The sequence below is a fragment of the Sphaeramia orbicularis genome, chromosome 7 (assembly GCF_902148855.1).
Source record: "Sphaeramia orbicularis chromosome 7, fSphaOr1.1, whole genome shotgun sequence".
Lineage (NCBI taxonomy): Eukaryota > Metazoa > Chordata > Actinopteri > Kurtiformes > Apogonidae > Sphaeramia > Sphaeramia orbicularis.
This window is the reverse complement of record NC_043963.1, coordinates 51,865,782-51,937,870: the sequence shown is the minus strand read 5'-3', so window position 1 is coordinate 51,937,870 and position 72,089 is coordinate 51,865,782. Positions and strand designations below refer to the sequence as shown.

The 72,089-nt window shown below is 40.4% G+C and overlaps 2 protein-coding genes across 5 annotated transcripts; one reads left to right on the top strand and one right to left on the bottom strand.

The window, feature by feature from the left end:
* Positions 1-30,486: 30,486 nt before the first annotated feature.
* Positions 30,487-42,716, top strand: rhoaa (ras homolog gene family, member Aa). Of its 2 annotated transcripts, none has more exons than XM_030138612.1 (5): positions 30,487-30,573; positions 34,455-34,610; positions 35,280-35,400; positions 35,485-35,615; positions 41,086-42,716. In XM_030138612.1, the coding sequence occupies exons 2-5, from the start codon at positions 34,455-34,457 to the stop codon at positions 41,257-41,259; spliced, it is 582 nt and encodes a 193-aa protein (XP_029994472.1). In that variant the 5' UTR covers positions 30,487-30,573; the 3' UTR covers positions 41,260-42,716. The 2 variants fall into 2 exon arrangements, with proteins under 2 accessions (XP_029994472.1, XP_029994473.1); XM_030138613.1 differs by having other exon boundaries at positions 30,535-30,571; positions 34,452-34,610.
* A 15-nt stretch (positions 42,717-42,731) lies between these two features.
* On the bottom strand, positions 42,732-63,997 carry tpk2 (thiamin pyrophosphokinase 2). Of its 3 annotated transcripts, none has more exons than XM_030138611.1 (9): positions 63,717-63,997; positions 63,399-63,640; positions 62,093-62,156; positions 61,885-62,015; positions 46,481-46,599; positions 44,194-44,326; positions 44,004-44,100; positions 43,817-43,904; positions 42,732-43,108 (listed from the first exon to the last, which is right to left on the bottom strand). In XM_030138611.1, the coding sequence occupies exons 1-8, from the start codon at positions 63,784-63,786 to the stop codon at positions 43,855-43,857; spliced, it is 906 nt and encodes a 301-aa protein (XP_029994471.1). In that variant the 5' UTR covers positions 63,787-63,997; the 3' UTR covers positions 42,732-43,108; positions 43,817-43,854. The 3 variants fall into 3 exon arrangements, 2 of the variants coding, with proteins under 2 accessions (XP_029994471.1, XP_029994470.1); XR_003935831.1 differs by having other exon boundaries at positions 42,734-43,761; positions 43,795-43,904; XM_030138610.1 differs by having other exon boundaries at positions 42,739-43,904; positions 63,717-63,996.
* Between the last annotated feature and the right edge of the window lie 8,092 nt (positions 63,998-72,089).

The window sequence follows — 72,089 nt, the reverse complement described above, 5'->3', positions numbered from 1 at the left end:
TGAGCTGTACTTATATTCACATTGCCCACGCTGCCGATCTGTCTAACCTGTGTGCCCATTAAGTCTGAGTTGTCCATGCTGCCTTTACATGAACGACTGATGAGATCTCTGAGTTTGAGTTTTCCACAGCATGCTTCATTGACGTGAATGCAGCTTTATGCGCAGCTAACTTGATCGGACAAGAGCCACATTTACAGCCTTATCAGGGAGGACGAGATATTACCGGCTGAAAAAATGAGAATGCAGGATTAACTGGAGATGCATCTTGTTTCTAAAAATGAAGATCCCCTTATGTGGTGGAAAAGTCAGGCCCCCGTGTAGCCCAGCCTTACCAAAGTCATGATATAGAAGCTCTGTATACTGGCAACATCAGACTTATATTATCAGAGAGAAGTCGCCTCAAGACGGCAAAAGTTAGATGACTTGTCTTCCTTAACTCAAATTGGCCAAAGCATAAAGAAGGAGAGGCAGTAGAACCCACAAAGGATGCAACTGCCTCATTTTTTTTTCCACAAGTGTATTTATTTATTTTTCCAAAGAAAATAATCCCTTTACAACAAGTAATTAATACAGTAAATAATAATACAAACAATAATATAGGTGCAAAACAGAATTATCACAGTAAGGCTCATATTCAATATAACAAACATGACAGGGCAGTAACATGCATTATAGTTGGTACAGTCCAAGACATAAATCATTTTTATCATCCTTAGAGGTCACTGATGGTCCGAGAGTTCACTTAGTGGTTTCAGAGTGAGACACATTTCAAATAAAATGAAAAAACAACAACAAACAAACAAACAGACATATGGGTCATTCCATCCCAAATCAACCAGATTTCAGAAAGTGCCCCACATAACCCCCTCAGAAAATTCTGAAAAAATTCACACTTGTTCACCTACCAGATAAATGAACACATCCAAAATTTTAATGTCATATCTGTAATAGTTCAGGAGATGCAGCCCTTTGAAAATTAATGTTTTGTTTTTTGTTTTTTTTTCTAATTTTGCAGCCTAACCTTTCTGTGACATTCATCCTTTAAGATCAATCCAACAACACATTTTTCCTCCATGATGAATAAGTTCATTCAGGATTATGAATAGAATTCCCAAAATTAGGCTGGCCAGCATCATAAAAATTCTGGGAAGTCTTAGCTACATTTATGTCATTGACCCTAGTGAAATCGGGTCAACTGACCAGCTCCATCCAATTTCCAAGAAGTCTCTACTACAGGCATCAACCTGAGCCAGTTCTGGGAAATATATAATTATTCTGTCTGAACCATCATGCAGTTCCACACCCTAGTTCAAATATCTCAAGTATTATCATTACTTCTGCAATAATCAGTGCCATTATACTGTTAAAATGCCATTTACACCTATGTTTGTATACAATTTGAAGAAAATATAGTCATGCAGTTAAAAAAAAAAAAAAAAAAAAAAAAAATTAAAACTAGAAACAGTTCTTTGCCAAAGCTAAAATTTTGTCCACAACATCTTGAAACATATATGAAGACATGGTAAAATTTTCAAAATTTTCATTAACTGGCCACATGGTAATTTGGGTGCTCAAATAAAGAGTATTTTTGTGAAAAATTGAAATGACATGATATTCATTGCCTCACAGCAACACTTTTCATTGAAATGTCACCTTTTTGCAGTATATTGTTGCATCTTGACCATAAGAATCCATGCAAAAAAAAAAGGTCTCTACATTCATCCATTATGGCACAGTGCATGCCTGAAGAGAGAGGACATTTTGAAGAATTAGCCTTTTCGCCTGATTTCAAGGCCAACATGAAGGCACCTACAATTATTTTGATGCAAAATATGGTCTTTTCAGGGGGATTTAACCCCAGACAGTAAGTTTCAGCAGTGTGGCTTGAATACCTGATAGCTCCTCAAAGTTGGCCGAAAAGCAAATTTGCAAAATTAAAAAAAAAACAACAAAAAAACATTAATTTTCAAAGGGTTGTATCTCCTAAACTATTACAGATATGACATTAAAATTTTGGATGTGTTTGTTTATCTGGTAGGTGAACAAGTGTGATTTTTTTCAGAATTTTCTGAGGGGTCATGTGGGGACCATTGGTTGAATTGCCATGGAATGACCCGTATACTAAATGCATCGCAGTACTCATTTGTTGATAGACATATTCAAAGAGCATGCCTCCAATACTTTCCTCCCCTCTAAGAACACCATAAAAGATCTCCACATTCTGTCAAAGATGAGAGATTTACCCTTTAACATAAATGTGAGTTTTTCCAGCAGCAGAGTGTTCGACGGTCCTGCAAGCCATGCACTAACATTTGGTTTAATAATGGATTTCCAACATTTGGCTATGGTGTATTTAGTTTGTAGCATGCATAAGGTAATCGTGCATTTGTTGGCCTCGCTAAGGTTATGATTGTAACGGGCTGAGTACAAAGGCTGAACCCAGAAGCAAGACCACAAGACAGACGTAAAGTCGAGTGTGTTTATTAAACACTTTAACAAAGGGAAAAACACAACACAGAATAATTAATAAGTCTGTGATGCCACTGAGTCCGGGGCTTGACGTCTTGGCCGTGAGTGGAATCAGCTGGCGACCAGCGTGGCCGAGCCAGGAAAAACCCAACGGAACCCCAACTAGAGACAAACAAAGGGAGGTCAAAAAACAGGCCAGGTCATACACGGAAAAGCAGATCACAAGGCAACGGTACATGGAGGACAGGCAAAAACTCATGGTCAGTAATTTAGGTGCAGGGTCGAAGCACAGGTAATCGATGGAGGCTGAGGTAACAAAGGGAGTAGGCAGAATCGGAGTCGGGTACACGAACCAGGTCAAAGATGAGCAGGCACAAACAGAAACGGGCAGAATCGGTGGGCGAGAGACGAAACGGGTCACATCGGGCAGACAGACGGACAGGATCCAAAACGCTGGTAAGTGAGCACACAAGTGTAGAACACAAACTGGCAAACAAACAGGGGAAGACACAGGGTTTAAATACACAAGAGGGCAGGAAGACAATTGGACACAGGTGGAAACAATCAGGGAGGAGTCAGGTAATCAGAGCAGGTGAAACAATCAGGGAAGGGAAGTAAAGACACCAGACAAGACACATGAGGGAAACTTAACAAAATAAAACAGGAAGTGACAGACAACAAAAATGACAGACAACATAAAAGACAGACAAATCCAGACAATGTCTGGATGCCGACATGACAATGATTTGCAGGAAAAAAAACAAAGATACACAGTTTGGCATCTATTAATAATTTCATACCTATAACATGATAAATCATATCTATTACTTCCCTCCAAAGAGCCTGGATTTGTGGGCAGTCCCATAGGCAATGGTATAATGTGCCCTTTCTGCCACATTTGTAGCATGTGTCTGGAATATTGGGGTTGAATTTGTTTAGCCGAGTTGGTGCTACATATACTGTCATTATCCACTTATCCTGAAGTAATTTAAAATGGGTATTTATTGTTTGTATTTGGGATTTTAAGCAAATCTTCTGCCATTCCTCAGTTGGGTTTATAGAATTTAAGTCCTCACACCATGCCAGTCTTTCTCTGTCTGAGGAAACCTTTGATCCATCCATGATTATACTTGAAGTCAATCTCCTCTTAAAGTGTTGGTTTGTTGCTATTTTTTCTACAGAGCCAGGAGTAGGTAGTGATAGCGATTTCTGTATCTTAAATATGTAGCTTCTTTTCTGTAAGTATTTAAAAAAACATATTTTGATTGAATGTCATATTTTTTGTCCCAACTCTTCAAATGACATGAAAGTATTATAATTAAATAAGTCTGCAATTTTACTTAGGGCTTTATTTGACCAAAGTTTAAAACCAGAATTTTGTTTGCCAGGTGTAAATTCACTGTTTCCCCAGATGGGTGTAAACTTGGATAACACTGGTAGCTCACCTATATGTTGATGAACCTCATACCATAAGAGAAACATGTTTTTAACAAATGGGTTTTGTGTTTGTGTCTTTAACTCTTTTAATTTAGCTGAGTGTAAAAATAAATTAAGTGGTAGAGGGGATGTAATTTATTTTTCCATACTCATCCAGGATCGTGGTGTTTCTTGTGAAAACTAACAAGAGGCAGTGGTAAGTTGGGTAGCCCAGTAGTACCATAAGAGATTTGGGAGTTTCAGGCCTCCTCTATCATAGGGGAGATAAAGCAAAGCTAAGCCAAGTCTAGCCCGTCTGTTGTTCCAAATGAAATTACAAAATATGCTTTTCATCTTTGAAAAAAAATTAATATGAGGACCAAGAGGAATGGAATGAAAGAGGTAGAGAAATTTCGGAAGAACATTAATTTTAAGTACGTTGATACATCCTGTCATTGAAATTGGCAACATGGACCATCTATTAATAAATTCAGAAACTGACTCTATCACTGGTTTATAATTTGCCTCTACTAAATTTTTAATGTTTCTTGTGATTCTAATACCATGGTAGATGAAGCTATCTCTAACTATTTTGAGTGGTGTTTGAATTGGGGGATTTACCCATTCAGAATGCTTAAGGAAAAGAATAGCAGATTTTGGTTCATTAATTTTGTAACCAGAGAGTTTACTAAAGGAGCTGATAGTATTGAGTAAGTAATATAGTGACTGTACCAGGTGAGATAGAATAATTACAATATCATCCACAAATAAGCCTATTTTGTTATCAGTTTCATTTATTTTTATACTGGTGATATTCTGATTGCTCCTAATGGCAATTGCCAAGGGCTCAATTGCCATCACAAACAAGAGGTGAAAGGGGACAGCCTTGGCTGTCACATCCCTCTCTCTCTCTCTCTCTCTCTCTCTCTCTCTCTCTCTCTCTCTCGCTCTCTCTCTCTCTCTCTCTCTCTCTCTCTCTCTCTTTCTCTCTGTCCCTCTCAGCCATACCTCCTCATCACTCTCACAGTCACACCTCCTCATCAGTTAACTCTGTTCACCTGTTCAGCTCAGCTGAAGCCCATTAAGCTAGGCCTATATATTCACCCCTCTGTCCAGTTGCCAGATTGTTCTACCTCTGTGTGTAACTCTCCAGCGTTTTCTTCTGTTCTTAATCTCTGATCCTGACCCGCCTGCCTGTATTCTAGTGATGGGCAAAACGAAGCCTCATGAAACAACGAAGCACTTGAAACAAATGCTTCGAGGCTCTGAACCACTGTTCGAAACACTTCTCCACAGCGACCTCTGGTGGTGATGTTTTAGTACTTCACAGTGGCTCAACAAAACACGTCCTGATCTGACATGGTTTGTAATAAAGTTTGTGTGTGGGTACATGTGTGTCAAATTCATTTGTGTTATTAAAATACACTCACACAGAACTAGACACAGTAACAATAAAAATCTATATCCACCTTTAACCTGCACTTCACATAATCAACTCAACCTGTCATACAGAGGTCCGATGCTCTGGGACAGTTTACCTACATCTTTAATGTCCCTCTCACTCTTTAAAAAGCAGCTCAAAAAAACATCTACTGCACAGCTAGTCACTTCCTGCCCTCTCCACTGCCTTACTACTTTATTTGCTTCTTCTTCATCCATATATCTTGCGTATCTTGAATTATGAATTTTCTTTACACTGTATATTACTGTTTAGTAATGCTATATTTTGTACTTTGTCTCCTGATTTTTCAAAGTTTATTTATTAGCCTTTTTAATCTAAGTTGACTGTAATTTCTGTTAAGGGTGGAACTCCTGTACAAGCCCATTGGGCTTTGTTCCATCCCTGCACCACTGATGTACTGATATGTGCTAAATGAATAAATGAAATGAAATTAAAATAAAATGAACACATGGAAATATGCATTACTTAGATTTCAAGGTTTTTATTTAGGAAGATTATTTTTTCTGCAGTGGAGGGGTGCAACCGATTTCTTTTCTTCATTATCACCTCTCCAGCTTTGGAAAAAACTCTTTCACATGGTACACTTGTCGCAGGAATGCAAAGGAATTTATTTGAAAGTTTATGCAGATGTGGAAAGACCACTGCCCTTTCCTTCCAATATGCAAGAGGATCTGCAGATCGGGGAATGAAGGGCTCTTGAAGATATTTTCCAACTTCAATTGTTGCGTCTGCTGTGATGCTGCGTGTGGTGGTTTTGTTCTTCACTTTTTGGTCAAACATGTCCCAGAGACTGTTGTCTGCTGTGGATGATGATGAAGGTGCGATTTGGGGATCTAAAGTAACAATAATAATTATCATTATTATCATTGTTAAATAAAAGTGTTAACAGTGAAAGCTGACAAAATATACAAGATTTTAAAGTCCCACCAGATGTTTCAGCAGGCTGGATCAAAGTGGCACACTCCAGTATCAGCTGCTTTTCTGCTTCCTGTGCTTTTGCTGGGTTGCCAAAACCCAGGTTTTTGAATCGTGGATCCAGTAATGTTGCCAGTGGTCGGACAATTTCATATTGACCACACCTTGCCTGCAGTCCATCCTTCAAGAATGTGCCTGTTCATATCAATAAACATATTGACATTAAAATAGTCTATTGAGTATCATTACAATTGTTACAATTATTATTAGAGTTTCTTACCCAATTGCTGAGTTGCTGGCTGCTTTGAGTGCCTCAATTTTTCAAACAGGTTGTGCTGCCGCATCCGATATAGAGGAATGACTTTTGATGCTGACACTCTCTTCTCCTCTGACAGCTCTGTTAGAATAAGAAAAGATACATTAGTTTCATCTTAGTAAATACAAATAAATACAATAAACTTGAATTACGTACCAGTTGTTGCTGCTTTAAAAGACTGCAACAGAAACAGTGCCTCATGAATCATTTCATATTCTGCACAGGACGGAGGAGAGACATCATTCTCTAAGTTGGAGAGAGCCGCCCCCCCAGGCTCTCTCTGATCATAGTCTTTGAAACATGTCAAAGGTGCTGTTCCATCTTGTGTCCACCTCCTGTATTAATTTAAGGGTTGGTCGGCCCATCTGCTGTTGCATTTCAGAGAGTCTGTCTTTAGCTTTGCAGCTGGACCTAAACAACCCCACCACTTTCCTGCTTTTTTCCCTTATCTCATTGATGGGGGGTGTTTGGTCCAAGGCTTTTTTAACTACAAGATTTAGGGTGTGTGCAAAGCAAGACACATGCCGGAGGTTGAGGAGCTGGACACTCAGCTTCATGTTAGCTGCATTGTCAGTCACCATGCAGTGCACCTTTCCTGTGATCCCCCAATTTGCCATCAGGAGCCTTTGGGCCTCCGCTATGTGTTGAGCTGTATGAGACTGCTCAAAGCCGCTCACTCCCAGTAAAACAGTAGCCAGCTTTGAGTCTGGTGTCACAAAGTGACCCGTCACCCCAAGGTAGCCATCCATGTTAATGGAAGACCACATATCAGTGGTAAGACAAACAGCATCTGCCTTGTTAAGGTCTTCCTTGATTTTCTCCTTGGTCCTGTCATACAGCTCAGTGATCATTGCAGCCACAGCCTTCCTTGTTGGGAGGACATAGTTTGGGTCCAGGTCATGGACAAAGGCCCTGAAGCCTTCATCCTCCACAGCACAAATGGGCAGCAAATCCTTCAACACCATCTTCACCGGAGACTCATCCAAACTATTTTGTCTGGCTATAGGAAGCAACAAATTAACCTTTCACCGCATTATGCAAGCATAGCATTCACTTATATGATATATATATATACATATATATATATACATACATGTATATGTATATATATATTTATGTGTGTATATAAATAAATAAATAAATAAATAAATTATATATATATATATATATATATATATATATATATATATATATATATATATATATATATATATATATATATATGGCTTCTTAAGGTTTAAAAGATTTCAAGACATATTGGCTAATACTTGAACTAAACTGAGTTGTGCTTTGGACTAAATGAGGGTGTTCACTTTATAATATTATCATAGTGTGCATTGTGTATTATATACTATACATACCTTGGCCAGATGTGCCAGCAGAAGTGGCACCTGCAAAACTGGGGGGAGCAGCATTTTCTTCATCCTCCATTTTATGAACTCTTGTCAAATGGCGGATCATAGTGGATGTATTATTGCAATAAGCCAGCTGCTTAGCACAAATCCTACATCTCACTTTGTTAGGGGTTTCCAACTGGAAATGTTCCCAAGCTACAGAACGACGTCTCTTGCTTACTGGAACATCCATCTAGATTCTAAATCCTACAAATCTAATCTAGTCTTACCTAACTTACCTAGCAAACTGCCTATAGTGTGATGCTGTGTGTTTTTTATGGAACTAAGCTTTGCTATGTGTCAGTGTGATTATATAAATCTAAATTGTGATCTCAACTATCTGCACAAACTAACTATCTAACAATTAAATCAAAGTCTCTAAGTCTCTCAAATCTCAATATCTCACTGTCAAAAAACATCTCTGTCACAAACCCACAATTGGCAAACCACCAGCATCTCTTTTAAACTTTGTGGAAGTAGGTTGAAACAGCGTTTGACTGTGTGGTTCGTTGAAAACACTGTCAATCAAACTTAGGTTTCGAGATGAGAGCCCTCTAGTGAAACGCCTTTGAAACAGCAGTGGTTCATGAACAGTTTGGGTGACATCACGCAGTTCATGAAACACTTGGGTCACGTGACCGGTGTTTTGACTCGCGTTTCGAAACACAGCTTCGAAGCGCATGCGCTTCGAGACTTCGAACGGGTGTCGCAAGCCCGTTTCAAAACGGCCATCACTACTGTATTCCCAACCTGCCTGCCCATCCGACCAAGCCTGCCTTTCTACAGTCCCCGGTAATGACCAGCCGTGGTCTCCTGACCACATCTCTCAGTCTAGGCCCTGGATGTTTGACCCGCCTTCTGCCCCTGACTACATCTTCAGCCTTCGTCCTTCTAGTCTCATTTGGATTCCCCGGCTCTTGACCCATCGCCTGCCTCTGACCCACCTTCTGCCTGTCCCATCTGTTGTTTGTTTGCTTGTCAAATAAACTAAAAAAAAGACTTTATTCTGTGGCTCTGCTTTTGGGTCCTCCTTTGTACCCGTGTCATTGGCTTGTGCCTCTTGAAAGATTAAAGGCTTTTGCTATAGTATCATTAGTCAGTACTGATGTTACTGAGTTATTACACAAAACTTTAATCCAATTAACTGCTTTATTATTTCAGGGATGTCTTTAATTTTGTTCACACTTACAGTTTGTTGTTGTTCACATTTTTCTGATGTGGATTTGAGTCATGGAGCTGAGCACCTGTTTGTAAAGTAGTTCAGGTGTAGTAGCACCAGATAGGGTAGTACCATTTTGCATTCACATTTTTAACATGTCTTTAATTTTATTCTAGTTTTATTTTTAAAAAAAACAAAAAAAAACATACATATATATTTATTCTTTTGTGTGTGTGTGTATGTATAAACAGACTAAGAGCAGTTCAGAAGCCCTTATGAAAAATAAACAACAGAAGAACGTGACGTTGCCCGGTATGGCGCAGCCGGGGCCCCACCCTGGAGCCAGGCCTGGGGTTGGGGCTTGAATGTGAGCGCCTGGTGGCTGGGCCTATGCCTACGGGGTCCGGCCGGGCCCAGCCCGAAGGAGCGATGTGGGCCAGCCCTCCGGTGGACCCACCACCCACCGAGGGAATCGTAGGGGCTTAGTGCTATGTGGATTGGGTGACAGTCGACAGCAGGGGGCCCAACGACCCGATCCCCGGACGCAGAGTCTTGCTCTTCGGACATGGAATGTCACTTCGCTGGGGGGGAAGGAGCCAGAGCTTGTGAGGGAGGTTGAGAGATACCGTCTAGATATAGTCGGGCTCACCTCCACACACAGCTTGGGCTCTGGAACCCAATCCCTCGAAAGGGGCTGGACTCTTCACTTCTCTGACGTTGCCCGCGGTGAGAGGCGGCGGGCTGGTGTGGGCTTGCTCATAGCCCCTCAGCTCAGCCGCCATGTGTTGGAGTTCACCCTGGTGAACGAGAGGGTCGCGTCCCTGCACCTTCGGGTCAGGGACAGGTGCCTCACTGTTGTCCCTCCCTACGGACCAAACAGCAGTGCAGAGTACCCGGCCTTCTTGGAGTCTCTGGGAGGGGCGCTGGATGGTGCTGTGACTGGGGACTCCATTGTTCTCCTGGGTGACTTCAATGCCCACGTGGGCAACGACAGTGAGACCTAGAGGGGGGCAATGGGGAGGAACGGCCTCCCCGATCTGAACCCGAGTGGTGTTCTGTTATTGGACTTCTGTGCTAGTCAAAGTTTGTCCATAACAAACACCATGTTTAAACACAGGGATGTCCATAAGTGCACTTGGCACCAGGACACCCTAGGCCGGAGGTCGATGATCAACTTCGTTGTCGTATCATCAGACCTCCGGCCGCGTGTTTTGGACACTCGGGTGAAGAGGGGCAGAGCTGTCAACCGATCACTATCTGGTGGTGAGTTGGATCCACTGGCGAAGGAGGAAGCCGGACAGACTCGGCAGGCCCAAACGTGTTGTGAGGGTCTGTTGGGAACATCTGGCAGAGCCTGATGTCAGAGTGGACCATGTTCTGCACCTCCATTGTCAAAGTGGCTGCTCAGAGCTGTGGCCGCAGGGTCTCCGGTGCCTGTCATGGTGGCAATCCCCAAACCCGGTGGTGGACCCCGGAAGTAAGGGATGCTGTCAAGCTGAAGAAGGAGTCTTATCGGGCCTTGTTGGCCCGTGGGACTCCCGAGGCAGCTGATGGGTAGCGGAAGGTCAAGCGTGCCACAGCCCGAGCAGTTGCGGAGGCAAAAACTCAGGTCTGAGTAGAGTTTGGGGAGACCATGGAGGAGGACTATCGGTTGGCCTCGAGGAAATTCTGGCAAACCATCCAGCGCCTCAGGAGGGGAAAGCAGTGCACCACCAACACTGTTTACAGTGGAAGTGGGGAGCTGCTGACCTTGACTGGGGATGTTGTCGGACGGTGGAAGGAATACTTTGAGGATCTCATCAATCCCACTGTCACGTCTTCCATGGAGGAAGCAGAGGCTGAGGTCTCAGAGGTGGACTTGTCCATCACCCAAGCTGAAGTCACCGAGGTGGTTGGCAAGCTCCTCGGTGGCAGGGCACCAGGGGTGGATGAGATTCGCCCTGAGTACCTCAAGTCTCTGGATGTACAGGGACTGTCTTGGCTGACACGTCTCTGTAACATCGCGTGGCAGTCGGGGATGGTACCTCTGGACTGGCAGACTGGGGTGGTGGTCCCCCTTTTTAAGAAGGGGGACCGGAGGATGTGCTCCAACTACAGGGGGATCACACTCCTCAGCCTCCCGGGGAAAGTCTATTCCAGGGTACTGGAGAGGAGGATCCGACCAATAGTCGAACCTCGGATCCAGGAGGAACAATGCAGTTTTCGTCGCGGTCGCGGAACACTGGACCAGCTCTATACTCTCCATCGGGTGCTCGAGGGTTCATGGGAGTTCGCCCAACCAGTCCACATGTGTTTTGTGGATCTGGAGAAGGTGTTCGACCGTGTCCCTCATGGTATCCTGTGGGGGGTGCTTCGGGAGTATGGGGTCCGGGGCCCTTTGCTAAGGGCAGTCCGGTCCTTGTATGACCGAAGCAGGAGCCTGGTTCGCATTGCTGGCAGTAAGTCAGACCTGTTCCAGGTGCATGTTGGACTCCGGCAGGGCTGCCCTTTGTCACAGGTTCTGTTCATAATTTTTATGGACAGAATTTCTGGGTGCAGCCAGGGGCTGGAGGGGGTCCGGTTTGGGGACCACAGGATTTCATCTCTGCTTTTTGCAGATGACGTTGTCCTGTTGGCTTCATCGAACCTGGACCTTCAGTGTGCCCTGGGGCCGTTTGCAGCCGAGTGTGAAGCAAGCGGGATGAGGATCAGCACCTCCAAATCCGACGCCATGGTTCTCAACCGGAAAAAAGTGGTTTGCCCTCTCCGGGTCGATGTGGAGGAGTTCAAGTATCTTGGGGTCTTCTTCACGAGTGAGGGAAGGATGGAGCATGAGATTGACAGATGGATCGGTGCAGCATCTGCAGTTATGCAGTCGTTGTATCGGTCGGTTGTGGTGAAGAAGGAGCTGAGCCAAGAGGTGAAGCTCTCGATTTACCGGTCAATCTACGTTCTTACTCTCACCTATGGTCATGAGCTTTGGGTCATGACCGAAAGAACAAGATCCCGGATACAAGCGATCGAAATGAGTTTCCTCCGCAGTGTGGCTGGGCGCACCCTTAGGGATAGGGTGAGGAGCTCAGTCACCGGGGAGGAGCTCAGAGTAGAACCGCTGCTCCTCCACATCGAGAGGGGCCAGCTGAGGTGGCTCGGGCACCTGTTTCAGATGCCTCCTGGACGCCTCCCTGGGGAGGTGTTCCGGGCATGTCCCACCGGGAGGAGACCTCGGGGAAGACCCAGGACACGTTGGAGAGACTATGACTCTCGGCTGGCCTGGGAATGCCTCGGGGTCCCCCCGGAAGAGCTGGAGGAGGTGTCTAGGGAGAGGGAAGTCTGGGCGTCCCTGCTTAGACTGTTACCCCAGCGACCTGGCCCCGGAAGAAGTGGAAGATAATGTATGTATGTATGTATGTATATACATACATACATACATATATATATATATATATATATATATATATATATATATATATATATACACACACACACACACACACACACACACACACACATATATATATATATATATATAAATATACAGGGTGTCCCATAAGTCTCCATACACAGGAGACATAATACATATGGTTCTAACATGTATTTCTTAATATTTCTTCTTTATAATTCTTCAGCAGTGGAGGACACGCATTGAAATGTGTTCCCGACAAAATGGCAGTCATATGGAGCATAGTATATAAATAAAATGGTTTATGTCAAGAAACATTTATTTTTCCTATGTATGGAGACTTATGGGACACCCTGTACATACATATATATATATATACACACACACACACACACATACATATATATACACCATATATATACACCATATATATATATATATATATATATATATATATATATATATATATATATATATATATATATATACATACACACACACACACACACACACACACATACACAGGTTCGGGTGAATAATCACAGACCGACTGATACTTACATGATATTTAGGCTATGACTGGGGGTTTACAGATTTGATGAAAAATTTTGTCACGAAAGCCTCCCTCAGTTTTAAGAGACCCAGCTCTGTCTTGGTCTGCCCACTGGACACCATTGAGGAGGTGGCAGACAGAAGGATATTGGCCAAGCTGACATCCATCATGGCCAACCCCTCCCACCTGCTACATCACAATGTAGAGGCCCTGGGTAGCTCTTTCAGCACCAGACTTCTACACCCCAAGAAGGAGCAATACTGTCGGTCATTCATTCCCACAGCCATCATCCCACACCCATCCTGTCATGTCACACCATGGTCTATGTGTAAACACCTTGTAAATATGTAAATATGTGTATAATATTTAAATTTAAATCTATATTTATATAAATAGCTGGAGGGAATATATCTCTTGACTGGCCTGGGAAAGCCTCGAGAATCCCCCTGGTGGAAGTGGCTGGGGAGAAGGCTTTTCTGGACTCCTCTGCTGAGGCTGCTGCCCCTGCGACCCAAACCCAGATGAGGATGAAGATGATGACGACAACAACGACGACTTATATATAAATAGCAAATTTCTTTTATCTCTTTCTTTTATATTTTATGTTTCACAATTGTATAATTTCTTTTTTCTGTTTTTCTTGCACTTTATTTTTGTACGCACAGCCATCAACCATGGAACCATGGTGGGATCAATAAAGACTTACTGTTCTTAATTTATCTCATCTTATCTTATCTTACCTTATTATTGACATACAACACCAGGACATATATCTACAGGTAAAAAACTTTGTGTTGAGAGTTTGCAATAATGTTAATGAAATCTAGAAAATGTGCTAACTCAACAGACAAAGAAGTGAAGTAAATGTGTTAAGGGGAAGTAAGCTGTACAAATACTATTTAAAAGGGGAAATAACAACAAGGTCATGTTCTGACCCTCAACTGAAGCTTTCAGGCGGTGTTCAGTTGCATACGTCTATTACATTGTGGATGTGCTGGTTACATCCTTCAATAATACATTTTACCAGCAGGTATTGATTGTTTCATATAATCTTGACAAATTGAGACAAATAGATATCTTCCAGAAGGCAGTTAGTTTTGAAAAAGTATTCAAATAATTGAGAAATAAGAGTTTAAAACACTTGATGAGTTGAAATGCATTGAACAGGATATAATTAACTAGCATGTTGACCCGTGGGAATCCACGGGTTCTAGAAGCATTAGAGTTGATAAAATGGGGAACTGAGCTAAACTTACTGGTGTAGAAACAGATTAGGAAAAATATGATGGCCCTCATTTTGTAGTGCATTGGAATCAAAAGTAACAGAAAAGAATGCCTTCATAGTTCCCCATGTGCTTGCATGTAATGCAAGGCACAGGGGACTATGTCGTATTTATTATATTATGACTTATTATTATGACTTTGAAAAAAAATGCGGCCCAGATCGTTGGAAATAGACCAATACATGTTATTACAAAAATGTGCAGCCTGTTCTCGAAAGATGTGCTATGTATATTGCTTGACATTCAGATGCATGGATTTCGTTAAAATTGCGAAAAATCGGTCAAATTTTTCCATCCGCAATGAATTGCCATTTTCAATTGGCTACTATTCCCAAACGATTCATGCTAAAATTATTCTGTCAACGCACAAATGTTCAGCTTGGCCCAGAGATTACCTATGTGGTCACGTGGTAACGATATCACGTACGGTTTTCGCACAAAAATGTGAAAAAAAAAACCTATTCATTTTCAATGGAAGCAACATAAAAGTTGTCTGTTTTCAGACCACTACTGCTTTGCCATACTTTCACCTACAGACTTCATTTAAACTTTAAAACGCAGGCATTTTTGTCATCTCTCCAAAAATGTCTGTGGTATGAGGATGGGGTCTACAGTTTTCAGTAGGTGAGTCTTCAAAAACCCCTGGGTTGAGTGAAAATCTGATCTGTTAAGAGTGGGTGATGTCATCACCTAGAGGGGAGGAGCAGCAAAAATTCACCTGAAAATTTTCTGAACAACTCACCCTCCCACCCAAACGATACATAGGAGGTGAATAATCTTTTCCAAAAATGTAGCCACGGTTCCTGGGCTTCATATGAACCCATGTTTGAAGACCTAGCTCTTTCTAAAGTGAAATGACAGGCAGTAGTTTAGGGGCAAATCCCTCCTCGGCACCTATTCAAATCAATACAAATTAGTGTTAAACAGATCGTCCTGCTCCTGATGAACTGACTGTTTTTATACTGCCATAACTCAGTCATTTCTCACAGTACAGACAAAAAAATACATCTGTATGTTCCCCAAGTCTGTCTGCCACTCACGATCATGTTAGTTTTCACCTATCACTTACGGTTTTTCTGTAATTAGCAGCTGTTCGGGACCTTTTTCACACTGTTTCAGTGCTTGTGTCTGTCTCCTCATTGTCTGCACTGCTCATTGTCATGGTAACGGCACATGTGGTCTGTGTGACACAGCTGCAGACAATTAAGATAATTAAGGCTCCACAACAAAAAGATACACTAATACAGATACAGCACAATTAAAAATAAATCTAAATAATAAATAATGAATACAATAAGAATAAATATAAAAACATATAAATATAATTAAGCTGAAAAACTTCCCATAAATTCTCTATATGAAATGAATGAGCTCACCTGGGATCACATACAGACACATGGAACTATTCAATGAAAGGAGCCTATTTAAAAACTGCTTAAACAAGGCTGACACAGACTATGGGAGGGGCTTCTCATCTGAATACAGGTCTACAGAAAGTCTGTCAGTTCACAAACACTGACACACACATTCACAGATGAAGTGAATGGGAGATATTTCTTTCTTTAACATCGCACAAGTCCACCGATCCAGCAACAGGCAAGCACACGGGTTACATTTCCTTCAGGAAATGTACTGAAGTCTAGTTACCTTATATATTTCTTTGAAAGGGCTTTACATCATTACTGTATGACTTCATCACATTCACATTACTTGATGGCTTGACTAATCTTACTGGTGTAATAGAGGGTATGCATGTGGTGTCACCGCTAGCGAAAGTCACCATAGTTACGCCCACTGAGTGGCAGAAAGAGGGAGATGAGTGGTAGCGTTGGCTTCAATACCGTCTAAACTTAAGAACAGTATTTATTAAAAAATGGGGAAGAGCTGTTGTATGATATTGACTGTATGAACAGGTTTGAAAAGCAGTCGGAGCTATCATTTTACAGACACCGAAAGCCAAAGAAAAGAGACGTAGATGGATCCACAAATCCAGGCAACCAAACCTAGATTTGTGGTTCCCATTTCGTGTCAGGTAACATTAATTTATGCTGTACTTTTGGGTAAAATCATACCTTAAATTACATATTGTTTTAGCCAATGTTACTTCTTAGTAAAGCTCTTGGTTTCACAATCAGATCTGTCATGGTTTTTGTCTTCATTTTGTGATTATGAACCTTGCGCTCCTACAAGATTAGTAAACTAACTTAAACTGAGGCTAACCCAGTTTTTCAAATATGGTGGTACTGGAGAATAAAGATACGACGGCATATTAGGGCCACATAAGAAAATAAAAACGCTTGTCACTATGAGTATAAAGTCATAAAATATCGATATAAAACCCAGAATTTTATGAGAATAAAGTTGAATACAAAAAGAATCACAATGTTATGAGAATAAAGTCATAATTATTTTTAAAAAAACTCATAATTTAACAAAAATGTCATTCGTTTATGAGATTACAGTCGTCATATTCTGACAATAAAGCCATAATATTACAAGAATAATGTTGTAATTTAAAAACAGGTGGGAAGAATAGTACCAGTATATGCAATATTCACCGGGGTCAGTACACTGTCTACTGTAAATGCCCTTTGGATCAGTTGGTTCTCTGCCTAGTTTTGGACCCTAGTTGTCAGTAATAATGAAACCATGTATATTTGTTTCAGGTAAAAATAGCGATGATCCCCTACACCCTGGATGTCAGGATACACGATTTCGGGCCACATGTCAATGTTCATGGGCCACTTGTTCTTTGGTAGCTCATACGGATCCGTGTTGAGTCCAATTGCCCTTAATTAATTTCATATTTCAAATTTTCCCGGTCTCGCTGTGTTTACTGCTATACGCCGTCATGTTGAGCAGGTTGGTTTTTGCCACTCAGTCTGACTTAGAGGGGCGTGGCTCAGGGGGGAAGTGACGTATGTGCATACCCTCTATACTCAGATCAGAATGAAATATAATGACCCTCATTTTGTTTTGTGTTAACATCGATGTGGCTCATAGACTTTGACACAGGACTGAACATGACAGATTGTGAATTTTACTATTCCCGGTAGCAGGTGAAGGCAGCATAAGTCTTTTACACAGGACTGAACTGCCGTTTGCTGTGATCCGCTGACCTTCGGTCCGTCTGATTGGAGTCTCCGCAGAACGGTGTAACTGTGACTGTGTAATGGTGAGGAGGAGTCCGGAGGCGAACGTTAACGGGCTAGGTCTGGCCGGGACCAGCAGAGTGGAACCGGTCCATAGTAAGAACCAAGACCGACCTTGTTAGTGTGTGATCACAGCCAGACCCGGTTCTCCCGTCGTGTCCCAGTGGTTCTGTTGATCCGGAGCCAGCTCTCTGTTTGTGGCTGTGAATGGAGTCATCCGCAGGCACCAAGAGCTCATTGTAATTATAAAAACAACCAATAACTCCAAAGGTATTGGTCGTATCAATAAGCTGTTTTCGCCTGTCTGATCCTTGACCCAAAATACACAAGTACTCCAAAAGGCACAGGCTAGTTCTCTCCAGTTTTTCATTTGTAAAGCAGATACCCATACAGAGGTCACTTGGCTTTGATAACTTAGAAGATGCCTTTTATAAAGTAGATTTAAAGAGGCAACACTATTTAACCAAGGACCCTAATTAAAGCAGATAGAGGATCTTAAACTGAAATGTAACGCTATTAATAGATACGCTAGCAAGTTGGCACTGATTAAATCTAAATTATTTTATTTAGAACAAGGGGAAATGGCAGGTAAACTACTAGCTAGACAGATAAAAATGAATCAGAGGATAGAACAATTGTTAAAATTAGAAAACAAGATAAGTCCATTACAGTGGACCCTCTTCAAATTAATGATGTCTTTGAATCCTATTGTACTGAATTGTACACCTCTACATCACAATCTGAACCAGATGGGTGTAAATCCTTTTTATTAGCTTACCGGCCAGCAGGCCGTAAGCTATTGTCATCATGTGGCGTCCGTCATCGTCGTCTGTTGTCGTCTGTCGTCGTTGTCTGTCGTCGTTGTCTGTCGTCGTTGTCTGTCGTCGTTGTCTGTCGTCGTTGTCTGTCGTCTGTCGTCGTCTGTCATCTGTCGTCATCTGTCGCCCGTCATCTGTTAAAAAAATTTCAATTGTCTTCTTCTCTGAAATTACAATCCCAATCGATTTCAAACTTGGTATACAGCTTCTTTATGATAATGTCAACAAAAGTTAGTGAAATTATTGGATCCGGATCTGATTCTGGATTTGGTGCGACTTTGAAAAATGTCCCCATTATAAGAGATAGGAAGTGGTTCGATGCAGTAACTCAGTAAATAGAAATGATATCAAGTTGAAATTTCTACAGTCCAACCCTGATGGGGAGATGACCAAAACATACTGTCCACATGCTGATCAGGATCTTCTTCTGGATCTGGGAACTTACAGAAAATTTAGCATGGGCTCTTATGGAGAAAAAATTCAATCGTCTTCTTCTTCGAAACTACAGTTCTGATTGACTTCAAATTTGGTACACAGCTTCTTTATGATGATGTCAACACAAGGTATTGAAATTATTTAATCCAGATCTGATTCTGGATTTGGTGCGACTTTGAAAAATTTTGCCATTATAACAAATAGGACGTGGATTGATCCAATAAATCAGTAAGTATCAATGATATCAAGTTGGAATTTGAATTTTTTACAGATCTGATTGGAATGACCAAAACATGGGCTATTTCTGTAATATAATGAATACACACAACTGGGTGACAATAAATGGCATCTGGATACATTTCCCAAAGCTTTTAATTTGGCCGGTAAGCTACAGGGCCATTGGTCATGTTTTTGGATAATATTTCCCTGTTTTAACATAATTTGATAGACGAAGTCTAGAAAAAGATATATCTCCAAAAGAATGCCTGTCTACTATGGCAACACTTCAAAAAGAAAAATAAACAGGTTTAGATGGCCTGTCAATTGAGTTTTAGAGTTATTTTTCAAACTATTTATTACCTCTTTCGTGCTATGATCAATGCCTGTTTTACTAGAAGTTGTCTCCCTCAGTCTTTGTTTGTCATCTAAAACCCTTCTCTTAAAGAAAAATAAAGGTCCTCTCCAATGTGCCTCTTATAGGCCAATTTCAGTTAGTAACCCTTTAAGATGATACATAGGCTTCATTACACTCCAGAGAAACTGCATAATGAACAGTGAGATGTCACTTCTCTACTGGTGTAAGAAACAAAAAGGACATTTTTTTCACATGTTTTGGTCATGTAACTCTCTCCTTTTGGAATTCTGTTATCCAGTTGATATCTCAGAGTTTACATATCCATTCCATTGTCACCTTGTTTATGTCTTTTGGGAACTAGTATGTCTGACAAGTGGAAAAAGTACCAAAGCAGGTATATACTGTAGATCTTGCTATGTTGGCAGCCAGGAAATGTATAACTTTAAATTGGAAAAAATCCGAACCCCCAGCAATAGTCCACTGGTGGAATGAACTCTCAAGCTACCTCATACTGGACAGTAAATACTACAGGAGCAAAGGCAGATCATCAGACTTTTAAAAAATAACTGACAGAATTTGACTTAAGGAATGTTCTGGGTCAATATAAGGCATAGTAAATATGGTAAGATCTGAACATAAAAGTTTGTGTAGTTGTTTTGTTGTGGTAGTTTTTTAGCTTACCGGCCAACAGGCCGTAAGCTATTGTCGTCATGCGGCGTCCGTCGTCGTCATCTGTCGTCGTTGTCGTTGTCTGTCGTCGTCATCATCTGTCGTCGTCGTCATCTGTCGTCGTCGTCGTCCGTTACAAAAATTTCAATTGTCTTCTTCTCCGAAACTACAATTCTGATCGACTTCAAACTTGGTATACAGCTTCTTTATAATGATGTTAACAAAAGTTAGTGAAATTATTTGGATCCGGATCTGATTCTGGATTTGGTGCGACTTTGAAAAATGTCCCCATTATAAGAGATAGGAAATGGATCGATGCAATAACTCAGTAAATATAAATGATATCAAGTTGAAATTTCTACAGTACAGCCCTGATGGGGAGATGACCAAAACACAATGTCCACATGCTGATCAGGATCTTCTTCTGGATCCAGGAACTTACAGAAAATTTAACATGGGCTATTATGGGGAAAAAATTTCAATCATCTTTTTCTTCCAAACTACAGTTCTGATTGACTTCAAACTTGGTATACAGCTTCTTTATGATGATGTCAACACAAGGTATTGCAATTATTTAATCCAGATCTGATTCTGGATTTGGTGCAACTTTGAAAAATTTTCCCATCATAACAGATAGGAAGTGGACTGATACAATAAATCATTAAGTATCAATGATGTCAAGTTGGAATTTGAATTTTTTACAGATCTGATTGGAATATGACCAAAACATGCGCTATTTCTGTAATGTAATAAATACACATAGCTGGATGATATTAAATGGCATCTGGATACATTTCCCAAAGCTTTTAATTCGGCCGGTAAGCTACAGGGCGATTGGTCCTATTTTTGTTTGTTGTGAGTGGGTTATTTCCCAATTTTTTTGTTTGCTTTATTTGTTTCTTGTTTTGGTTTTGTTGTCAGTGTTTGCTGTGTTTCGAGGGTATACACTACCGGTCAAAAGTTTTAGAACACCCCAATTTTTTCCAGTTTTGTATGGAAATTCAAGCAGTTCAAGTCCAGTGAACAGCTTGAAATGGTACAAAGGTGAGCGGTGAACTGCCAGAGGCAAAAAAAAAAAAAGGTAAAGTTAAACAAAACTGAAAAATAATGTACATTTCAGAATTATACAAAAAGGCAAACAAGAAATGGGATAACAACTTAAAGCAGTTCTGCAACAATGGAGGTCGATCAAGCCTCAAAAGTTGGTGCTACCAAGTCCTACAGGTGTCCCAATGTTTCTTAATTACTTCCAACCCCCTCTGTCTGCATAAAAGTAGTGTTGGAACACACTTTGGTACCATACTATTGTGAGCATTATTTGAACAGTATTGTACTGCAGAAAGTAGTGTGATACTATAAAAATGGCGAGGAAAAGGCAATTAACGATAGAAGAGAGACAGACCATCATAACACTTAAAAATGTAAGTCTTTCCTATTGAGAAATTTCCAAGAAAGTCAAGGTGTCAGTAAGTACAGTTTCCTTCACCATCAAAAGGCACTCAGAAACTGGGGGAAATGCTGACAGGAAGAGCCAAAGCAACAACAGAATCAGAAGACAAGTTTCTGAGAGTCAACAGCTTGCGTGATAGGCGACTCACAGGACAACAGCTTCAAGCACAGCTCAATAGTGGTCGTAGTAAGCAAGTCTCAGTTTCAACTGTGAAGAGAAGACTTCGAGTTGCAGGTTTGATGGGTCGAGTTGCAGCACGAAAGCAATTGCTGAGACTTCAGAATAAGAAAAAGAGGCATGAAACACCACCAGTGGACTTCTGAAGACTGGAAGAAGGTGTTATGGACTGATCAAACCTGTAACTCAAAGTCTTCTCTTCACAGTTGAAATTGAGACTTGCTTACTACCTTACTACCTCAGAATTATGTATTCCATGAAAGTAGTTTCTCTCAATATGTGTCAGTCAGTTGAAAGATGTTTATTCTGCTATTCTCATTTGCATTTCCAATAATCAAGCATCTTTCAACGAGATGTGCAGTGACCTGTCAATCAACTGGGGTGGTGCTGGCACCTGAGGTGTCCAATCAAGTTCCAGAGGTGGCCAGCGTGAGTTAGCAATATTTTCCTTGTCATAACCCACCCTACTCTGGCTCTGATTGGCTAATCAGTCCTCATGCCTGAAGTTAATCAATTTAATCAGTGAAGGCAGCCAGTGCTAGCCGATTAGAGGCAGAGTAGGGCGGGTCATGGCTTCACCATTCTAGGGAAAAAAATGGGCAATCTGGCTCAGATATTACTGAATGGTGCGCATCAGGGGGATTAAGAAGTGGGTATACCCAATGCTGACTGAAAAATAAGTGGATATACTCAGTATACCCCCACAGACCCTGGACTACACCTCTGGAGCATGGTAATGAAGGGAAGAACCAGGTTTGTTTAACTGTACACAAAGGTGAGGGACAAACAAAACCTGAGGATGGTGTGAGTCAGAGTCCATAGGAGGGTGATGAGTCCAGGTTAGGTGGGGTACACTCTTAAAGATAATCAGGCTAGTTTTGTCCCGATTTTCCTTCATCCCAACCAAGGATGACAAATGCCAGATTATGTTTTGTTTAATAAATTTATCCTATCAGATTATCCTGTGGTCTAAGGTGTCCGTCCATCCATCCATCCATCCATCCATTTTCTACCACTTATCTGGGGCCGGGTCGCAGAGGCAACAGTCTAAGCAGGGATGCCCAGACTTCCCTTTCCCCAGACACCTCCTCTAGCTCTTCCGGGGGGACCCTGAGGCGTTCCCAGGCCAGTCGAGAGACATAGTCTCTCCAGCATGTCCTAGGTCTTCCCCGTGGTCTTCTCCTGGCAGGACATACCCGGATCACCTCCCCAGGGAGGCGTCCAGGAGGCATCCGAAACGGATGCCCGAGCCACCTCAGCTGGTCCCTCTCCATGTGGAGGAGCAGTGGCTCTACTCTGAGCTCCTCCCTGGCAACTGAGCTCCTCACCCTGTCTCTAAGGGTGCGCCCAGCCACCCTACGGAGGAAACTAATTTCGACCACATGTATCCGGGATCTTGTCCTTTCAGTCATGACCCAAAGCTCATGGCCATAGGTGAGAGTAGGAATGTAGATTGACCAGTAAATTGAGAGCTTTGCCTTTCGGCTCAGCTCCTTCTTGACCACAACCAACCGATACAGTGACTGCATCACTGCAGACAATGCGCCGATCTGTCTGTCAATCTCACGCTCCATCCTTCCCTCACTCCCCAGATACTTGAACTCCTCCACTTGGGGCAAGGACTCCCCACCAAGCTGGAGAGGGCAAACCACCTTTTTCCGGTCGAGAACTATGGCCTCGGATTTGGAGGTGCTGATCCTCATCCCACTTGCTTCACACTCGGCTGCAAACTGCCCAAGCGCACGCTGAAGGTCCAGGTTTGATGAGGTCAACAGGACAACATCATCTGCAAAAAGCAGAGATGAAATTCTGTGGTCCTCAAACTGGACCCCCTCCGGCCCCTGGCTGTGCCTAGAAATTCTGTCCATAAAAATTATGAACAGGACCAGTGACAAAGGGCAGCCCTGCCGGAGTCCAATATGCACTTGGAATAGGTCTGATTTACTGCCAGCAATGCGAACCAGGCTCCTGCTTTGGTCATACAAGGACTGGACTGCCCTTAGCAGAGGGCCCTGGACCCCATACTTCCAAAGCACCACCCACAGGATGCCATGAGGGACACGATCGAACGCCTTCTCCAAATCCACAAAACACATGTGGACCGGTCTGAGGTGTGTTAAGGGTGAATTTGTCCCAATAATTGGCTCTGAAACAGGTTGGGGCCGACAATTGTAAATGTTAAACTTGTTCAATATTTACGCTGAAAAATCTTCATATGTGTAGGAAAAGTCGACAACTCCTGAGCAGAGACCTGCACGGGTCCACATTTCGACACCCGTATCCACCCATACCCATGTACATTAGACCTGACTTGACCTGACCCATGATTAAACACATTTTCTACACATAACTCACTTTAAAGGGCTTTATTTTTGCCTAAAACGCACGCCATCATTAAATCTCCAGTATGCGCTGCTCGATGACATCTGTGGCCAGATGTAAACAGACGTTAAGATCACTTCAAAATAAAACCGGATGTGGATTAACAATGGTGAAATTAGATGACTGTCATCATTAAATGTCCTGCAAATTATTTTAATCCACGGATTTTATTTTTTCCACTTCCTTGCCTGCTACCACCCGCATTTCATTTAATTTTACCCAGGCCCGTACCTGTAAAAATTCTTCTCTCTCTTTTTTTTTTTTTTTTAACCCGTCCCTGCATGTTTTTGTGGGGTTACCCGACCCTTTTTTTTTTGGGGGGGGGGGCGTTACCTGACCCGATTCAGGACTCTGCTCCTGAGTCATGCTATGTTTCTTCTTCTTAATTTTTGTTAGATCACATTTGATCAGGCGAGATTTTTTGCTTGGAGGACTAGATTCTAGATCAGTGGTGGGACAGAGTTCTTTTGTGAGCGGTGTGCTGAGTTGAGATTATCAGAGCGCACCACACACAATACAATCAAAACTGTTCAATGCCTGATTTTTTGTCTTCATGTGGGGTCTGTAACAGATAAAAATCTCTTCAGATTTAGAAAATCCTTAGGTGTGTACCCTGCCTTAAATAAGCTTGATTGTGATGCGCTGCAGTCATGCGGCGCGCCACAGGTGAGTGACGGTGGACGGAAGTGGAGAGGGAGGAGCCAGCAGTAACACTGGAGCAGACCGTGACAACAGTGTTATGAAGTGTTGCGTTTTTCTAGTATTTTTTTATGTTGTTGAGCTTGTTTTACTGTGTGTATTATTTGATTTACTCTGATTTATCCTCTGTGAGGGAACATGAGATGCAGGGGTTTGAGTTCTACATGCGTATGACCTACTTCATGATCAAATACGTAAAAATATAATAAATATTTTTTTTTAAAACAAGACATGAGTGCTTCTACATGCTGGAGGGGTTGTGGGGATACAGAGGCAAACCACACCCACATTTTTTGGTCCTGTATGGAAATTACAACTTTTTGGAAAGATGTTGGAATAAAAACAGAACAGATTTTGGGTTTGAAATTACAGCAACCCACTTTGTCACTATTGTTTGGAGATCTTCCTGATGATATGACAATGCTAAATACCTTCTAAAAATCTTTGGTACTGCAGCAAAAAAACAAAACAAAAAACAATCACTCGTAAATGGCTTCAAATTGATCCACCAGTACTGGTTGAAAATTGTTGATGAAATTCACAAAATGGAGAGATTAACATTTATGCTGAGACTACAAGATGAACTTTACATAATAAGATGGGGCAAATTGATAAGTTTCTTTAAATACAATTAATGGGTGGTTTGTCTCATAGTTCTGTGAAATGCTATATAAACTGCTGCTCTAAAAATTTTATTAGTTAGGTAACTTGATTGCCATTTCATAACTGTAACCTAAATTATCATTACTGTTAGATTGTGACTATTATCTGTTGCTGATTGTTGTTTGTTATGTTCTGATGACAAAATGATAAATAACTAATAAAAACTAAGTGTTGAAAAAAAAAAAGACGAGTGTAGGTACACTATAGGTATCCTTTAACATACTGAGGAATTGTTGGCTACTGTAAAAGCTGAAAAGAACAAATATTATTGTCAGATTATCTCAACAGTCATAAACCCAGTGTTCTCAAGTAACTATTCGTAATGTTCTTCGACTGTCTCAATCTGGAAGTTTTCCCTGAAATCTGAGAAATGTACTCCGCTATTTTGTTCATAAAGGGGCATCTGCTACAGCTCTCATCTCTCCTTCATGCGACCTATCTATCTTTTTCACCTGCTGAGCTTAACCACTTTTAGGCTGTGACCCTCATTTTTGGATAAGATCACTGCTCATACAAAACCTTCAAGTTACCCCACAGATGCTGTTCGTCCTCCACTTTTTAAAGATGTAATTACCTCCGCCAGGAGGTGTTGTGATCACTTTTTACCTCCGCCAGGAGGTATTGTGATCACTTTGCTTTGTGTGTATGTGTGTGTGTGTGTGTGTGTGTGTGTGTGTGTGTGCGTGCGTGTTTGTTTGTTTGTTTGTTAGCAAGATAACTCAAAAAGTTATGGATGGATTTTCAGGAAATTTTCAGGAAATGTTGATACTGGCACAAGGAAGAAATGATTACATTTTGGTGGTGATTGGGGGGGGGGGGGGGGCAGATCTGTCTTAGCAGAGGTCTGCACTCTCCAAGTGCTTTTCTTGTTTCTTTTATGGGACCTTCTGCTCTTACTACTCTCAACAGTGGTCTTGTTACTTGTCTGGTACCTGGGTTTGTCAGGCATGTGGTAGTACAACCATACATTAAAAGGCCTTGCCTTGACCCATCAGTTTCATCTAATTTCAGGACAATGTCTAAATAAACTCCCATTCCTTTCAAAAATACTGTAGGTTGCTCTCTCTCAATTGAAGGCATTTTTAGTCAGGAATTGCATCCTTGAGGTGTGACGGTTTGGTTTTAAAACTATAACAGTATGGAATCATCACTCTTAAGGATTTTTAGTGACATATTTTTTATCATTTAACTTTGTTGTGCTCATTACTTTAGGTCTGACCTCTGCTTTTAATACATTGAACCACAGTATTCTCATTTCTCACCTTGAATAATGGATTTAACCAAAAAAGTCCCAAACATCCACCATCTACCAAAATCATCGGCTGATATAAACGGTTTAATCCCGGTTGATTCACTAATTCATAAAAATAATTAGTGTAAAGTACAGTTTGTATGGTGGCCCAGAGGTGCAACAGGCCAAAAAATTATCCACTAGACGAAAAAAATTATCTACTACAAGAAAAAAAAAGAGAACAGCCTAAAAAAAATTATCCACTAGATGAAAAAAATTATCTACTACAAGAAAAAAAAGAGAACAGCCTAAAAAAAATTATCCACAAGATGAAAAAAATTATCTACTACAAGAAAAAAAAAAAAAGAGAACAGCCCAAAAAAATTATCCACTATAAAGAAAAAAAAGGGGAGAACAGCCCAAAAAAATTATCCACTAGACAAAAAAATTATCTACTGCAAGAAAAAAAGAGAACAGCCTAAAAAAATTATCCACTATAAGAAAAAAAAGAGAACAGCCTAAAAAAATTATCCACTATAAGAAAAAAAGAGAACAGCCTAAAAAAATTATCCACTAGATGAAAAAAAAAAACCCTATAAGAAAGAAAAGAGACCAGCCAAAAAAATTATCCACTAAAAGAAAAAAAAGAGAACAGGCAAAAAAAAAATTATCTACTAGCCCAAAAAATTATTCACTATAAGAAAAAAAAAAAAGAACAGGTGAAAAAAAATTATCTACTATGAGAAAAAAAAGAGAGCAGCCCAAAAAAATATCCACTATAAGAAAAAAAAACATCATCCACCTTTTCAACTACGGGGGCGCTGTTTACCCGAAAGGTGCCTTGCTTTAAAATTAAGGCCACCACAAAAAATAAAAGGATAGGCTGAAAAATTTTAAGGCTTTCGGCTAATGTGGCTAATGCTAAGGAAGTACCCCACCGGAAGTGGAGGTCGTGCGCTAAAAAATAAAGTTATTTTAAAATATAGATATTTACATTAATATAGTTTGCAAAGCAGTTAAATGATTAAATACGGTTCCAGTGTCTGCTCAAGGTTAGGCATGGGCGTTAAATTGTTAAGGTTAGGGTTAGGGTATGGTTGGGGTTAGTTTTCAGTGGTAAATGGCCCTTGTGTGCACTGTGTGAAGGTTCGTTGCTAAGCTAATGCTAACGCGAAAAGTTGACGGCAACTTTGTGAACTACCAGTGCGAGTAAACAATTGTGTGATTACGGTGTTGAATTGTTCAACTGCCTGACATTCAATATCATTTTTGATGAATATTCGCTACAAGTTCTAAAATTATTTTATTTTGAGAGGAAGAGAAGAGGAGCTTCCTGTGGAGCTCCACTATCATGGCATCGCCCATTTGTTGACAGGCAGCGAGTGCATATCGCGGCACCGACACCTGGTGCCGTGGCACCACGGTTGATGCCGCGAGGTGCCGTGGCACCTCGGCTGGTGCCGCGACGTACCGCGGTACCACGGCTCGGTGCCAACCACTTGCCGTGGCACCGCGGTGCCGCAGCTCGGTGCCAGGTACCCCAGCACGGCACCGCGTACCATGGCTCGGTACCACAGCTCAGCTCGTTGCCAGGTGCCGAGGCACTGCGGTACCACGGCACACATCTTTATCTCCACAAAATGTCCTTCTTGATCTAGTGTTAGTGAAGACACTCCGTTTGAGTTGAGGAGGAGAGGTTTACCTGCAAAACATATGGGCGATGCCATGATAGTGGAGCTCCACAGGAAGCTCCTCTTCTCCTCCTCTCAAAATAAAATAACACAAAGTTGCCGTCAACCTTTCGCGTTAGCATTAGCTTAGCAACGAACCTTCACACAGTGCACACAAGGGCCATTTACCACTGAAAACTAACCCCAACCATACCCTAACCCTAACCTTAACAATTTAACGCCCATGCCTAACCTTGAGCAGACACTGGAACCGTATTTAATCATTTAACTGCTTTGCAAACTATATTAATGTAAATATCTATATTTTAAAATAACTTTATTTTTTAGCGCACGACCTCCACTTCCGGTGGGGTACTTCCTTAGCATTAGCCACATTAGCCGAAAGCCTTAAAATTTTTCAGCCTATCCTTTTATTTTTTGTGGTGGTCTTAATTTTAAAGCAAGACACCTTTCGGGTAAACAGCGCCCCCGTAATTGAAAAGGTGGATGATGTTTTTTTTTTTCTTATAGTGGATATTTTTTTTGGGCTGCTCTCTTTTTTTTCTCATAGTAGATAATTTTTTTCACCTGTTCTTTTTTTTCTTATAGTGAATAATTTTTTGGGCTAGTAGATAATTTTTTTTGCCTGTTCTCTTTTTTTTTCTTTTAGTGGATAATTTTTTTGGCTGGTCTCTTTTTTTTCTTATAGGGGATTTTTTTTTTTTTCATCTAGTGGATAATTTTTTTTAGGCTGTTCTCTTTTTTTTCTTACAGTGGATAATTTATTTTGGGCTGTTCTCTCTTTTTTTTTTCTTGTAGTAGATAATTTTTTTCATCTAGTGGATAATTTTTTTGGGCTGTTCTCTTTTTTTCTTGTAGTAGATAATTTTTTTCATCTAGTGGATAATTTTTTTAGGCTGTTCTCTTTTTTTCTTTTAGTAGATAATTTTTTTCATGCAGTGGATCATTTTTTTAGGCTGTTCTCTTTTTTTCTTATGGTGGATAATTTTTGGGGGGCTGTTCTCTTTTTTTTCTTGTAGATAATTTTTTTCATCTAGTGGATAATTTTTTAGGCTGTTCTCTTTTTTTTTTTCTTATAGTGGATAATTTTTTTGGGCTGTTCTCTTTTTTTTCTTGTAGTAGATAATATTTTTCATCTAGTGGATAATTTTTTTAGGCTGTTCTCTTTTTTTTTCTTATAGTGGATAATTTTTTTGGGCTGTTGTCTTTTTTTCTTGTAGTAGATAATTTTTTTCATCTAGTGGATAATTTTTTTTAGGCTGTTCTCTTTTTTTTTCTTGTAGTAGATAATTTTTTTCGTCTAGTGGATAATTTTTTGGCCTGTTGCACCTCTGGGCCACCGTAAGTTTGCCATCTTTTCATGATCATCAAATATGACCCATTTGGACGTTCAGAGGCTCGGTAGTGAACATGGAAACACTGTCATCTTCTACAACATTGATTCACCAGTAAAACCCATGGAGTTTGATAAATGTCAGTGGATGGAGACACTTGGATTATATTCAGTTAATGACAGATTTTGCTGAAAAAGTCACTTTTTCCTTCAACTTTGCCTGTTATTGATATAATAATCCTCAACTTTACTCTGAGCTTTTATGAATATCTACATGATTAGTAAATTAAATGTTGAAAAATACCTGATTTTCACTGAAAACCCCCCACAAAATACAGAAGATAATATTACAATAAATGGTGATAAATGGATGGATAAGTGGATGGTTTCTCTACTTATGTGGCATCTTCTTTGCCTGACAGACCTGTGTCCTGCTTTTACGCATAGCATGGCGAAATGTGCTCACAAACAAGGAAGCATTCTTGAACAAAAAATTTAAAATGCAGAAAATGGAAATAATAATTACTCGTATAAAGAAAAATTATATATGCAACAAAATTGACAAAAATAAATAAAATAACCTCCTGAACTGAATCTTGTGGTAAACCACTGTCTCTCGTTGTAGGTGACATAGTTTAACAAGGCAGCAGAATTCTGTTTGGAGACACAGATTGTTGTGGTCGTGCTTAATGTAATTTGGAGAACGTTATAAGTAACAACCTTGAATCGAGCGTTCCTGTGAGACATAACCCAGGGCAGTAGTCTTCCAACGTCTAGGTTAGGGTAAAGCTAAACCAAGCGATTGTTATATTTTTTGTTTGGCTCCTGAATTTGTCAGTCATTGTATTGGAGGGTTTCATTGGTCAAAAGTAAGTTCAATGGGCGGGCAGAATCTTCGTGGCACTATTGGGGGCGGAACTATTTGATTCGACAGGAAAACTTCAGGAAAGGCGAGTATCTACACTCAAACGATAGAATTGTTTTTAATCTTCTTTTACTCGGAACCTGTCTTTGCTTTGTAATGTCGTATATTAAAATAGCTGCTGATACAAAGCAAAAAAGTATAAGTGGTCTAGAAATTTGGTGTTTCTGGCCCGTCGAGTCTGAACAACTAAGCAAAGGCAGCAAGCTAACAGTTAGCCACCTAGATGGAAGTGTTAGGAGCTGGTAGCCGACTTGTTGAGTCACAAACCTTCCGTTACAAACCATAAATCAATACAGCTGACAATATATTATATGTTACCTTAAGTTTGTAAATTAGGTTGGGAGATACGATAAGAAGTACACAACGTTATTTAGTAGGGAAGTGGAGATGGATGCAACGCAACCTAAACTTACCAAATCTACGAGCTACGTCAATGTTGCTCGTCGATATATATGTTTCAGAACGAGTAGTGAGTACTTGCATATGATTACACAGGCCCGTGCGTTACTTTTAGGGTATGATTTCAACTTAAAATACTCACATTTGGCTGGAATATATTTTCAGATAATAGGGAATACTTGCGTCAAATGAGTCGACCTTGTTATCTCATAGCTTTATTTTATGTAGACAGGTCTTCATTAATTAAAATAAATTATAGACATTTAACATAGCATCAGCATTTTTCACAGCTTTTTGTCGTTTGTGTATGTTCAGTGTTATGTCCTCAGAACTATAAGCCGTTATATGAACAAAACCTCTTAATATACTTATTCTCTCCCTTTTAATCTGTTCTTTCTCACATTCCAAAATACTACAACGTCATTAAATCATTTTCAGAAAATTATGTTTCTTTTCTACAACTGTACTTTTAGTAGTCACTCTGACTTGTATTTTTTTTTTAGGTTTTTCTTTTTTTTCCTTTTCTTTTTTTTTTAACATTATCATTTAGAGTTGTTGTCCATTAACACATACCTGACAAAGTTGTAAAGATTCACTCACTAGTCTATAGCTACAGGGTGAAAATGTGAATGTATGTTTATTTTGTCAGATGCTGTAGAATTCTTAATTATGACAGTTATGACAGTAACATTGTCATTTTCAGTGTTACTGTACAAACCAGAAATGTTACAATTACATTCAACAGAAATGATCAAATAGTTGAAGTGGCATGGTGGTGTATAACATGACAGTATTAGTGTGGTTAGTGTTTTCAGTAAATTATCTTGGTGAGTATTCCAGTGTGAATTTGATCAAACTGATCTGCGGAAAACAGAATAGGCCAGCAATGCCTTTCAAAAACAAAGCAAACACGGAGCATAACCCATGCTCTTTTTTTGTGATTCTATATTTCCTAGTAGCACAACCAAACCATTGATTGATTCGGGTTCTGCTTTGAGATGCTTTTAAGGAACATTGTTATACTTTTAGTAGGGTTCCTTTTAAAATAATGGTGATGTTTTACTTTGTTCTTATCTAATGTTTTATGTATGGTTTTAGTACTGACTTTTATTGTGTTTTATGTATACTTTTTATGTATATTTTTTGTGTGGATGTATGGCTTTGATTTCTACTTTGTGTAACTTCTGCTGTTGCTGTCTTGGCCAGGGTGCTCTTGAAAAAGACATTTTTAATCTCAGTGGGCTTTTTTCCTGGTTAAATAAAGGTTATAATAATAAAAGCAAATGTGCTTCCTAGTTGGGCAAGGAGACTGCCAATATAATCAGTCTGTTAGTAAATATTAAATCATTATTATGTTATTGTTATAATCACACATTTCACACACTACTTTTTCTGCTGCTGTCTCTTCTCAATCCAAATGAAATGCATAAACATAAAAGAAGAGCCTGATTTACTTTCATGATGTTACAGAAATGTATCAGATTGAATCTGATCAGTGGTCAGTAATTAGGCTACACCTGTCCGTTATATGTGTAACCTCCTACCTACCTGTGATTAGTCAAAATCTGTCACAGTGTAGATCTTCTGCAGCCTGAAAACACTAACAAGCAGTAGATGCAGAAGTCTTGTGTCCTCTCAGACCATTTGAAGGGCAATATACTAAAAGGTTAGGGGTGCACGATTAATCGATTTTGAAGCAAAATTGGATTTTATAATTAGGACGGTTTTTAAAAAAGGGAAATTGTAAAATCGATTTAATCTCTCTCGTGCCTCCGGGCCGCGCGCTTGCGGGCTACTGTAGGCTCTTCCTCCTATCAGTGACAGCGGTCTATCACATTAGTCCGTGTAATGACCGGACTTTAAATGTGTTAATGAGCCCGCAGTACTTATAGCAATGTAAGCTGTGGCTTCACTCACGGATCCCACAACTGAAATAGAACTGCATGCGGATCACTCATCTTACGTTGTCCCGGATCCGTACCGTACTGTCTTCTTCCGAACCGGGTCCAGGTCGTGGGGGTCATCAGCCTCAGCAGAGGAGCCCAGACAGCTCTCTGCCCACACACATCCACCAGCTCCAAAGATAGAATCCCTCCAGCGTGTCCTGGTCGGTCTGTTCCACGCACGGATCCTCCAGTTTAAATAGAACCGCATGGGGATCACTCATATTCCGTGGTCCACGAACACACGATTGATACCTGTCACTGACTTACACTGGTATCACTTCTGTGGGCCCAGAGACCCCAAAAAGGAAAAAAAAAAAAAATTAATTTAGTTCTCTTACTTGCTAAATTTTTCATTCACGAAGGTAAGTTCTGTAACACAAAACCAAATATTTGTTTATTTTTTGAAAGATGTTGAACTTTATTTAAAGCTGTTCGATAAATCTGGAAACAAAAAGGCTGTAAAAAACCTAAGTATTTGCTCTGATTTGGACATTGTATTATAGTGTCTTCCCCCTGGCAAACTTATGTTATTTTCTTGTTGTAGACATTGTTTGTATCCTCTACTTCATTCAATAAAGATTTAATTAAGAAAAAATAAACTTCTGTGGGTTCATCACGTGATACCAACACAGATTTAAGGGCAGAGCAGTGCCTTGCATTGTGAGCTGCTCACGAAAACGACATGCTGACTTCTGTTGTCTTTTGTAGTTTTACCCAAAAATCGAAATCGAAAATCGAGTTTTTAGAGGAAAAAAATCGGGATTTTTTTTTTTTTTTTGCCAAAATCGTGCAGCCCTATTAAAGGTAATGGAATTTTTGCCCTGTGGCATTAAAAACTATCAAACACTTGCAGCTTTAAATGCAGATTTTTGGTCCTGAGCAAAAAAATAGAAGAAACCAGATTATTTGTTGTTTTGAACTTTTCCATGTAGTCACAACATGGGAAATACTTACCAAACAATAGAACATTTCACGTAGAGGTCGAACGTTCAGAACTAGTAGAACGATAAAATGATGTCCAACATCAAATTAAATAAACAACAAAACTTTGGCTGTGAATGAAAAAAACCCAACAAAACCCGGAAGTCAAAGGAAATATGCATGTTAAGCATAATGTATTTTGTGTATCTTATGTGTATTGCGGTACATTCTATGATTAAAAATTATAGTAATGATATAATTAGCCCTAGCATTTTTATCACTCATCCTTACTTCATGGTGTGTTTTTGCGCATACCCATTTAGACGTTGCAGACTTCATTTGCACCACATCTACTGTGACTGTAAGGCAACACGTCACATCAAATACAGTACAGTATACATGTCTTAGTTAATTATGTAAGCATTTCTACATTTTCTTATGCATCTCCTGACAAAGTCGTTCATATCAGTGTTGGTGTGAGGTTGTACATCTGATCCCCTCAGATAGATAACACACTGCTTAAATGGAATTCTTCACTGTGCAATTGAAATTATCTATCTCGAATCAGCTTCCTTGAAAGTCTAGTGATATGTGACCCTGTTGTGGATTTAAAGAGTATCTTTTGCTGTCCTTCTTTAAGATGGCTGCAATCAGAAAGAAACTAGTGATAGTTGGTGATGGAGCCTGTGGTAAGACCTGTTTGCTCATCGTATTCAGCAAGGACCAGTTCCCTGAGGTCTACGTTCCCACAGTTTTTGAAAACTATGTGGCAGATATTGAAGTGGATGGCAAACAGGTAATGTCTTCATATTTACATCACAACACATTCAACACATCGACACATTCGACACTCATTCCAAAATTATACAAAATTACACAATATTAAAATCATACAATCCATTCACTACGTATTGGAAACCATATTCCAATTGATGAGCACGTTAACAAGTTAAAGAATAAAAATTATACATTGCAAATAGGATACATTGAGCAAATTTGTATATTGATCCTCTTTATGATGTAAGAATGTAAGAGGAGTTACGACTTGACTGTTCCTCTGACTGAAGTGATGAATGAGTTATTCAATAAAACAAACATGATGCAAAATAAAGGAAGATGAATTATACACCTGATAACATGCTTCCTCAGTTTAATATGAAGGTAGAATTATTTAATAGTATTATATTAGTAATTGTGTTAATATGGCATGAGGTTCACTTCAGTTCAAAACAGCTGCTTAAAATGTCTTTCAAAGGCTGACTTTGGACTTTTACATTTTGAGGACATTTCAGTACTGTCATACTTTTATGTTACTTATTGTGCAGTAGCTAAATAATTGGAATTTGTACTGCTACTGTTTTTTTTTTTAAATCACAGTCTGGTTTTCCATAGGCAGCTGTGCTTTTGCTGGAGGAAACTCTGGGCTGAGCTGTTGGACCTGTAATGAGCTTGTTTTTTATCATAGGTTGAGCTGGCTCTTTGGGACACAGCAGGTCAGGAGGACTATGATCGGCTGCGTCCTCTGTCTTATCCAGACACAGACGTCATCCTGATGTGTTTCTCTATTGACAGCCCTGACAGTTTAGGTGAGATGCTATTTGTGTCATTTTTGATAGCACTCTGCTTTTATGTGGACTTTGTGATAACATGAAATCCTATGTCTGATTCAGAGAATATTCCAGAGAAGTGGACTCCTGAGGTCAAACACTTCTGTCCCAATGTGCCCATTATTCTTGTGGGAAATAAGAAAGACCTGCGAAATGATGACCACACCCGTCGAGAGTTGGCAAAAATGAAACAGGTCAGTGAAGCTTGGGTATGGGATTTATTATGGAATATGCAATATTTTACTTAAAAAGGCTCTATGTAGATTCATGGAAAAATTATCCTGTCAGTCATACCTGGAGGACAGAAAAATGTAGAAATTACTTAATCACTTTACTCTTTGTGGAAAAAAGCATCATGAGAAGTGTCTTGAGTGATCACTTTTGATCTGAAATTCCTACTTGATGCAAATAAAAAAGCACTTCTATAGCCTAACACATGACACACACAAGCATTTCAAGTTCAACAGGCTGGATTTGTAATGTCTCTTTGCATATTTCACTGTGCTCCTCAAAGGTGACTTTTTAGCAGCTTTTAAGATGGAGTGTTTTTGGCCTATTACTGCATGAGGTGACTCTGAATCAATCAATACAACTTATATATCAATGTGACAACTTGGACAATTCTATCTGTTCTTTTCACTCTGTTGCATGGAGATCAAATTCATCCTGTAATGGTGTTGTTTGTTGAGATCTTACATGAGAAATGGAACACATGGTCAGATTGACCACTACAGATGTTAATGCAAAGTCTGGACACATCAGCCAGTCAACATAACACAGACCTATTGGTGACACAATAGAGGAGGAAGAGGCATGTGGTTTTAGTTGTATTCTGTCTAAAACAACCCTACAGGATTTTGTGATATTGTTGTGACAGTGTGGAGGAGTTAATTGTGTCTTAGAACATAACAACTTGACCACTGTTTTCTTTTGTCATTGAGCAGAGAGGAGGGGCCTAGGTTAAAACAGGTCTTTTTAAAAGCCCAGGTGGGAAATGTCACATGCTTTGCCTTAAAGGTCCTGTACAGAGAATGCATATAAAGTGGATTGTAGCGACACCTTTGGCCGGAATCGGTGGTGTTTTTAAGGGACAAAGACTCTGTTTCTCATGAGCACTAGCACATACGGTCATAAGGGCATAACTGGCCAAGGAATGCATCTGTTTTGAAGCTAATGACTGAAGAGCAGATCCTCTTTACAACTCTGCATTTCTTTTTTAGCTTACCAGCCGACAGGCCGTAAGCTATTGTCATCATGCGGCGTCTGTCGGCGTCGTCTGTCGTCCGTTACAAAAATTTCAATTGTCTTCTTCTCCGAAACTACAATTCCGATTGACTTCAAACTTGGTATACAGCTTCTTTATGATCATGTCAACAAAAGTTAGTGAAATTATTTGGACCCGGATCTGATTCTGGATTTGGTGCGACTTTGACAAATTTCCCCATTATAAGAGATAGGAAGTGGATCGATGCAATAAAGCAGTAAATATAAATGATATCAAGTTGAAATTTCTACAATACAGCCCTGAAGGGGAGATGACCAAAACATAATGGTCACATGCTGATCAGGATCTTCTTCTGGATCCGGGAACTTAAATTTAACATGGGCTCTTATGGGGAAAACATTTCAATCGTCTTCTTCTCCAAAACTCCAGTTCTGATGGACTTCAAACTTGGTATACAGCTTTTTTATAAAGATGTCAACACAAGGTATTGAAATTATTTCGATCCGTATCTGATTCTGGATGTGGTGCGACTTTGAAAAATTTTCCCATTGTAAGAGATAGGAAGTGGATTGATCCAGTAAATCAGTAAGTATCAGTGATATCAAGCTGGAATTTGAATTTTTTACAGATCTGATTGGAATATGACCAAAACATGGGCTATTTCTGTAATGTAATAAATACACATAACTGGGTGATAATAAATGGCATCTGGATACATTTCCCAAAGCTTTTAATTTGGCCGGTAAGCTACAGGGCCATTGGTCCTATTTTTTAAGACAGTAACTTGCAGTGTGCAAAGTAACATTTGAAACGAGACAACAAGCAAACTTCATAAAGTCCACTTGTAGTGTAGTTTAGTAACTGGCGTGAAAATGAAAATGAAACCTAACTTTGGATGTCCAACTCGTGCTTCTATGTCTCTTTTACTCCGAAGCTCCAGAGTGTTACTCACAGAACGGTGGTCTAAGACATGTCTCCTTAATATATGTCAGGGTAGAGACTGCGATCTGGTAGGATCGGCGATTCTACCAGTAGAGACTCCGATCGTAGTCTCTACCAGTAGAAACTCCGATCAGAGTCTCTACTGGTAGAAACTCCGATCCTAACCCTAACCCTAACCCCTAACCCTAACCCTTCTACTGGCAGGATCGGAGTTTCTACCAGTAGAGACTCTGATCGGAGTTTCTACTGGTAGAGACAACGATCGGAGTCTCTACTGGTAGAATCGCCGATCCTACCAGATCGCAGTCTCTACCCTTACATATACATTTGCACTAGCTTTTCCACAAAATATTCAAGCATTTTCAGAAATGACTTCAGTCATGCAACATCTTCATCATTCTGCATTTGCAGTTCAGCGCTAGCTGCTTCAGCCTTCTGCATTCACAGTATTCTACTTTTAGAATTGTCTTGTTCCTGAAGGGCAGTTTAGTATCCAGGCCCCGGCTTGAACATTAAACTCCATACAGAACCATTTCAGTCTCACCTTACAAAGCCCATAGTTTGGGACTGAAACAGTGCTCCAAATAAAACATATTACCAACGCCAAAGAGCTAGCAGTGCGGCTAACACACAAGTGTTTACTAAATGTTTGACTGATTTACCAACAGCCACTTTAGTAAAATACAATGTTCCAATGCATATGTATAAAGAAAAGAAGTATTCTATACCTGTGTAGAAGGAACAGAGCCTACTCTGGATCTGTTTTCATTCCTTTTAATTCCCTTAGTTCTCTCCATCGGTTCAATGCAGAAGTTTACCGGTGTTTTAACCCGTGCTCTATCACTCTCCCGTTTAGCTATCTTTTTCTTTCTGCCAGTCCAGCTGCAGTTCCAGTGTCCACCATTACAACATAATATATCTAAGAAATCCCTCTCTTTAAGAAAAAGGACAGATCTTACTCCTCACTCGTTCAGCTTACTTCTCACTGCTAAACTCTGTTGGTCGGTGTGATGTTGTCATAGTGATGACATAAGTCTGCTGTAAATCAGTCTGGTCTTGTCCGACCCAACCAGGGAAGCTGGAAATAGCACTTGGAAAAAAACTATTTTGGTGCCGATAATCTCATTTTAAATTGTAGACTACAATCAGGCATATATATAAAAATAGGATCAATGTCCCTGTAGCTGACCGGCCAAATTAAAAGCTTTGGGAAATATATCCAGATGCCATTTATTATCACCCACTTATGTGTATTTATATTACACAAATAGCCCATGTTTTGGTCAAATTCCAATCAGATCAATAAAAAAATTCAAATTCCAACTTGATATCATTTATATTTACTGAGTTATTGCATCGATCCACTTCCTATCTCTTATAATGGGGAAATTTTTCATAGTCGCACCAAATCCAGAATCGGATCCGGATCCAAATAATTTCACTAACTTTTGTTGACATGATCATACAGAAGCTGTATACCAAGTTTGAAGTCAATCAGAACTGTAGTTTCGGAGAAGAAGACGATTGAAATTTTTTCCCCATAAGAGCCCATGTTAAATTTTCTGTAAGTTCCCAGATCCAGAAGAAGATCCTGATCAGCATGTGGCCTTATGTTTTGGTCATCTCCCCATCAGGGCTGTACTGTAGAAATTTACTCTTGATATCATTTATATTTACTGAGTAATTGCATCGATCCACTTCCTATCTCTTATAATGGGGAAATTTTTCATAGTCGCACCAAATCCAGAATCAGATCCGGATCCAAATAATTTCACTAACTTTTGTTGACATTTTCATAAAAAAGCTGTATTACCAAGTTTGAAGTCAATCGGAATTGTAGTTTCGGAGAAGAAGACGATTGAAATTTTTGTAACGGACAACAGACGACGATAGATGCCGCTGCCGCCGCCGGATGCCGCATAACGACCATAGCTTACGGCCTGTCGGCCGGTAAGCTAAAAATAGGACCAATACCCCTGTAGCTTACCGGCCAAATTAAAAGTTTTGGGACATGTATCCAGATGCCATTTATTATCACCCAGTTATGTGCATTTATTATATTACAGAAATAGCCCATGATTTGGTCATATTCCAATCAGATCTGTAAAAAATTCAAATTCAAACTTTATATCATTGATACTTACTGAATTATTATATAAATCCACTTCCTATCTCTTATAATGGGAAAATTTTTCAAAGTCGCACCAAATCCAGAATCAGATCCGGATCAAAATAATTGCAATACCTTGTGTTGACATCATCATAAAGAAGCTGTGTACCAAATTTGAAGTCAATCAGAACTGTAGTTTCGAAGAAGAAGACGATTGAATTTTTTCCCCATAAGAGCCCATGTTAAATTTTCTGTAAGTTCCCGGATCCAGAAGATCCTGATCAGCATGTGGACAGTATGTTTTGGTCATCTCCCCATCAGGGTTGGACTGTAGAAATTTCAACTTGATATCATTTCTATTTACTGAGTTACTGCATTGAACCACTTCCTATCTCTTATAATGGGGACATTTTTCAAAGTTGCACCAAATCCAGAATCAGAGCCGGATCCAAATAATTTCACTAACTTTTGTTGACATCATCATAAAGAAGCTGTATACCAAGTTTGAAGTCAATTGGAATTGTAGTTTTGGAGAAGACGACGATTGAAAGTTTTGTAACTGACGACAGACGACGCTGCCGGAGGCCGCATGATGACAATAGCTTACAGCCTCTTGGCCGGTAAGCTAAAAATGAGACTTTTTCAAGATCACGCAGAAAGTCTGTACAGCACCTTTAAGTTACAATTGAAAATTTACTAAAGTTTGATTTGACATTTTTTGAAGTTGTTCCTCATTTGTCATATTTTAATTGTAGCATGCTCCATGGGTGCAAGTCCCACTTTCTGTAATTCAGAAGTAGTGCACTGATGTTGCTTGGAATCCGCAGTAGCATCCTGTCACTTTAACTTCATAGATTAAATCCTAGGATTGCCTTTCCTCAACTGACAGAAGATGGTTAACCAATCCTCCCAGGGCACTCAAAGTCCAGCCACTCTGATGGATTTTGTGCTTCTGGAATGGAGAACCATATCTGGCTACAGTGATGTTGTTACCAATTCTTCAGGGAAGATGTGTGTGTGCTCTAAGTCCACCAGAATGATTCCCAGAAAAAAATGACTTAATATTTTTAGAAATAAGTTCAATGGGATTTCAAAAGTCTGTGGTAGCCAGGGCTATTTAGACCAGCATCTAGTGGCTGTTGGCAGTATTAACTGCAGCAGTGGCTTCATGCGGAGCCTTGATCCTTTTCCTTTAGTTTAGGGCAGCCACTTTGCTTCAAGCTGTCAAGCATTACATACTGAGCCTTTTTATGGACCTAACCCTAGCCTGGGTGACAGGCCAGGGGTGGATTGATAAGGAATGCAATTTGAGTTGAGTGGATGACGTAGTCCATGTCCTGATGTTTGTTGTCCAAATGATTTTTCCTCTCTGATTTCATCCAATTAGGAACCAGTGAAGTCAGAGGAGGGCAGGGAGATGGCCAACCGGATCAATGCCTTTGGTTATCTTGAGTGCTCAGCTAAGACCAAGGATGGCGTCAGAGAAGTGTTTGAGATGGCTACCAGGGCGGCACTGCAGGCCAAAAAACGAGGCAAGAAAAGTGGCTGCCTTGTGCTATAGAGTGTCACATAACGTGGGGGAGGGAGAGGGTCGAGGACCAAGGCCAAGGAAATAGTGGAACTGGCATTACAGGAACAGGGAGTTTCAAGATCAATCAGGCCAAAGGGATAAAATACAAAATGTAAGGATCTAGGTTAAGGCCTTTAGGTTCCAAATAACAATATTGTCTCGTGGTGTTCAGGACTTATGGGGGAGTCACATCACAGAGAATAAAGTTGTAATATTTTGACTCTCAAAATACTACTTTACTCTCTAAACATTTTGACTTTTTTTTCTTGAAATATTTGACCATATTCTTGTTAATACCACAGTTTTATTCTCGAAGTGACAGTTTTCTCCTCTGGACAACAGACTAATATAAGAGTATTTTTCTCATGTATTTGGGTCTGCTGTTGGAGAATGTCATTGAGAATGATCAAACCTAGTAGTGGGAAAAAATGTAAGTTTGATGTGCAGCTGTGATTGGTTGAGAACAGCTCCAGAGGACATTCCTGCCTTAACTACCTGCTGCAGGACTTCATGGCTTCACATTCCATTCAGAAGCCCATACAGTAGGTGTATGTGGGTGAACTGTTCCCACACTATCATTGATTTAAACAGCAGAAAGTCTAAGCACATGCTGTGTAAAGAAACCAACTTATTTGATTGTTTTATGTAAGCTTTTCAGTGCATGCATTGATTTAGCTGGGCTTCCAAGTCAGAATACTGTACGACTGAGTAGATGTGGACTTACAGACCCACCATATGTAGCTGGTTATGAAAAGGTTGAGCAAAATGGCATATATTGTACATTCCATTTTAGTCATAAACGAGTATTCACTTTGGATTGACCCTGTTTGATCTCATATTTTAGTCAAAACCCTGACCGGCTCCCACTTCTATAAGCAGTTAATGGAAACTTGCCAGTATTATGTTGGATTCTTCATTCTATCAGTTGAACAGTCATGACTTAACTCCTGTTCTTACTTTGTGTCAAACAGGGTCATTGTGCAAACTCACTTAATTTTTCCAATCTTTAAGCTATGTACATTCACTTAAACTCAATACATACATACATAAAGTCTTTGTTATTGGTCTGTTTGTAATTTCAGACTGGGACATTTGTTTAAATTTAGCTTTTAGTTTCTGAATGAACAGTAAAGCTGTATGGCAGGGTGTTGGTAAAATATCTTGTCCACATCTATTCTTTATCTACTTTGTACTCTGTTATTTGAACTTTATGTGATATTCTACTGGCTTATGTTGTATTATTTGCACACATTTAGAAACTTCATCAAAGGCTCGGTGTGATGTACTCTTTGAAATACTGATGTCAAATTATAAAATACAAAATGCAAGCGACTCCTAAACAATTGTTTTTTTGTAAGAGGAATATCCTTTTGTATACAAACGTATCCTTACATGCTCTCCAGTTGTCTTTTGAAATGCATTCTAAGAGAAATAAATTGTAACAAAATCACTCCTGCCACTGGTGTGAACACTGTTTTCTTTATACTATTTTATTGACATATGTTTTATCAAGTTGGTGCTTATTCAATGAAGTGACTGTTTTACAAAGTACCTCAGCATATTTCAGTTAAGTCAGACCCATTCTTGTGTCGATTCGGTTTCATGAAGCAAATTCAGTTCATACTTAAAACTCCTCCACTTGGGGCAGCAACTTATCCCCACCCCTAATCTATGGTCACAAGCTGACCAGAGGGAGACCCTAGTGAAGACCCAGGACATGCTGGAGGTATCCTATCTCTCAGCTGGCCTGGGAATGCCTCTTGTGTCCCCCTGGAGGAACTAGAGGAGGTGACTAAGAGGAAAGTCAGGGCATTTCTAATTAGGGTACTGTCCCTGTGACCCGGATAAACAGAGGAAGATGGATGGAAACTCAAGTCGCTTCATTGGTGGACCAAGCCTCAAGATCACCAGCAAGTGGTTGTTGGGCTGCTTTTTTGAAGCCTTGACTTGGTTTTTTCAGTTTGGTAAACAGCTGATTGGTCAGCTGATTAATCAGAAGTTACATGTTCACTACCTCAGAATTTATTTCAAAACTTTTTCATTTCCCCTCTGGGCTTTTTTTTGGAAAACATTCCGTTTTTCATAAACATGTTTTAATGCTAAACTTCAAAATGCACATTAAATATGTGGAAACACCTGTACTGTCTTGCTAATCATCACACTGCAGTTTCACTTGATAAGTGAATGCACCTGATGTAAGCAGTATAAATGTTGGTGTTCTGGAAGCAGTTTTCTGTGCCAAGGGTCGGGTTTGTGACTGTCAAAACACATGGATGGAAAGCAGGCACATGTGAAGTGGTTGTCAGAAGAGCCATTTCAAGAAACTTTTCAAATAACCAGAGGATATGGTTAGATGCTCTGTGAAGGTTTTGGCAGGCTAATAGAGGAACACACCTAAAATTGACAGTGAAGACATCAGAGAAGACATCCCCAAAAGCAATCCACCATGTCATCACTCAACATATCAGCGATCCACTGAACTGTGATATATCTTAGTGAAAATAGATTGTGCAATGCTAAGTGATCCTCAGCCAAAGTAAATGCATTCACGTAGAATGATGCCAGTTCCTCGATGTATCTTCCACTTCATTCTAATGTTTGGTGGAGTCCTGTCACTAATTCCTGATATGATGGCTCTGAAAAAGAAAAGATACAGATACATGAATTGAAACCTCAATATGTCAAAACACTTAAGGTGTTTATCTTGACAAGGGGCTTTGTAGATGACTACAGACCTGTGTCTGGATCAATAAATGAATGCCTGATCAGGAAATCCAAGACTACCATGGCACTATTGGGTTTGAAGTCATCAGTGGCCAACAGTTCTTTCACCTTAATTTGATCAGGAAAAAAAACATCTTAATTGTACTTTAGATCACTTGTATTTAGAAGAACAGTGATTAAGAAGAGGATAAAAATATTCACATTATGAATGGGTAAGAGGCAGAAATCTTGCACTTCTCCATCTCCTATTGTCGGCTTAAAATCCCGAGGAAGCTCTAAATCAAACACAAACTGACTTTCTGCAAACACACCCTCCTCATCTTCATAGGTGTAGCTAGAAAAGAAATGTGAAGAGTTAGCTGGAGGACTGGAAAGGCTTTTTATTCAAGTTTCATAATTCAGTTCAGCGGCGGGTCGGAGCCCCGGTGAGGGTTCAAGGGCGCAAAACAAATCAAAATTAACATTATTAACGCTTCAAATCACATAACATAACATGCTGCACACTTAATACCCCTCGGCCGAATATAGTATAAGATTCTGTTGAAAGTTACTGCCCTATAATTGAGATTTGATTGTTGTTGTGTAAAGATTATTACATACATATTTTTATTTGAAAGCACTGAGATATTATAACTGTACAAGGCCATTTAACCTTGAAAAAGTAGGTCAAGGTCACCTATTTTCAATAAGCTTCTGTTCCATGCCAAGATGCATCCACAGTATAAATTTGGTGCAGATATCTCAATGCATTCTTCAGATGACGCAATTATGTCATTGAATGGACAGACAACAAAATGATTACAATACCCCTTCGGCCGAGGGGTAAAAACTGTATTTTTTGATGGTCATACATTAATAAAATGAATACAATTTAACCTCACTAATGTGAACACTTTCAGAACCAAAGCAAAGAGTTGGGTTTTTTTTCCACCCCTTAGCCAACTTCTGGCTGAAGGGGTATTGTAATGGGCTCTATGCACAGCCCCACAACTTCCTGAACTTCAGGCAGCTCCTTTATTTCCTGTCTTACCTTATTGGACACACTGATTAATCCAGGTGTGCCTGACCACAGCAGTCACAACAAGAAGTAGCAGGCACACCTGGATTAATCAGTGTGTCCAATAACAAAAGACAGGAAATAAAGGAGCTGCTTTAAGTTCAGGAAGTAGTAGGGCTGTACATAAAGCCCATTATTTTGTCGTCTGTCTGTGCATACAATGACATAATCGCATTACCTGAAGAATGCATTGAGATATCGGCATCAAATTTATAATGTGGATGCATCTTGGCATGGAGCAGAAGCCTATTGAAAATAGGTGACCTTGCCCTACTTTTTCAAAGTCAAATGGCCTTGTGCAGTTACAATATCTCAGTACTTTCAAATATAAATATGTATCTAATAAGTTTAAGTCTAATCTAAATTATATGGCAGTAACTTTCAACAGAATCTTAAACTATATTTGGCCTAGGGGTATTAAAAGTGTGCAACACATTGTTAATAAGGCTGGCCTCAGTTACGGCATTGGATTCCAGATAATTTAATATTAGAAACAACAAGATACAGTAGAGGTATAGGCCTGTGTCTGACAACTTGTGATTCACTCAATCACTGGCTGTGCTCTGTGACAACTCAAAGATATTTAATATATACATTACATACTTTATGTGGCTGCCCATTTTTTTCTGGCATGCAGACCCAAATGCTGCTTGAATAGACAGTTAAGACTTCATGACTTGACTTTAGTCTAGTTTTGATTTAACTCCCTTTACCATATAGACCTTCGCAGTAAATGGCGCGTGTGCAGTAGACCCCCCCCACAATACAAGAGTAAGGAGAGCTTTGGGGCACATAAATTTGTAAAGTGGCATATATGTGCACGGGTAGCTCACTAAGTAACACTTCGAACCAAGAGAACACTGGGGTTCAAATCCCAGCAAGCACACTTAAAATATCATTAACATTTTACATATTCAGACATGCGGGGGGGGGGGGGGTTGAAAAAGCAGGTAGGTAAAAACGCCATTGCAGTTGATGAAAGACACATTGTAGACTCCTCTGGTAGGACCTTACAGTGGCTCAAACAGGTATAAATTTCTTTAGTTCACTTATTACAGAGGAAATGGTACACAAACTACACATCAAATACAGCATACACATTAGTATTCAAAATTTGCTGCAAAATTTTGCATCAATATAAACCACATTCAGATCTGCTTCAACAAATTTTTTTTCTTGATCTGGTCATAAGTTAATTGCTTTGATCCTAAACAACAGTTTCAAATAATAAATAACCATCTTTCAGATTGTTTTGGTTTTAATGTAGAAGATGACAATAATTCAGTTACACTAAACTTCTTTTAAAAATTCACCAAAGAAAATTTAACAAGGAAAAATCTAAATTTCTTGTCATTTTCATCTTGTGACTTTAATATGACTTTCATGTCGCCTCTATAATCCTCTTAATAAGAGTATGTGAATCAAACTCACCTTACTGTGTTTACAGGACGAGCCTTTTCAGCAAGAGCTGCTGGCACACATGCTTCTTCATGACATTCTTTGACCAGAGTGTGTTTGACTGTGACTCCAGCAGCGAGACCACCTGCTGCCTTCAAACATACAACATAACACTCAAATATTCACATGTGATCCTCAACTGTAGGGCATTGAAAAAAGACCTGAGATACAGTACATTACATCCCCACACTAGCATTTTGCCAAAGTGATCTCAGAACATTCTTTAAGATAATTTGTCTTTCATTTTTTTTCTTTATCAAGGTTTATTTAATAATAATAATAATAATAATAATAAATAATTTTATTTATAAGCGCCTTTCAAGACACCCAAGGACACTGTACAAGATAAAACAGACAATCCATAAAATACAAATAAATAAATAAATAAAAGAATAATTTATTGGTATTGTAACATGCTTTAACAACAAACAACATATCAACAAACTAGTCCCCACCCCAGTGCAGCTCCGATAGAGGCCAAACATTCTTCCATATAAAAAAGGCAAAGAAATGTATGCATTGGACATATTCACATTCAGCTGCTCAATCAATCAATCAATCAAATTTTATTTATATAATGCCAAATCATAACAAAAGTTATCTCATGACACTTTACATGTAGAGCTGGTCAAAATCAGACTCTCAAGCCAATTTACAGAAACCCAAAAGAATCCTCCAGGAGCAAACATTTCTGACAGGTAACAGTGGCGAGGAAAAACTTCCTTTTAACAGGCAGAAACTTCGAGCAGACCCTGACTCTTGGAGGATGGCCGTCTACCTTGACCAGTTGGGGTTAAAGAGAAAAAGTAAAGGGGAAAGGGGGAGAGAGGGAGAGAGGGAGAGAGAGAGAGACACTAGGGGAGAGGGGGATTAAATTAAAATAAACAGAAAAAAAATACAGGCAAATAAGTCATATGGGTCATGAAATGTTATGCGAGGTCATGCTAGCCCATCTTGTAGCCCATTTTCTATATAGTCAATAAATGGCTGCCCAAAATTTCTGTGTACATCCCCTTGTAGAATATCTTCTTTTTTTCTAGTTTTACGTGATATGTAATATCAGTAACCCACAATTTAAAGGTTTGTGGAATCTTCTGGTGTCATCTGAAAATTGCTGTAATGGCAGATGGCTCGAAAGGTACTCCCAGAACATCTGAGAACGTCTGAGTGTCTGAGTTTTGGACAAAACCAAAACATATGTGAAAGGGTGCCTGGTGATTGTCTACATCGGTTACATGTAGGATCTATGAGGATCAACAATTTAGAGATTTTTCTAAATTAAAATGTTACACTTAAAAGACATTGCACATGACAAATACTGTCCTTTTAACAGCTTTAATGTGCATAACCTTTGTTGGCCTTTTTTTTATGTAGTGAAATAAATTTAGAAAAACACAAATAATACATAATTATTTTATGCTATTTTTCTTTTTTATTGTGTATGTTTTTTATCTTATCCTATGGACCTAATTTTTGTGTCCTTAATAAAGCTTGAATGAATGAATAAATTAATTAAGATAAATATTATCAAAACATAAAAATAAAACAAAAATCATGAATATAAATAAAAATGTCAAAATAAAACACAAATAATAATTTGAATGTATTCACTGAATACAATGAAATGGTCACAACTCCAAAGACCTTTTTTTTCCAACAAGACCTACACATTTCACATTTTTATAACAAAACGAACTTAGATAAAATTCTGCAAAACTGCAATTCTGATGGAACTGGGCTAATTTTAAGATGTTTAAAAAGGTTGCTCGTGGTGCTGCAGTGTTGTACATTTTTACTACACAGACTACACTTTGCCGTAGTTTTATCTACAGGTGAAAAGTAAGCCCACACCACACTCCTTTCTCTCAGCCATACTCTCCTTTCAGACAGACGCAGCCGCAGACTGAACTGTTCCTGGCAGGCTAAAAACAGCTAACTGGAATTGTTGCACTTCTGGTCACATGAGATGGATGGACTAGTTACCCCTTGGCCAACTTCTGGCCAAAGGGGTATTGTAATCATTTTGTCATCCATCTATCTGTCCGTCCTTCCGTCTGTCCATTCAACAACATAATTGCATTATCTGAAGAATGCATTGAGATATCTGCACCAAATTTATATTGTGGATGCATCTTAAGCATGGAGCAGAAGCCTATTGAAAATAGGTGACCTTGACCTACTTTTTCATGATCAAATGGCCTTGTGCAGTTATAATATCTGAGTACTTTCAAATATAAACATGTATGTAATAAGTTTTACACAAAGACAATCTAATCTCAATTATAGGGCAGTAACTTTCAAGAGAATCTTACACTATATTTGGCCAAGGGGTATTAAAATTGCACAGCATGTTATGTTTAAATTTTATGCTGCCGGGAGGTGTGTGTCGGTACAAAACCTTGAAGTAAGTTACCCTACAATTTTCAGGCATGACACAAGCACTTTTATTTTACGTTAATTAATTAATATCGATACTCTATTAGTGTAATCGATCCTCAAATGGGTAGTCTTTGAGTATCAAAACCACAGAATCGATACACCTACCACTAATAGAGATACACTTTATGCTCCATTCCACTGTGCTAAATGCCATTATCACCACACATTGCCATAGCTAATGGCTCATCTGTGATGGCAAATAGCAAGGATGACAACCCCAATGGGACAACTCTGTCTAATTACCTCAGAGAAGTGGGAAAAACGGGGACAGACTATTAGTAGTTCTAACAGCTGCCACGGGAGATGGGTATAAAACCTCCATGAAATAAATTTTGACCCAAAACCAAATCTTTTGAGGGTATCTATATTATAAAAGCCAAGTGGCCTCTGTGTGTGTGCATATGTGTCTGCTTGATAATTGCCTTTTGGAGTACTTGTGTATTTTGGGTCAAGGATTGGACAGGCGAAAACTGGTCACTGATACGCCCAGTACTTTTTGAGTTTTGAAAATTACAATGGGCTTACAGGTGGTCTGCAGAGGAGTCCATTTAGTCACAAATGGGGGGGGGGGGTCCGGATCAACGGAACCAGTAGGACACAATGGGAGAATCGGGTCCTGTTGTGATCTGACACTAACAAGGTTGGTCTGGTTCTTACTGTGGTCCGGTTCCACTCCGCTGTTCCCCAGTCAGATCCGGCTCATTAACATCCCCCTCCAGGATTTGCCAGTTTCAGCCATTATTTCGGATATGTTTTGATTTGGAGATTTCTGGTGGAGCTGATAGGCAAGGATTCTTACAGCTTTTTCACCTGACTCATAAGTTTTGCTCTGTGTTTTCAGAAAAAGATTTTCAATACACCTGGTTGAAAGAAGATTAAACTCGGTCTGGAGGGCTGGTCTACATTTAAATAAGGCATTAGATGGGGTAACTGCAAGAACAGCGTCGAGATCCAAAATATTATTTGTTAGTTGTTCCAGTTTTGAAATGTAATTTTTCCTAACTTGAGAAATGTATGAAATAATTTGGCCTCTGAGATATACCTTCATTGTTTCCCAAACTGTGGAGGTAGGCATTTCTGGAGTCTGATTATGCTTGAGAAAAAAGGCTATTTCCCATGGTATAAACTTAAATTTTTCATCAGAAAGTAGCAATGAATTTAGATGCCAAAGTCAATAGTTAGTGTGTCACATTGGTATACGTAAAGTCAATAGTAAAGGAGCATGATCAGAGATTATGATCACTTGATATTCACACTTTGTGATCAATGAAAGGAGTCTCTTGTCCAAAAAGTAATAGTCTATTTGTGAATAAGTCTTATGGACAGGAGAAAAAAAAATGAGTATCATTTCAAAGTAGGGTTTAAAAAGCACCATGCATCATATATGCCATTTGCTAGAAGAAATGATTGGATGGTTTGGGCAGATTTAGATACTGAGATGGATTTAGGCGAGCTGCAATCCAAAGTAGGAGATAATGTATAGTTCATGTCTCCACCCTAGATAAGATAGTGTGTATCTATGTCTGAAAGCTGGGAGAAAAAAAATTAAGAAAAAAATAATTATCGTCCTAATTTGGAGCGTAAACATTTGTTAGGATGAGTTGAGTACGATACTCTGCCTACTACTACATACTGGCCTGTGGGACTTGTTTCAACCTTAGATACAACAAATGGGACATATTTGTTTATAAGAATGGCTACCCCTCTGGATTTATGGTGAAAGTTGGAGTGATATGACGGGCCAATCCACCCTCCTCTAAGTTGGAAGTGGTCAGAAGCTCACAGATTTGTTTCCTGTAGATGGGCTATTCAAACATTAAGATTTTATAGATAAGACCTTTTTTACGTTTAACTGGGTGGTTTAAAGATTTAACATTCCCATTTGCAAATGTCACATGACAACCAACTGATGCCCTTGAAATTCTTAATGTAGTCATTGTCTTATTGTAAGTGGGGAAAATGTTTAGTGTCATACAGCTGGACATAGAAAATTACTTTAAGAGTACCAACATAACTCCGAACAGAAATAATATAAAACACAGACTAACAAAATACACAAAAATAAACAATGGATACTGTCAAAGGAAATTAAAAAAAAAGAACACAACTGTTGAAGCAAGTACAACAATTCCCAAACCCCAATCACTCATCTGAACAGAGTGAATCCCACACCCCTCGCAAAGGTATCTACACATTGAAGTGCTAGGAGGGTTAATATTACAGTAACTGTGTAACAGTAAGGCAAGGCAAGTTTATTTGTATAGCACATTTCAGCAACAAGGCAATTCAAGGTGATTAAAAACAGCAAGTAAGAAAACAACACATAAAAAAAATAAAATAAAAACACATATATTAAAGTAAGAGTTGCAGTGCAGAGTTTCAAAAGAGAATATGAAATTTAAAAAGTCAAAAGCCTTTTAGTCAAAGGCAGCAGTGAACAGGTGAGTCTTTAACTTTGACTTAAAAGAACTCAGACTCTCAGCAGACCTGATATTTTCTGGTAGTTTGTTCCAGATATAGGGAGCAAAGAAACTGAACGCTGATTCTCCATGTTTAGTTCTGACTTTTGGAACACAGAGCAGACCTGCACCACATGACCTGAGTGGTCTGGATGGTTCATACTGGACTAGAAGGTCTCTGATGTATTTTGAGCCTAAACCATTCAGTGCTTTATATGCTCAGCAAGAGAATTTTAAAGTCTATTCTCTGAGAGACAGGGAGCCAGTGTAGAGACCTGAGAACTGGACTGATGTGGTCCACTCTCTTGGTCTTAGTGAGGACTCGAGCAGCAGCATTCTGGATCAGTTGCAGTTGTCGGATAGACTTTTTAGGCAGACCAGAGAAGATACTGTTACAGTAGTCAACTCGACTAAAGATAAATGCATGGACAAGTTTTTCAAGGTCCTGCTGCAACATCAGTTCTTTAATCCTAGAAATGTTCTTGAGGTGATAGTAAGCTGACTTTGTAATTGTTTGTATGTGGTTTTTAAAATTCAGGTCTGAATCCATGACAACACCCAAATTCCTGGCCTGGTCTGAGGTTTTTAACTGAAGTGACTGGAGCTGAATACTGATTTTAAGACGCTCCTCCTTGGGTCCAAAAACAACTACCTCAGTTTTTTCTCTGTTTAACTGAAGAAAATTATGGCCCATCCATTCAGATATTTGCTCCATGCATTTACCCAGTGCTTGTATGGGGCTATGGTCACCTGGGGACATTGAAATGTAGAGCTGTGTGTCATCTGCATAGTTATGGTAGTCTATTTTGTTTTTTTCTATAATCTGAGCAAGTGGAAGCATGTAGATGTTGAACAGAAGGGGCCCCAGGATGGAGCCTTGAGGGACTCCACATGTAATTTTGGTCTGCTCAGATTTAAAGTTACATATTGACACAAAATAATCCCTGCCCTTTAAGTAGGATGCAAACCAATCAAGAACTGTGCCAGATAGTCCCACCCAATTTTCCAGTCGATCAAGTAATATATCACGGTCGACTGTGTCGAATGCAGCACTGAGGTCCAATAACACTAAAACTGAAGATCTGCCATGATCTGTGTTAAAGCGAATGTCATTAGATACTTTGAGCAGAGCTGTCTCAGTGCTGTGATGTGGTCTAAAACCTCACTGAAAGACGTTTAAGCAGCTGTTGACTGTTAAGAAGTAATTTAGCTGTTGGGACACAGCCTTTTCAATGATTTTACCTAAAAAAGGAAGATTTGATATTGGCCTGTAGTTGTTCATTGAGGTCTTTTCTAGATTGTTCTTTTTTAGGAGCGGCTTAATAACAGCTGTTTTCAGGGTCTGCGGGAAGACTCCTGAGCTTAGAGACACGTTTACAATCTGTAACAGGTCAGATGCCATGACGTGTGAAACTTTTTTGAAAAAAATCTGTGGGTAAAACATCTAGACAGCAGTAGGAAGAGCTCAGTTGGTGTAGAATGTCCTCCAGATTTTTGTCACTGATTGGATTAAACTGCGTCAGGGTGTTTAAATGGTTTTTAGACAGCACAGATTGAGGAATTCACGGCCTGTCTAATATGCTGAATTTTCTCTGTAAAGAACAAAGCAAAGTCATTGCAGGCCCTGGCAGAGTGAAGTTCAGGTGCTATTGACACAGGGGGATTTGTTAGTCTGTCAACAGTAGAAAACAGTGCTCGAGCATTATTTTTATTTCTGGTGATAATGTTTGAGAAGAAAGACTGCCTTGCATTCCTCAGCTGTAGGTTGTAAGTGTGAAGTTTCTCTTTGTAGATGTCAAAATGAATCTGGAGATTTGATTTTCACCACCTGCGTTCAGCTTTCCGACACTCTTTTTTCATTTTTCACTGCCATGGCATTTCTCCATGGAGGTCTTTTCTTGCTAGAGACAACCTTCAACTTAATGGGAGCAATGGCGTCTATCACATTTAACATTTTAGAATTAAAGTTATTCACTAGCTCATTGAAACCATCCGGCGCCTCAGGAGGGGAAAGCAGTGCGCCACCAACACTGTTTACAGTGGAAGTGGGGAGCTGCTGACCTCGACTGTGGATGTTGTCGGACGGTAGAAGGAATACTTCGAGGATGTCCTCAATCCCACTGCCACGTCTTCCATAGAGGAAGCAGAGGCTGAGGTCTCAGAGGTGGACTCGTCCATCACCCAAGCTGAAGTCACCGAGGTGGTTGGCAAGCTCCTCGGTGGCAGGGCACCGGGGGTGGATGAGATTCGCCCTGAGTACCTCAAGTCTCTGGATGTGCAGGGACTGTCTTGGTTGACACGTCTCTGTAACATCGCGTGGCGGTCGAGGACAGTACCTCTGGATTGGCAGACCGGGGTGGTGGTTCCCCTTTTTAAGAAGGGGGACCGGAGGATGTGCTCTAACTACAGGGGGATCACACTCCTCAGCCTCCCGGGGAAGGTCTATTCCAGGGTACTGGAGAGGAGGATCCGATCGATAGTCGAACCTTGGATCCAGGAGGAGCAATGCGGTTTTCGTCCTGGTCGTGAAACGCTGGACCAGCTCTATACTCTCCATCGGGTGCTCGAGGGTTCGTGGGAGTTCGCCCAACCAGTCCACATGTGTTTTGTGGATCTGGAGAAGGCGTTCAACCGTGTCCCTCGTGGTATCCTGTGGGGGGTGCTTCGGGAGTATGGGGTCCGGGGCCCTTTGCTAAGGGCAGTCCGGTCCTTGTATGACCGAAGCAGGAGTCTGGTTCGCATTGCCGGCAGTAAGTCAGACCTGTTCCAGGTGCATGTTGGACTCCGGCAGGGCTGCCCTTTGTCACCGGTTCTGTTCATAATTTTTATGGACAGAATTTCTAGGCGCAGCCAAGGGCCAGAGGGGGTCCAGTTTGGGGACCACAGGATTTCATCTCTGCTTTTTGCAGATGACGTTGTCCTGTTGGCCTCATCAAACCTGGACCTTCAGCGTGCCCTGGGGTGGTTTGCAGCCGAGTGTGAAACAAGCGGGATGAGGATCAGCACCTCCAAATCTGAGGCCATGGTTCTCGACCGAAAAAAGGTGGTCTGCCCTCTCCAGGTCGGTGGGGAGTCTTTGCCCCAAGTGGAGGAGTTTAAGTATCTCGGGGTCTTGTTCACGAGTGAGGGAAGGATGGAGCGTGAGATTGACAGACGGATCAGTGCAGCGTCTGCAGTGATGCAGTCGCTGTACCGGTCGGTTGTGGTAAAGAAGGAGCTGAGCCGAGAGGTGAAGCTCTCGATTTACCGGTCAATCTACGTTCCTACCATCACCTATGGTCATGATCTTTGGGTCATGACCGAAAGGACAAGATCCCGGATACAAGCGGTCGAAATGAGTTTCCTTCGCAGGGTGGCTGGGCGCACCCTTAGGGATAGGGTGAGGAGCTCAGTCACCAGGGAGGAGCTCAGAGTAAAACCACTGCTCCTCCGCCTTGAGAGGGGCCAGCTGAGGTGGCTCGGGCACCTGTTTCGGATGCCTCCTGGACGCCCCCCTGGGGAGGTGTTCCGGGCATGTCCCACCGGGAGGAGACCTCGGGGAAGACCCAGGACACGTTGGAGAGACTATGTCTCTCGGCTGGCCTGGGAACGCCTCAGGGTCCCCCCAGAAGAGCTGGAGGAAGTGTCTGGGGAGAGGGAAGTCTGGGCATCCCTGCTTAGACTGTTACCCCCGCGACCCGGCCCCGGACAAGCGGAAGATAATGGATGGATGGATGGACTAGCTCATTGACTGAACCACAAGGCAGGGTTGCTGTAGAAGAAAAAAGTACATTAAACATTTCACTGGTGTTTTCAGTAATGCATCGCTTCTTGATAACTTCTCTCTGATTACTTGTCTGCACAGAGATAGAACTCTCAAAGAAAACACAACAGTGATCAGACAGGGCCACATTGCTCACAACAACCTTGTGTATGTTTAAACCCTTGGAGATAAGCAGGTCCAGAGTGTGCCCCCTGTTATGTGTGGGTTTTGACACATGCTGACTCAGCCCAAAGCTGTCAAGAGTACAGTAAAGTTCTTTAGCCCCTCTGTCCTGGGGGTTGTCAACATGGATGTTAAAATCACCAACAATGATTATACAGTCATATTCAGTACAGATTATGGACAGCAGTTCATTAAAATCATCGAAAAAGTCTGCACAGTATTTAGGTGGCCTGTAGACATTTACCAATTTGGCTCGAGAGGAGGACTTCAGCTGAAGAGCCACATATTCGAAAGTAGAAAAATTACTGAAAGATAATTTTTTAAATTGGAAAGAGTTTTTGAATAAAACTGCTACTCCCCCTCCTCTCCGATTTACTCTGGCCTCACTAATAAAACTATAGTTGGGAAGGTTGACTCAATGAGAACAGCTGTGCTGTTGTTTTGATCCAACCAAGTCTCAGTTAAAAACATAAAATCAAGGTTGTGTTCCATGATAAAATCATTGATTAAAAATGTTTTTCCAGCCAACGATCTGATGTTCAGTAAAGCAAGTCTTAATGTCATAGGAGCATCCGCTATAATTGTTGGGACAGACTGTGATTCACAGGGAATGTTAAGTTTCTAGTGCCATCACTTTTGTGCCCCCAGTTTCTCAGCACATTCACCTTTGTTCTTCTGTGACCAATCAAGACAGGAATTTTGTAAACTGAAAGCATACAGGGCCCCAGCTTGGCCTGGGACGACTCATGACTGCTGGTAATTCTGCAACCTGGACCCAGGGCGCATCAGTTGGTATGAGTCTTTGGAGTCTGTGTTGGAGGTGGTGGAGGGGCAGGGGGGGGCTGGGCGGTGAGTCTTTGGAGCCTGTGTTGGAGGTGGTGGAGGGGTGGGGGGGGCTCGGCGACGAGTCTTTGGAGCCTGTATTGGAGGTGGTGGCGGTCGACGTGGAGTGCTTATAGGGGAGAAGATAGGAGAGGGACGGGGGGTACATCTTAGTCCAGCATTGACCAGCTCCTTCATCTGGTCAGTGAACTCCAAGTGGGGTGAGGAGGGAGAGAGTGAGGGTAAGGAGGAGAGAGACCTGGTGGGGGTTTCAGGGGGTGAGGCAGGTGGACTGTCAAAGGTGCTGTGGTTGTTGAGGGGGATGGAGGCCTGTGGAGACCCCACCACTTCTTGACTCTGACACCTCTTTGGCTCAGAGCACTCCTTAAAGTCCTTGGCAGAGGTGACTGATGGGTGACGCAGGAAGTAAAATAGATTAGATGCCAACAATTTTACTCCTGGCTTGTTCAGGAAAAGTCTATTCCCTTTGAAAAGGTGTCTTTGCTCCCAAAAGATGTGGAAGTGTTCAATAAAATTCACTGGGTAGGCAGTACAAGCAGTAGCAAGCCACTTATTTAGAGCCCACAGCCTGCTGAATCTCTCCCCTGCATATCTGACTGGTGGTATAGGTCTGCTGATAAACACACCTGCTTTCACAGAGCTCACTGTATTCAGCAACTCGGTGAAGTCCTGTTTTGACACTTCAGACTGTTGTTTAGCAACATCATTCCACTCTACGTGTATTATGATGTTCCTCACAGTTGGGTGTTCAGCCACGATACTCAGAATCTTTTCAGTCATGTTGGAGACCACATCCTTGGGGAGGCAGATTACTTTGGTGTTTTTACTGCATACCCTCTGTACGTCTCTAATAGTATTGTCACCCACAATCAAAATTTGAGGCCCAGGCTTTAGCTTTCCCTGTAGCCTTTTACTGTTCGACATGCTATCAGTCCTTACCCCGCCGTCTGAGGATGGATGGTCTGATGGAAATTCAGGGTCCTTCATCAGTGAACAATATCTGTTCTGCAGTTCAGTGCTTGATTGTTTTGAAGGTTTGTTGCTCATCCTCCCTTGTACAGTTTTCCACAGCTGTGTCCTTCCAGGTACGGGGGTTGAGGAGGCACTTTGCCTGGGAGGGAGTGCAGGCCAGCCGATCTCATCACATACCTCAGCTCGCTGTGCTCTGCCTATTAAACGTCCTCCCATTACCCATGGAAATGATTTGTTCTTTGGCTTTGCTCCAAGGTGGTTCCAGGGAGGACTACTATTTGTAGATTTATTAAACAGAAAAGAGTCTACCTGTTTCATGGTAGCTTTGTCTGTGCTTGTTAGCCGTGTGTTAGCCAGCCCTTGTCCACTAATTTGAGCCAGGGGTAAGGTGGTGTCATTTCCACCTAGTCCGTTTACCTCCACATTAACTTTTAGGCGGTGAATTTTAGTCTCCAGCTCGGCAATTTTCTCCAGAAGTTTGTCGAAGTCGTCTGCAGATAGTGGAGGCATCTTGAAGCTAATTAGCTTAGCTGAGCACTGTCTTTCCAAGTCAAGTGGTACAGGCCTGTGCTGTTGACAGCCCACGGTAAAGAAGCACTGAGGTGGTCATAAAACAGTGAAAAATGGCAAAAAAAAAGTCCTTTGTCTTTCAACAAGTATGTCTCTGCTCATTGAAGAATATCAGAGACCTTCTGTCTGCAACTTTTAGTCCAAAATAAGAAAAAAAATCATCAAAAGAATGTAAGTGAAGCAGGGAGCAAGCAGCAAAGCGTCTGCACTGCAACAAAGCAGGAAGTAGAAAAAACACCAACTCTGTTCATAGTAGGGCTGGGCAATATGGAAAAAAATCATATCAGGATAATTTTTTCGTACATATCAGACAATATGGATATGTACTGTGATAGAAATCAAATCATTATTTCTTGTCAAGCTTAAATTTTCCGTTACTCATAAATTACTTGTGAAGACATCAGAGAGAGAGAGAGAGAGAGAGAGAGAGAGAGATACATATGTTGCGGTACTTATGGAGAAGTCCCTCCCTCTGCCCTTAGAATTACCCCCCCCTTCGCTGTGATGCATTATTCCCCCGTAGTGTGTTATTATTTTTTATTATTGTGTATTATTGCTCTGTAGTATTTTATTATGTGTTTTTTATGTTATATCAGATTAAATTAAATCAGATTATGTCAGGTTTCTTTGCTAATTTTAGAGTTTTGAATTATTCTTTATTTTAACTTCTAAGAAATTCTTATATTTGAAGGGGTTTTTTTATGCCCTATTTTAGTACTGTACAAATGTGATAACTTTTGAAGTTGTTATTGGCATCGCTTGCTTCACATTGTTAGACTCTCAGCATAATTTCCTAAATCATATTTTTTTCAGGCCATTTCCAATTATGCAAAATGAAGAAGCAGTGTGAACAATTTGGAGGAACATATGACTTCAGCAATTATGCTATGAGGCTAACAATTTTACTTCTTTATGTCTTATAGTCTGTCTAATACATTTTTTATTTTTAAAGGATAATGATGATTAATGACCTCGTAATACTCTTAGCAAAGTAGGTTGTTCTGGTGATGGTCTTCCAATCTATGCCAGAAGCGTTAACCTAGCATTCATGTTTTTGGTAATGGTGGAAACTGGGGGAAACCCATATGGCATGGGGAGAAAATGGAGTATCCACACAGTAAAAAATATGTATTGTTTATCTCCTGTGTGAAACTTTTGGAACTCAGTTACATGCAAAATTTTCAACCAAGTTGAAACATTTTCAACACGCCCAGTGGCATATCCATTCACTGCCTTGTGCAAATTTGCCATTTTTCAGTTTGTGCATTGACTTCCTATGCAACCATGTTGTGCAAGAAATTGGCATTGTGTTTGGTCTGAACATTGAAATGCTTCACAGGATGAGGGGAGCTGGAGGATCACAAATTCATTTCAAATTCAAATTAGTTTTATCAAAATTATGATAAAACACAAAAGTACAAAACAGCTTCTAACTAAACCAACAAATCACAAGTAAATGACCCTTCACCAACCATCTCCCCTCTTAGTTACTGTTAATACACTTATCAAGCTTTGACATACAGCATGTCAAAGAGATATCAAAAAGCAAACTACTGGATTTTTTTGCATGAACAGTCATGACATAAGAGGTTCACATAAAGAACTGTAAGGTAAGATGCTAAGAAATGTTAGCTTATTTAGCACACAGTTGTTAGCAAATAAACAATGCTGGGCAAGCTATTCAAGTTACCTTGACACCCACCTAGTTAGCTGAGTGTTATATGAGGCTGAATAAATGCTGTACAACACCTCTACGAGACATTGGTAAGACTGCTTCAGGGCTCGTGACTGCGACTGAATTACGGTCGCATGCGCCTGAGAATTTCGGTAGTGCGACTGTTTTTGAGATTATGATCGCACGGTGCGCCAATAAAAAACTGAGCGAAAATTAATACGTGCGCCTAGAATAATGGCTGCAGAAGTAACTCGTCAGCTGAAAATAAACAAGCTCCACGCCCCGCTGACTGAAGCGGAAAATCTAGTCCCCGCCCCCTCGCGTGCGCATGCGGCATAAACAAAAGGATCAAATAACTCCACCGACGTTTGAAACAATCTCCTGACTTCAGGCGTGGTGTAGACCACAGCGACTAAGGGTATGTTTACACGGCAACACTCCGCAAAGATTTCTCCTTTGCGTTATAAAATCATTCCGCGTTAAGACGCCGCCGCTATGATAACGATCTGCGTTAACATGAGTCCGCGAGGACGGCTGAATACGCTGTAGTGGCCATGCCAGACCAGTAGCTGGCGATGTAGAGCTGTAGTGAAACAGTGGTGGTAAAACAGGCGCCTGCGCACAAACAATTTCCGGTTTAGACAGCCTTTAAATGAGGAGAAGAAGAAGAGGAGGAGGCGGACAACACTATTTACAAACAACAATGGCGAGTGGTCGTACAAAGACGCAGGACTTCTTTGTCTGGACAGACGAGCTGAGCACAGTTAGCAGCATGTATGTTGTTCTGAAACCGGCCATTGTTGTTGTGGTTGTTCCTTCTTTTTCTGCAGCTTTATTGTGTCATAGAGGCTGGCAAACCAGCTTGGAGGCGCATTACCGCCACCAACTGGCCCGGAGTGGGTTAACTGGCGGTTCTTGGCTGCGCGCGCATGCGGTGACGTCATATTTTATCCCGGAACGCTCCGACTCGCGTTAACACGGAGCTGGAATGCGGAGCGTATCGATAACGTTCCACCCTGGACCCTGGTATCAAAAGTTTCTGGATTCAGGCACTCTAGGCACCGTTTCCATGTTAACAGAAGGCTAATCCGCGATGAAATCTTCCCGGAGTCGACTGAATCCAACGCCGTGTAAACGGCCCCTAAGGGCCTTTAGGCCATGAAATAAAAAAGTTGGTTGTTGCAAATAATGGTGTGATTCGTCTTTCTTCTCCAAGAACCAACTAAAGTATATACCACACATTGACAATTGTTTTGCACCTGTGTCAATGTAAGCTTTTTCTTTCATACTCTATTCAAATACTTTATTCTAGGTTGTTAACATTGCTTAAATACATATAGGAATATTACTTGGTATGGCCAAGAGTTTTGCTTGTTCTCCAAATTTTTTATATAATAGTGGTGCGCCTAGATTTTAGCCTGTGCTCCTAACTTTTTAGGGTTAGGAGCACAGTGCTCCTAGGTCAAAAAGTTAATTTTGAGCCCTGCTGCTTTCAGTCAAGTTTTTCATTGTTTGCTTAGGTAGCTAATTTTAACTAGCATTTCACATTTCATATTATTGGCATTAAAGAAGGACAGATGACAAAAGTCTGAATTGCGTGTGTTTGTGTGTGTGTGTATATATATATATATATATATATATATATATATATAGATATATAGCTATAAACACAATACACACACACACAGAGGATGTGATTTGGGGGGGGGGGGTTATGTCTCCCTACTCTGGTTTTTACATCCCTACTTCTGCTGAATAAATTTAATCCTCGGGGGGACAACCCTGTCAATGATTAATTACCAACTGAAATAACAGGCAGGTTGTGACTGAGTTTTCTTACATTTTTAGCCTACATTGCTGGCACTAACTTTCACCTCAACAGAACTGTCGGCAGTCTCGGAATTCATGAACGTCCCCATGCACATAAATACACTGTACTCCCATTCGCCATAAATCTTCTGTCTGTCTGTCTGTCTGTCTGTCTCTCTCTCTCTCTCTCTCTCTCTATATATATATATATATATATATATATATATATATATATATATATATATATATATATATATATATACACACACACTTTTTTTGGACAGATTGCACCCTTTATTTGTTTATTTATTTACTTATTTACTATATTCATTTATAAATGACTAAATATATAAATGTTGGCCATTGCATTCACACACCACTTCAATGTTTACTCGTTCTGAAAGCTTGTCAGGTGTCCAGGTGCTTAATTGGAGTTGCATTAGGTGTTTTTGGGAGGAGCTTAGTAGAAAGCTCAATTCAACATCCATGATGAACCAACGACAGCTGTCAATGGCAACATCTTGTTTTCTTCCAGAATGGGTCAGATGACAGGGCTTCCATAAATTAGGGAAGCATACATAATAACTGATAGAATCAATCAGGCAGCAAATGCATGTCTCTGCACCATCATTTATCAGCATTTCATCTCTTTGTTGAATTATGACAGTGTGTTGTGTGTCCTCACCATGTTGTCCAGTAGTCCGGGGTATGTCTGCTTCGTGGCAGAGCGCCGTGCCAACCACATGCTAACCTCCCCACTTTCATTGACAGTGTAGCCATTCACGTGGACTCCGTAGCGCTTCACCCCAAACAGACCTGTAGGACATGTTATCATCAGATCGTACAGTGTTCATTAAAGTGCTTCTGGAGCTGCTACTGAAACCGTCTCTTACTTGTAGCTGCTCTTTCCATCCACATCACAGGAGTGTCAAAGAATGTGGGCATCACGCTGTACTTCTAGAAGAACAGAATAAAAGGAGGGAATCTCACTGATGGGGACTCAATAATCAGTCTGACACTGCTCCCATTCAAACTGATTTCCACTGAGGCACATTTGGGTAGAGCCAGTCACAACCATTTCTATTATATAGGGTAAAACTCCTCTACAGTTAAACATCTGCACCAAGTGCAAACACCAGGATGACAGACAGAGTCTAGTTTCGACCAACTCGATATGTAAAGCGTCATGAGATAACTTTTGCTACGATTTGGCGCTATATAAATAAAATTCGATTTGATTTGACATTTGACTGTTTGAATAAATGGTGTGAAACTGTAACAGATTACATACATTGCCATAAGCACAAATGAGTACAAAATGAGTACAAAATGCTTGAGACACATGACAAACATTACTGCAGATTAGCTCTCACAATATCAGAAACTTAGCATTGGTCAATGAATTATATGGGACAACTCGAACCAATACAAAATAAATAAACTTACACAAATGCATTCATCCACTGCTTATCATAATTTCTACATCCTTATCCTTACAGTGAATTCCACTCTGAACTTAAAAAAAAAAAAGAGCTAACAAAACATAGCACCCTAATGCATCTCACAGATCTATCGCTCTCTACTTGTGTCTCTTGGAGGAGCAGTGAAACACTAAATAACTGAACTAAATAGCAAGGCTAGAACAGCTATCCTAAAACATCCACAAAAATCAGCCTTTTCACATCTTGTCCATGCAAATTATTAGCAGCAGCAACACAAAAACCTGACCTCAGGCCTGTCAGAATCCATGCCACTTTTATGTCACTGTAAACAGAGATTAACAGTAACAATAATAAATAATATAAATAATAAAGTAGTTCAGATTAAAAATGTACTTGAATGCTTCTGTAAAATGAATAAAAATTATTGGACAGGAACATTTAACTCCAAAATTAATTTTGATACTTGTATATTTTACCTTAAAAGTGTGTTTTTCAAAGAAAAACTAGGCGTATTACTTGGAGTGAAACGTAATAGTACAGTATAGATTTAATAATATATTTCCTTCAATTGAAGGAAATGGTTTTTAACACTCATTTGGTGCATGAATCTCAGTTTCGGTCTGAGCCGTTCACACAGAAATCTGGTACAGTATTAGGCACTTTTACTAAAAAGTTTTTGGACAGACAATCAAAAAACAGATGTGAAAAGTGTATCAGAACTACGGCTGGCTGCATGGACGTGGCCTCGGTGTCTCACCTCGTCCCTCCATCCTCGTAAGCACCTCAGAGATGTCTCCTGCCTCATGGACCGCAGCATAGCATCCACAGCCTCAGACCTCCGTCCATACGAATCCAGACTTGGACACAGGGACACGACGCCATCTTGCGGTGCTTTGAACACCTCTGGATACCGGGTTAACTGTGAAACAACATGAGGGGGAATCCAACCGACCTGTACCCTATCTATTTCAAAACGGGAGCAGACAGCACGGCATGAGCCTGCAGAGGACAAGAAGGAGCAGACTTATAGGACACAATACACAAACACATCAAACATAAAGTGTCCCAGTAGTACCTGGTAAATAAAAGTTATTCATTCGGCGGAGGAGTTGGAGTACTTTTTCTGACCAGGCATGGTTGGCCATTTGCAACACCAGTACGTCCACAAAACACACTACACAAACTAAAACACTAACCGACTCTGAGTTCAAGAACTGTCCAAGTCAACAAAAATCATTCGGTTCGATTACCACGTAACAACATGATCCACTGTCAAAACTACCCATATTATTGATATCATACGTGACCATAATTGAAGACAATGCGCATGCCCATTTGACTTGGTTCCCGTTCTTCTTCTTTGGTTTTGATGGCGCCCGGGACTCGATTTAACATGTACATTACCGCCACCTACCGGACTGGAGTATGGTACAGTTATGCCGCGTTTCCACTACGTGGGGCCAGCTCGACTCAGCTCGACTCGGCTCGGCTCGACTCGACTCGGTATTCCTGGAGACCGCTTCCAAAGATACTACCGACTGTACAGTACCTGGACGTCATAGAGATGCGGCGCGTTACTTCCGTGTCGTCTGTTCAGAGAGTTGCTGAAAACTCGCTCGCTGCGTGTTGTCTCGTCTGAATTTTTACGTCGGCCACTAAAGACTGAATCTCTTCGACCGACCATGGTGTACTTTTGGGCTGTTATCATGTGGATTAATGTACCGCTATATTTACTGTCCACTTCCGCATCTGTTTTTTTTGTAAAATGGCGGGTCACAAAGAGAACTCTCTGACCAGTCAGTGGTCTGCAGTGTTTATACGTCACAGTTTAGTATCTGGTCCCCAGTCCTGGAACCTCGGCGGAGGTGATAACAAAAGAGTAGTACCGGGTACCAGATTCCAGGTCCTTTTTCGTAATGGAAACGCAAAAAGGCCGAGCCGAGTTGAGTCGAGCCGATACCACGCAGTGGAAACGGGATATTAGTTAGCAGGGGAAAAAAATAAAAATACCAGACAGACAGACAGACAGACAGACAGACAGACAGACAGACAGACAGACAGACAGATAGATAGATAGATAGATAGATAGATAGATACTTTATTGATCCTTTGCAGGAAATTGTTAGGTTATGACAGGACCAAAAAAAAACAAAAACACTGACCCATCCCAACAGACAACCAATATTAGAGACACAAGGTAAGAAGTGATTAAAAAAAGAATTAAAACAAACAAACAAACAAACAAAAAAAAACAGGACAAAACACCTGTACGTATGCACAGCATACAATAATTTATTGCTCAGCAATATTAAAAAGTCTAGTGGCTGCTGTCTGGAAGGACCTCCTGCTGCGTTCAGTCCCTCGGTCCAGGACTGAGGGGTCTGAAGGTGCTCTCCCTGAACACCTCAAGATGGTGAAGTGGGTGAGATGCATTACTTAAAATAGAGTTTAGTTTCCAGAGCATTCTCACCATAGCCACCTGCTGAACTGTGTCCAGTTCAGTCCTGATGATGGAGCTCGCTTTCTTAATAAGTTTGTTAAGTCTGTTCCTATCTGAAATGTGAGCTCCCTCTCTCCAGCCAGCACACCACACCAAAGAACAGGACACCAGCCACCACAGTCTGGTAGAAGCTGCACAGAAGAGGCTTGGAGATGTTAAACAACCTTAATCTCCATAGAAAATAAAGTCTGCTTTGTCCCATCTTGTGCAGATTCTCCATGTGACAGGACCAGTCCAACTTGTTGTCCAGCTGGACTCCCAGGTACCTGTAATTGGAGACAACTTCCACTTCTGCATTGTGGATGGTGACTGTGGACTGGTGTGACCTAAGCCACCTTTAGCTCAACATTTCTGAGACCAAGGACATGGTTTTGGAGAAAGATGTCCAAACTGGTGCCAAAGTCCCTGACCAGGCCCCTGTACCCCTCCTCCCCATGTCTTCTGATACAACCAACAACTGCTGAGTCATCAGAAAATTTCTGAAGAAAGCAGCTGTCTGAGTTGTGATGGAAGTCTGATGCACACAGTATGAAGAGGAAGGGTGATAGTACAGTTCCTTGTGGTGCTCCAGTGCTGCACAGGACCTTTCCTGAGACACAGTTCTGCAGTCGCACACACTGTGGTCAGGTAGTCCATGACCCAGGAGACCATCTCTGACTCAACCTACATCTCTCTCATGTTCACACCAAACACCCCTGGTTAGATTGTGTTGAAGGCACTTGAAAAGTCAAAAACTATGATCCTCACACCTGCATCAGAGGTGTCCAGGTGTGCATGGGCCCTCTGTAACATGTAGATGAGAGCATCATCCACACCAATGTTAGGCTGGGATGCAAACTGTAGAGGATTTATGCACATCCTCACACTGGGTCTTAGAAGGGAGAGGACCAGCCTTTCAAGAGTCTTCATTATGTGTGAGGTGAGGGCTACAGGCCTGTAGTCATTACAGTCAGCTGGGTGTCTCTTTTTAGGGACAGAGACAAGGCAGGATGTCTTCTGTAGCTGCAGACTGAGGTTGAAGAGGTGTGTGAGGATCTCACAGAGTTGACATGAGCAGATCTTTTGCAGTTTGGGGTTGATCCCATCAGGCCCAGCTGCCTTTCCTCATTTGAGTCTGTCCAGTTCTCTCTTGCCCTGAAATGACTGAATAGTTATGGGTGAGATGGAGAATGAGCTTGTGTGTGTGAGGGGTGGGGGGTGGGGGGGTTAGCGCCCCAGGCAGCAGACAAGATGGGGAGGAGCTGTTGAATCTGTTAAAAAATAAATTCAGGCTGTCAGCCAGGTCCTGGTCTCTGTCAGTCAGCGGCCCATCCTTCTGCTCCATACCGGTGATCTTCCTCATGCCAGTCCCGACCTGTCTCACACCATCCTGCTGCAGCTGATGTTCTAGTCTGTCCCTGTAGGCTTCTTTCCCCCCTACGATCTTCACCTTGAGTGTTTTTTGTAGAGTCTTTGCTTTATTATCCCTGTCATCCCTCCCTGAAAGCCCTTTTCTTCTGATTTAAAAGGTGCTTCAGGTTGCTGGTAATCCAGGGTTTGTTGTTTGGAAAGCATACTATATATATATATATATATATATATATATATATATATATATATATATATATAAGTTAAATGTAAATAAAACTGGAATAAAAAAAAAACCCACAAAAGAATAAATATAAATGTATGTTAACTTTTTTTTTTTTTTTTTATAAAACTAGAATAAAATTTTGGATATGATAGAAATGTGAATGAAAAATGGCACTACCCTACCTGGTGTTAGTACACTTGAACTACTTTACAAATAGGAGCTCAGCTCCTTGACTCGAATCCACATCAGAAAAATGTAAATCACAACAAACTGTAAGTGTGAACAAAATTAAAGACATCCCTTTAATAAAGCAGTTGCATCCTTTGTGGGTTCTACTGCCTCTCCTTATTCTTTGGCAAATTTGAGTTAAAGAAGACAAGTCATCTAACTTTTGCCGTCTTGAGGCAACTTCTCTGATAATACGAGGGCTGTTCAATAAGTTCATGGCCTCACCCAGAAATACTGATTGTTATAATACAGGATGTTACATTCTTTCGTGATGGGATAGTGATGCTTGAACATCGATGGACCAAGTGCATTGCTGTAAATGGAGATTATGTTGAAAAATAAAATATAAATTATCAGTCTGTGTTGTTCTGTTCTGGGTGAGGCCATGAACTTATTGAACAGCCCTCGTATAAGTCTGATGTTGCCAGTAAACAGAGCGTCTATATTATGACTTTGGTAAGGCTGGGCTACACGAGGGCCTGGCTTTTCCACCACATAAGGGGATCTTCATTTTTAGGAAGAAGATGCTCCTCCAGTTAATACTGCATCTCCAATTTTTCATTCGCTATATCTCGTCCTTGATACTAGGGATGCACCAATACCGATACAAGTATCGGCATCGGCTCTGATACTCAGTGTGTGTACTCGTACTCTTACTCATAAAAGTAATCCGATACAAAAGCACCGTTACCACTTACGGCTGTGTGACATTCACAATTCAGTGCAGCAGGTACAAGTAGGAGGAATAATGTGTGGGGGAGTGTGGAGATTTTTCAAAATAAATGACAGTGATAAAAGTAACACTGACTGCTAGTAATGTTAAAGACAAAGACAGATATGGACACAGCGTTCTGTCCATCCTCTGCGTACATTCCATCCGTTTTCCAGGTGATGGCAGATGCGTACCCAAAATGAGAATACCAGCGGGAGTACGGAGTGGTACGGACCCCCGCCAGCGGAAGTGAAAACGAAACTCATCACTTATTTATCTTTTCCTGCTGAAGCTAAGCTTTTAAACCTTACCAGCAAAAACGCTGCAATATTAATATCGCATTAGTGTTGCCTCTGTCATCTCCATGTTTGTTACTTCTGACTTTCTTCTTCTTCTTCTCAAAAACCTTTACTCTTCTTCGTGGTATTTGTCCAGTATGGTTAATTCAGAGCGGCGCCCCCTGGTGGATTAATTGAGAAACGCTCATTCCAACACATTGAATGTCAGTAGCAGCACTTTATTCTAGTCAGACTAATGACAACAACAAAAAAGCACATTTACAAAAGGAACTAAGAACTGGAATGGGATTATTAAGTACTCGTATCAGTACTTGGTATCGGCAAGTACTCAGATGTAAGTACTCGTACTCGTTCTGGAAAACAGTGGTATCTGTGCATCCCTACTTGATACGGCCGTAAATGTGTCTCTAGTCCAGTCAAGTTAGCTGTGCATGAAGCTGCATTCACGTCAATGAAGCGTGCTGTGGAAAACTCAAACTCGAAGATGTCATTAGTCGTTCACGTGAAGGCAGCATGGACAACTCAGACTCAATGGGCACACAAATGACACATACAGGCAGTGTGGGCAATTTGAATATAAGTACAGCTCATAAATGAATGGTTCGCAACTGCGAATCAGTTCTCATTGTTCACTTTAAAGAGCCATTCAAAAGACTCGATTAATTCGCGAAAGTCACATCTCTAAATATGTTTAATGTTGCAGACAGTTTTGATATGATATAAAATATGTACAGCTGTGACAAGTATTGTGTGGATATAAATGCAAAACGAGAGTCTCTGCTTCACTTGTAATTCATATGGAGTGGGGTGTATGGGTAATATTCTGGGTACCTTTGGTGTCCCACAACCACCTACTCCTCTCCACATTTAATGCATTGTCACTGGATCATACCATCAGCCATTACAGTATTTCCTCTTATTGTTTTGCTACTTACACACAGTCGTACTCAAGAGTCCACCCTAACCTACCTCTCCATCTTCACCATCACCCCCACCTCTACTTAACGTCCTTACTACCTCCTTTTTGAGGAGACAAAGGTGTGGATGAGCCATAAGTTCCTCCATCTAAATAGTTCCAAAACCAAAGCCATACTAATGGGCTCTATGCACAGCCCCACAACTTCCTGAATTTAAGGCAGCTCCTTTATTTCCTGTTTTTCAATAGTGGACACACTGATTAATCCAGGTGTGTCTGACCACAGTAGTCCCAACAAGAAGCAGCAGACACACCTGGATTAATCAGTGTGTCCAATAATGAAAAACAGGAAATAAAGGAGCTGCCTTAAGTTCAGGAAGTAGTGGGGCTATGCATAAAGCATCCCCCAAATCCAGTCTACCACCATAACTACCATCTTAATCTCCAGTCATTACATTCCCCTTTCAAGCACTGTGACCAACCTTGGTGTGAGACTGGACCCTCACCTGATATTTGAAAACCACATTAAACATCTGTTTAAAACACGCTTTTTTCATCTCAAGAACATCCCCAAGCTCCATCCCTCCATCACTGTCACAGATGCAGAGAAACTCATCCACGCATTTGTCTCCTCCACAAAAACTACTTTATAAATTTTATTTATTACTATTGATTTATTGTTAGGCTATTACAAGAGTTCAACAACACACCTGAAAGTATATGCTTAAATATATGGTTCACATTGATTTATTAGTGTGAAAAAACATTTCACCAGAACAAATCTTAACTCTTTCCCGGCCAATGACGAGATTTCCTGTCAGTCCGTGTTTTCACTGTTATGCTGTAGTTGAAGCTGTTGCGGATCGTGTGAATTATTTTCTTTAGTCCAAGAACAAACAATTAAACAGCTTTTTCAGAAAAATGAAGGACCGTACATTTATAGTGGACATTCAAGGAGAAAACAGACAAACAGAGGTGGGACAAGACAAAGGACACCTAGTCTGCATCTGTTTGACAGAGTGAGTTGAGATTCAGACTGAGGACATGGAACAGATTCAGCTGTATAATGTCAGCAGGGACACAGGTAAGACACTGTTTTATTTGGTGTTAGTATGAAATAAATAAATACATATATTCATACATAGATAAATAACTAGATGTCCATATAATTATTTACAGATCAAACACAGCAGGTGGTCCAACAGGTGGACGTGGTGCAGCCAAGGAAACGCCAGAAATCTACAGTATTTAGTGCATTTGTTTCTTTTTTTTTCTTGAAAATGAGGAATATTGAAGTGTTTATATCAAAAAAGCTAAACTAATATGTCTTAGACTTATAACTGATGTATGTAAATGTGTAAAGTTTATAAAGAACCTGGTGCTTTAGAAGATTTTTTGTCTAAAGTTTGGTGTGGATTCCCCTGACATTTTGTGGAATGATGGGATATCTTAGAGCTGTTTGTTTCTATTATTGTTGTTATTATTATTTTATTTTTTTCCTGAAAATGACCAATATTCAAATGTTTATATCTCACGAACGAATGAAGATAGAATAAAATTGTTTTTTGGGTTAAAAAGTTGAAGTTCTGTTCATTCTTTTGATGTATTCAGTGTTCACATACTCCTAACACAACATTTTCAGTGAGCCTTCAAAGATTAGTGAAAATGACCAAGAAGGCTGGCGCTGGCTAGTAACTCACTGGAAAATGCTCTGGCGGGGAAAGAGTTAAAAAGATGTGCTTTTCACATTGTGGAATGGTTTTGTGGAGTAGAATGAAACAAAATATCAAACTGTGAAAACATCACAAAATTTAAGATGTATAAAAATCTTGTTTTCTATTGACATAGTGACAATGAACGCGAGTACATCAGTAATAGTTATTGATTGTATGTTATAATTTGTTCTCTTTTTTTTTCCAATAATTTAATAACTGACCTATTCTTTTTATGGACTGTATACATTAGCTGATTTACCAAGTCATATAAAATTGGGGTAGGACAATATAAACTTGGCTTCTTCCTACTCCATTTCAGACATAAAGTGTTGTTAAAGAGCCACAATGAAATAGTTGTACATTGTGTGACTTTTATTTTCTTCTTTTTTTGTTTAACTTATTGCCTTCAATATTCTGGAGTCTTCCATTTAAATCTGTAATTTCTCTTTGTCACTTTCATATTTTATTCCTACTTATGTTCGAAATAAAGTTCATCATTATCACAAATTCCTTCTCTCATAAGATGTACATTAAATTGTGTCTATTTCTCTGTGTGAGGTTGTAACTGTTCCATTCTTATACTGTAGGTGGTGCTATGTAATGTTGGTTTGCAAACAGCATAGGAACACATCGTGAAGAAAATGCAGAGAACTATACAGCAGATTGAGCAGTGGACGCTAAAATGGGGATTTAAATGATCTGTTCCTAAATCACAGGTAATGTGTTTCTACAGCCGTCACAAGGATATTTCCCTCAAACTGTATGGTTAGGAACTTGTACAGGTTAAAGAGGCTAGATCAGGGGTCACCAATCCTGGTCTTCGAGGGCCGGAATCCTGCATGTTTTAGATGTATCCCTCTTCCAACACACCTGATTCAAATGATAAGCCTAGAGGGAAGAGGGAAACATCTAAAACATGCAGGATACCGGCCCTCGAGGACCAGGATTGGTGACCTCTGGGTTAGATTTTTGGGTGTCATCTTTGATGAAAAGCTCATCTGGAAACAACACATTGAAAAGGTTAAAAACAAATGTAAAAAAGTGAACAATTTACTCTGATGTCTTGCAGGTCAAGATTGGGGAGCAAACAGGAGATCTCTCCTAAATATCTATTGGTCCATTATGAGATTTGCAAAGGATTATGGATGTATAGCCTTCATGTCTGCTGCTGAAACAAATTTAAAGAAACTTGATGTAGAGCAGGCCCAAGGCCTGCAAATCTGTTGCAGGGCTTTTAAAACATTGCCTGTCACTGCTATGCAAACTGATCTGGGAGAAATGCCACTTCGACTAATGAGACTGAAACTCATGTTGGTTTATTGGGTAAATGTACAGGGTCATAATGTGTCGCACCCTGCAAAGGACATTCTTAAGGAATGCTGGGAACACCATAAAACTGATGATTTTAATTTTGGTTGGATAGGAAATGCTAAGGCTTACTCTGATGGACTGAGTGAGCTCTGCTTAAGCCCCACAGTGGCTCTGCCACCTGTAGCCCCATCGAA

What these genes read in the sequence shown, in the direction of transcription:
- rhoaa (XM_030138612.1), top strand. Translation starts at nt 34,455, where the DNA reads ATGGCTGCAATCAGAAAGAAACTAGTGATAGTTGGTGATGGAGCCTGT. An exon ending in TTGAAGTGGATGGCAAACAG is followed by an intron (nt 34,611 to 35,279) that starts GTAATGTCTTCA and finishes TTTTTATCATAG; the next exon opens with GTTGAGCTGGCTCTTTGGGA. An exon ending in AGTTGGCAAAAATGAAACAG is followed by an intron (nt 35,616 to 41,085) that starts GTCAGTGAAGCT and finishes TCATCCAATTAG; the next exon opens with GAACCAGTGAAGTCAGAGGA.
- tpk2 (XM_030138611.1), bottom strand. Translation starts at nt 63,786, where the DNA reads ATGGCCAACCATGCCTGGTCAGAAAAAGTACTCCAACTCCTCCGCCGA. An exon ending in GATGGAAAGAGCAGCTACAA is followed by an intron (nt 62,016 to 62,092) that starts GTAAGAGACGGT and finishes CATGTCCTACAG; the next exon opens with GTCTGTTTGGGGTGAAGCGC. An exon ending in ATTTATTGATCCAGACACAG is followed by an intron (nt 43,905 to 44,003) that starts GTCTGTAGTCAT and finishes TTTCTTTTTCAG; the next exon opens with AGCCATCATATCAGGAATTA.